Raw genomic sequence first — 55,038 nt, forward strand, 5'->3', positions numbered from 1 at the left:
AACGCGCCGGCGCGTTTGCCGACCTCAGGGTTAAACTTAAGTTTGTCTAAATTAAAATAAATAATTTCCTAAAACTCAAAACAATGAAACAGTTCAGTTTACTTAAAATATATCAGTTCTGTGAACTTGAAAGAAAAAGAAAGTGCTAAATACTCAAACAAGTTAATTGGACTGAACTAATTAGTTGAATTTAAGTTTGTCCTACTCAAACCAATTAATGATTTTGAGTGTTAGGTTTTACAGTGCAGTAGAATGGTACTTGCCTGACTGCATTGTGCCAAGTGTAAAGTTTGGTGGAGGGGGGATTATGGTGTGGGGTTGTTTTTCAGGGGTTGGGCTTGGCCCCTTAGTTCCAGTGAAAGGAACTCTTAAAGGGATACTTCAGGATTTAGCATTAAGCTTTGTATTAGTAGAAAACCTGTAGTATTTTCGAATTGCCATGCTTTCCACCCTCATATCCCCCTGAGACAAGAGATTTATGTATTTTTTGTCTGGAACATTTCGTCATTTTGCGTCATCGGAGGATTTTCTGGCCAGAGTCTAAAGACTACAGCCAGTAGGAGGAGCTGTTCCGCATGTTTTCAACCCGCCCATAGAGGGATCTCACTCACAGAATGTACACAGTGTCAGACGTCTTTCTTTGGAAGCTAAGCTAGCAGGCTCTTGTTCTGTGAAGAAAGCTGAATAGTAGGAGAAAGCTGAGTAAGTAGGGATTACCATCCTCCTTTTCCCGGACTTGTCCGGCGGGCGAGATCGTTCAGAATGTCCGGGATTCAGCTTTTGCTTTCTGCAGTCGCCATTCATTGATTACATGCACACCTTTTGTTTCAATCTAACTGAATTCATTCCGATTGGTGAATCTGAATGTAGTGTTTACATGAACGCTCGGTTGATGTGCGTTTTACCATTGCTAAGAAAATTCCCGCTCCTCCGTGAGAGATGCGAGACCCTTATATATTGTCTATGGCGAGACCCGGCGCGTCTCAGTAATGACGCCACCGGCCTCGCGCCGTTCTCCCGCGGCCGTCAGCCTCGTCCTGCTCGCCACAGTAAACATAATGAATGAATGGCGACTGTAGAACGCAAAAGCCGAATCCCGGACATCTCTAAATCCCTGGCAAACTCATCACGGAGACTAGCCTTGTTGTTTTAACTGCGCACTCTTACCGGTAGGCGTGGCCTCCTAAGGCAGCGAAGCAAGTGCATTCTGGGAGTTGTTGTCTTTCATCCACATAAGCCAAAAATACATTTTCTGGCTTTTCTCAGTCTAGAAAGCTCCAAATTCAAAAATTTCTTCACATTTCTTCTACTTAAATGACCTATTTTAAATACACATTCATCTTCCCAGAGGTGAAGTATCCCTTTAATGCTTCATCATATAAAGATATTACGGACAATGTCATGCCCCCAGCTTTGTGGGAACAGTTTGGGGATGTTCCTGTTCCAACATGACTGCGCACCAGTGCACAAAGCAAGGTCTATAAAGACATACATGAGTGAGTTTGGTGTGGAGGAACTGGACTGGCTTGCAGAGAGTCCTGACCTCAACCTGATAAAACACCTTTGGGATGAATTAGAGTGGAGACTGCGAGCCAGGCCTTCTCGTCCAACATCAGTGCCTTACCTCACTAATGCGCTTCCAGAAGAATGGTCAAAAATTCCCATAAACACACTCCTAAATCTTGTGGAAAGCCTTCCCAGAAGAGTTGAAGCTGTTATAGCTGCAAAAGACGGGCCAACTCCATATTAAACCCTATGGATTAAGAATGGGATATCCTTAAAATTCATGTGCATGTAAAGGCAGACGTCCTGAAACTTTTGCTAATATAGTATAAATGCTTCACATTCTTTTTGGAAAAGAAAGCCTCACTACAACTTCTGAAAGTGACCAGCAGTGTTTTAGCATTACGTAAAAAATAAAGTCACAAATCTGACAACGTAATATTAACATGAATGTAAAAAATAAACTATTTAAATGCCAACAACTCCTCTTTGGTCAACTTGGTAATATATAGTTATATTAACCTAAAACTTAACATCAAGATTTTGTGAACAAAAACACCTGAAACTAGGGGTTGACAATTAGTTATAAAAAAACAAACAAAAAAAACAATTTGCATTCAAGTTTAAAACTGCACCAGGCAATTCACACTGGAGAAAAACCTTACAAATGTTCACACTGCGACAAGAGATTCGGTCTGTCAGCAAATCTGGATTATGTGATCTAATCCGATATTTTATTTATTTATTTGTTTGTTTGTTTGTTTGTTTGTTTGTTTGTTTATCATGTGATTAGCCTGAGTACCAGAAAGCATCTGGAAGGAGAGGACGGAGAGAACGCCAGTGATCCAGAACCTGCAGAGTGAAACATCATGATACTGAAGAACAAAGAGGTTGGTGTTTATTCTTTATTCTTCATTCACTCATCATGCTGAAGAACATGCTGATGCTCACTAGATTTACATTGCTTCAGGCTGAGAATAAAAACATAACAAATTAAAGCACAAAAAAAAAAGTTTATTGATAATTTTTTTTTTGCCGAAGAACATGCTGATGCTCACTAGATTGTTTTTCTAGAACTAGAACTGAGTTATTACTAGCTAGTTACCATGATTCTTACAGTAGTTACTAATGAAAAGCCAATCCTAAAGTGTAGAATCTTCTAATCATACACAAGATATTCACACACACACATACAGTATATAGATGAGCTAGCTAATTATTGCTATATGACAGCATAGGCTAATTACTGACAGCTTTCTCAAATCTTAAGTCTGCTATGCTATTAAATATTGATAATGTAAATAACCTTGTGTATTCGTTTACAATAGCAGTTCAAATGTTAATGTAGTGCTAGTCATTTGTCCTGCATTAGTTATTGATTAGTTTTGCATGAATTATGAAACTTGTTCAGTAGTTCTCTGGGAAGCATTAAAAAATAGTAGTTATTGATTAGTTAATAGTGAACTACCACTTTCATCTGTGTGCTATTACTTAATAATTCGTTAATAAGAGTTTCTTGTCAGTTAATAGTAGTTACTAGATTGTTAATATTGTGTTGCTCATTTGTTCCTGTGTAGATCTTCATTAACGAATGAACATTATTCTAAAGTGTTACCTGATTATGTTGATGTTTATAGGTGTTTTGTCGTTCTGAACAGAATTTGATCATCTACCGTTGGAGGCTACCTTTTCCATCATTCAGTTTCACCGTCGAGTCTTCTGAGGCGTTTCAATGAGGAGGAACTTGAACTTTGAGATTTTATTTTCAGAATGGATCCACAAATGAGCTGTGTTCACAAATGGGGTGTTCAAATGAGCCGTTTTATTGGTTGGCGCCGAGCCAATGAAATGGGACTTCTAGTGTACGTGATGATGTAATGAAACCTGCGTCCTCTAAAACGTTATGAATGTAGCTAGCCGGATCCAGATCAGATGGTGGACCTGCGCCTAGACACGACCACAACGCATCATTTAGCCAAATACCATACCTCTTTTTTTTTAGCGAGTCAGCTTCTTTCTTCTCATATTAAATCAAGTCCAATAAAAGGTATCACTATCACTGATAGAGAAATAAAGAAAACCTGTTTAGTCAATGACACTAAACTCTTCATTCAAAACCAAAACCAGATTTCTGTGGCAGATTTTCTGTGTATATGTTCATATACATTTTGCTAAATGTGAGCTTATGGCCATCAAGGAATGTTCTGAAGCTTCTTCCCACGTAGCAAAGTTTATCTGTTGTTGTTGTATTTATTATCCTTGAACTGATTATGAAATTGGCATGATACATTTACCTGACATAATAAATTGTTACATTTGATTTTACTCTGACTTGCTCTGACATTGTTTTCCCAAGTAGATCAATCGGATTTGATTCCTATTTTGTCCCAGTGCAGGGCCAGTTGTGGGTTATTAATTGATCGAGGACACATTCGGGACAATCCTGATTTGGATCAGATGATCACTGGATTGATCTGGATCACACTCCTCCCACCAACATTCAACCCTCATGTGTTTTGCCGTGATCATGCTGTGCCATTATTGCCACACACGGCCTGGCTCCGGCTGACAGGAGACATGCCATTGCCCACAGGAGGCCAGCAGTGCCAGATCGAGGACACATTCGGGACAAGACTGCTTGCTATGTGGAGTATTATGGTATTCCCCTGAAAAAATGAGGTTCAGTATTTGGGAATAGTCATTACTAAAGATCAGCACAAAAGGTGTTTACTAAATTTCATCCCAATTGTTGAAAAGCCGAAAAGGAAATTAAATCAATGGCTTTTGGGAGATCTTTCTTTAAGGGACAGAGATCTAATTACAAACGCTGAGGATATTTCTAGACTGACTTATACAGCAATGGCTTTGCATCTGAATAGAAACATTTGTAAAGAGATTGATAAAGTGCTATTTGACATTATATGGAAACCAAAATACAGTACATAATGAAATCATGAATATGAAAATTGTGAATTTTAAATAAAACATTTTAAGTAAATTGGCTTTGTCAGATTGTTAGAAACTTCATTTGGAACTTTATCCCTTCCCATATGCTTTCTAAAGTTGGTAATATACATTTTCTTCTTGTTTGTAATTGACAAAATATCAGTGCAATTATCTGAATTTCATCGCCAGGCATTTTTATCATGGTCCTTAATTTTCAAGCTTAACTTTTTACCGCATAAGTATATAAATCAACAAGGGTATGTTATAAATGCAAAACAAATAAAAAATAAAATGTTTTTGAAATATTGTTTTGACAGCGGCATCATATTGGTAGATCAGTTATTTAATTTAAATGTTTTTTTTCTTTGCACTCACAGTGAGTTTTTGCCACATTATAAGATTCCTGTTACAGTGGAATATACAAAATGTTTTGAGGGCGAACCAAACACAAATGAATCTTCCAGGTGATTCGTTCAAACATAATTCCACACAGAACTCAACACTCCAGACCCCAAATCAAAGTCTAATCTAGGGCCCTAAATAGAGTGGGCTCCAGCCAGTCTACGCTAACCAACGAAAAAACCCCAGCTAAGAACTTTATGGCCATGCAAGCTTCAAAGAGTCAAGTCAAGTCAAGTTTATTTGTATAGCGCTTTTCACAATACAGATTGTATCAAAGCAGCTTCACAGTATTAAATTAAAATAATACAACAAAGTTTGTTTCAAGAGGAATTTATTGATTGATAAAATTAAATTAAATATCCCCAAAATATCCCCAACTGAGCAAGCCAAAGGCAACAAAAGAGTCCAACTAAAGGCTCATCTTTGTTCTGTGTTGTTTTGGAAACATCTATTATTTGGACTTTTGGAGAACTACAGATAAGCACAGTTTATATAATACATTGTATATAACATGTTTTACATCATTTAAGACAGTAATTGAGCTTTATATTGATCAATCCGATTTTCTATGAAGAAAAAAAAGCAGTTCAAACTTTGAAAATGTGTCAATGTCTTGTGTCAATGTCTTGTTATAATGTAGTTCTACATTAATCCCCCTAGTGTTACATTTGTTGTGTTTTCTTGTATACTGTAGTATTTGTAACACACTCTTCTTTTTTGTTAACAGTAATAAAAAACTACCCCCAAAAGAAGGATTCAGCCTTTGAATTGGGACTTCCTCCGTCGCGCCGCTGTGACGCAATCGCACTTCAAAATACGCGCGCGCACGCACGCCACGCACACACACAGCGTCGAGTCTTCTGAGGTGAGGAGAGCAGTTCACGGTATTTCTCATATTTACACAACCATCAAACACACTTTATACAGTTTGATTAAGCGTCAGACTCATTTCTGTATTGTTTTCATCGATCACAGCGATACTTGTGTGTCTTTTCTGGCGTCTTCCTACTGAAATAAACATTTAGTGCAGCAGCAGCGAGCATGAGGAGAATATGTGGAGTTCATTCAGACCTGTGCGATTGTGTGTTCGTTTGTGTGATTGTCTCGATGTTTGTGTGAGAACTGTTACTGAATGTCAAGTCAAAGTTTGAGATCTGTGAGGGGAATGGGACTCGAAATCAAGTGTTGCTGCTGCCGTTTTATTTACTCTTAACATCTTTGGATTAAATTAGGTATTTCTTTACTTTGCATTGCAAAATAGACTTGAAAAGATACTGCTAAATACTTTACATTGAGCCTATAGGAAGCCATGTGAGACTATTTAAACCTATACATTTAAAATATGAATACAGTTTGACATAGTAAATGTTATTGTTTTTTGGTTCTCTTTTTTTAATAAAAGTTTTATGATCATTGTCAGTTTCTGCAAGCTGTAACATGTTAATGATCTAATTACATTCTTGCAATGAATGTAGTTATTAGAACTATATTTAGAGTTATTATGGACATGTTATGGTTTAGTAGGGTAGTTATAAGCGGTGTTTGTTTTGCATTATTGATGTTTTATCCATGTCATATTGTGAGAAATAACAGTATCCTCTTTCAATAGAGTTGTTTTACAGGCTTTTATCATGTATCCTGACTCAAATAATGTGTTTCTATCAGCAAACACTCAGAATAAAGTGAACTTAGGTAAAGTTGGTTTTATATTCGCACATTCACACTTTTTTGCTTAAAAACTGTCTCAATAACAAGCGCAATAAAGCACATTTTTGCAAAACAAAAGCAGCTACATGATCTTTAGGACAAAGATGGTGAACTACAACACTCTCCACAATCGATCAATGGGCAAATATTGTTTTAATGGCATACAAAGTTGCGAATGTCCACTGAATGTCCAATGTAGTGTGGTAAACAGGATAGGGACCGTCTAAAAAGTTCTATTTTTTTTTCATTGTGTGCAAACAGACAACTACATTTTTGCAAAGTACTGTGTACCAGCAAATATCTCTCACATTATGTGTTCTAATGCTATTGATTGTACTTTAGCAACAATAAAAAGTGAATTATAATGATTGTATTTAGGAAACCTGCCTCACTATACATAATGTACATACATAATTTTAGAATAAAATTACATTAATTCACCAAAAGGATTTTTTACTATCCGAAGGTTGTAGCATGTTCCTAGTGACCAGTCTGACTTACTACAGGTGAGATTTTGACAAAAAGTCCCTTACTGTACGTACAGTTGACAAATATGTTTTTTTAAAAATTACTGTAATTCACCCTAAGTATTTTTTCGTGTTCCAAAGGCTGTAGTGCTTTCCTAGTGACCAGACTGACTTACTACAGGTGAAATTTGGACAAAAACTCCCTTACTGTACGTACAGTTGACAAATACGTTTTTTAAAAAATTACTGTAATTCACCTAAATAATTTTTTCGTGTTCCAAAGGCTGTAGTGTTTTCCTAGTGACCAGACTGACTTACTACACGTGAAATGTTGACAATACCTCCCTTACTGTACGTACAATTATCAAATAAGTTTTTTTTTAAATTACTGTAATTCACCCTAAGTATTTTTTCGTGTTCCAAAGGCTGTAGTGCTTTCCTAAGGACCAGACTGACTTACTACAGGTGACATTTTGACAAAAACTCCCTTACTGTACGTACAGTTGACAAATGCGTTTTTTAAAAAATTACTGTAATTCACCCTAAGTATTTTTTCGTGTTCCAAAGGCTGTAGTGCTTTCCTAAGGACCAGACTGACTTACTACAGGTGAAATTTTGACACAAACTCCCTTACTGTACGTACAGTTGACAAATATGTTTTTTTTTAAATTACTGTAATTCACCCTAAGTATTTTTTCGTGTTCCAAAGGCTGTAGTGCTTTCCTAAGGACCAGACTGACTTACTACAGGTGACATTTTGACAAAATCTCCCTTACTGTACGTACAGTTGACAAATGCGTTTTTAAAAAAAATACTGTAATTCACCCTAAGTATTTTTTCGTGTTCCAAAGGCTGTAGTGCTTTCCTAAGGACCAGACTGACTTACTACAGGTGAAATTTTGACAAAAACTCCCTTACTGTACGTACAGTTGACATGTTTTTCTTTTTAATTACTGTAATTCACCCCAAGTATTTTTTCGTGTTCCAAAGGTTGTAGTGCTTTCCTAGTGACCAGACTGACTTACTACAGGTGAAATTTTGACAATATCTCCCTTACTGTACAATTATCAAATGTTTATGTAATGAGCATATTATTACATATGTTTATTACATATGTTTATGAAATAAACTGTAAATCACCTATAGTGTTTTTTTATATATATCCCAAAGGTTGTAGTACTTTCCTAGTGAAAGGACTGACTTATTACAGGTGAAATTTTGACAAAAACTCCCTTACTGTACGTACAGTTGACAAATACGTTTTTTTTTTATTACTGTAATTCACCCTAAGTATTTTTTCGGGTTCCAAAGGCTGTAGTGTTTTCCTACAGACCAGACTGACTTACTACAGGTGAAATTTGGACAAAAAGTCCCTTACTGTGCGTACAGTTGACAAATATGTTTTTTTTTTTAAATACTGTAATTCACCCTAAGTATTTTTTCGTGTTCCAAAGGGTGTAGTGCTTTCCTAGTGACCTGACTGACTTACTACAGGTGAAATTTTGACAATAACTCCCTAACTGTATATACTATTATCAAATAGGTTTATGAAAAATTTACTGTAATTGACCGTAACTATTTTTCCGCGTTCCAAAGGGTGTAGTACTTTCCTAGTGACTTGTCTGACTTACTACAGGTGGAATTTTGACAATACCTCCTTTACTGTACAATTATCAAATATTTTTATGTAATAAACATTATTACATGTGTTTATTACATATGTTTATGTAATAGACTGTAATTCACCTATAGTGTTTTTTATATATATATTCCAAAGATTGTAGTGCTTTCCTAGTGACCACACTGACTTACTCCAGGTGAAATTTTGACAATACCTAATAATACTGTTTTACATAATAATATATATAATAACTGTAATTCACTAAAAGGGGTTTTGTTTGTTTAAGGTTGTAGTACATTAATAGGGGCTACATTATTATTAACAGTAGTGACTGAACCTGTACGGATTGGTGCAGCAAATCTGACAGATAATGAACAACAAGATCATGGAGGCATTCAAGATACTGTACAGTGCACTGTTTTATTTCTATTATCTTTCTAATTGTTCATGGAATACCACTAGGATTATACATAAAAGTTATTATAATTAATTCCTCGTGGTTAGAGTAATATTTCAATTTCACTTCTTCAAAATTTTGCTGTTGTTGATCCTCTCTTGGTTTAAGTTGTTCTTATATTATCATAAACCCTTTAACTGATTGTTTTGTCAAGTACTTTTTACTTTACTATATTTTCTTTTAGTGAAGTGACGTAAAAGTTTAAGTAAAACAAATGTGTGTGTTTGAATACAATTTTTTCAAATGTTTTCAGTCAGGACTACTTTGGGTAAACAAAAATATTTAAGCAATTGAACATGTTATTTAATATTTATTCATTGCATTATGTAATTGGTTAACACACATAACTATAACTGTTAGTGGTTTGTTACATAGTTAATCCTTTTCATGTTTACCAACGTGAACAGTGCCAAAGATGGTACCCAATGTAAGCTGCATTGGACTATCACCAGACAAGCTACCTGAAAAAGATACCCAATGGTTGTGCTCACTGTGTACCTTAAACAGTGGAACATCATTAAAGAATATCTGCTGAAACTTCTGCTTTATTGTCCTTGTTGCAATATGGATTACCATTGTATATCTGCATTTTGGGACTTACAGTTAAAGACCCATGGACCAGATATGATTTATTAAGACCAGGAGTTAGAAGTGCACTCAATTTAAGACAAGAGTCAGAATTATAATAAATTAAAGGAAATTTTACTGAAGCAACATGACATCATGACTTTGCGTAAACATACACGCCACTTTCAAGTCAAAAGTGGCGTGTTATCTATACGCATTTTGAGCTATCCGCGTGTATGTTCACGCCGAAACGAACCGTCATCTTCCGCGTGTATGTCTACGCCGTTAAATGTCCGAGCGAAACGGAGCAAAATGTACGTGAAATAATCATGTTGGTCCCCTTTTGAAAACGTGTAGATGTCACAGTTTAACAGCCTCAGACGTGAATCTTACACGTACCATTATCCGGACGTTTGCTAATCCTACCCCTAAATCTAATCATAACCATTTCTTAAAACTATAGGCTACAATTATAAAGAAAAACAATAGACAGACAAGTATAATCACAATAATTTATTTAATGAGAAAATGTCAAAATCGGTACCAAAAGTTGTTCACGTGACGATGTGTCGCAGTCCTCTCTGGCAGTGGTTTTGTATGAGGTAACAGACAGAGCAGAATTTAAGTTATTAATTCAAATCCATGAAAACGTTAATCCGTCTTCGGTTCGGTTCGCTCCCTCTGAGGGCTGCGCGGCACACAGTGCGCGCTTCAATTCAAATGTGAATGTGCATGACGCAATCTGTGACGAAGCAGGCGAGAGCCAATGAACGTTTGATATTAATGCCGTAACCATAGTAACCTGTCGCTTCTTGAGGGCGCAATTTTTGAATTTGAATTCATAACAAGCGCGGAGTTTGACGTTTACGGTCAAGATGACGATTACTGGATAAAGGGCTGAGTTTGGATCTTTTTCTTGCAAATAATATATGGATTCTGAAGGTTTGGATTACATCAAGCTAATAAAATTGGTGTATTTTGTGAATCGATGTTGTGTTGTAAGGTTAGTATAAATAAATTATTGTGATTATACTTGTCTGTCTGTTGTTTTTCTTTATAATTGTTGCCTAGGTAGTTTTAAGAAATGGTTATGGTTAGGTTTAGGGGTAGGATTCGTGGCTCAAACTATCTTTTAATGCCATATTGTTCATAAAAATGCCATTTTCCTACATATCTGTCCATTACGTTTTATCATTTTAATATTGTCCCTTAAAATGGGTATGTTTAGGTGTGGGAGTAGAGTTAAGGGATCTTACATTTATAATCTATACAATGGTATAGGAAATTGTACAGATATCTTCAAGATATGGCAAACGTGTATGGGCGTTAAAATGTGACATCTACACGTTTTCCAAAGGGGACCAACGTGATTATTTCACGTCTTGTCGTGATACCGGGGAAAAGAAATTTTTTTTCCTAGGATAGTAGGAGAAGATTAACCCCAGTGACGGGTAGGTTTAGGGACTTTTAGGGAGTTGGGGTAGGTCATATCTATACAGTAATGTAACGTTAAGTCAACGGCGTTGATAAACACGCTGAAAAGCGATTATGCGTGTTGATAGCACGCCAAAAATGGAAATCGAATTGGCGTGTCATACATACGCCATTTCATGAGATCAGTCTGACTGAAGAATGTTTGCAGTTTATTATCAGGCAGAAGTCAAGAATCAGAACCAGTGATCAAAAGTAGGTTCTGATTGGCTAATAAATAATCACACATTTTCTACACATAGATAGACTGAAGCATATCTCCATCAATTATGCGGCTGACATTCGGACCCTGAATTTAGGCACGTCGTGACCTTCCACACTTGTAGTGATTGTAATGAATAGTAATTGGACCAATTTTTGAGTCTCCAGTCTAGGACCAACTCTATAGCGCCACCACCAGTTCAAAAATTCAACATTAAAAGGATTATAGCTTTTGAACCCTTTGATCTAGATGTGAATGTAAATAGATGTAAAATGACACTTAGTACACCTGATTCCACTCATTATGGTGATCACAATCAATATCTTACATTAAGACTCTGTACTTTTCAAAATGGCCACTACTGTAATGGGCAGTGTTCAATTTTTTTGTGCTACTCCTCATTCAAATTTTGTTAAATTTTTACAAAAATTGGCTCAGATGATCTTTGGACCAAGCCACACAGAAGTGACTGAACAGATTTTTTTATTTTTGCTATCGTTCCTGATATACTTTTCTCCAAATTTGACCTGTATTTGTTGCCTTATGGTAGTTTGCTTAGCATGCTAATTGGTTAGCATGCTAACCTGATGCCATTCTTTCTAATGTGGCTCTTCAGCTATAAGGCTAACCATAAACTACATTAGCATTAAGCTAACTTAACTTGCTAACTTAACTAATCTGGTTAACATGCCTTTGTGTGCTCATTCTTACACTTAAGCCTCTCCTCGGCAGCTTGGTAAGACAGCGTCAACTGAGTGGCGCAAGCTGCTAAACCACGTGCCATGAGCCCTGAACCATTCCGGTTGTGGGTTTGAATCCTGTGTGGCACATTCCCAGACCGCAAGAGGTATTGTGGTGTAAAAGTTGCTTCTGTTCCAGACATGGTGTCTATATGTGAGCGAACTCGATAAATACAACATGCAGCGAATTTATACAAAAAATTATTCATTTTGAATTGCTTCTCACTTGAACTACTGGACCTTCTTCATCTTGCTAAAAACGCAACTTCCCAGTGGCGCAATGATATGAGTGACAGGTATCTGACCCAGAGATAATGGGTTTGAGCCCCGTGTGGGATGATTTAAAAACAATTGTGTGTAATGTTGTGTCATGTCGATTCCTTTATTATTCAACGTTGTACTAATCTTTCTTCCTCTTGGATTAATGTATGTCTTGTTCATTATATGTTCATTCTCATCTGAACTTCTGTTCATTTTGAGTTTATTTTCACCTATACTTCTAACCAGCTCTTTTTTCTTCAATTTCTGCTGTTTTTACTATTCCTGCTCTTGCTGCTGCTTCAGCTTGGCCCCGTATCGCTGCTTGCAGCTATATTTCCACTTGTTCCTTAACATGTAACCAAAATACTAACACACACAGACACAGTTTCTTCAAGATTGGATTTGGTGAGGAGGAGAGTCTTCTCAAAACATTAAGATAACATGTTCTTTCTCTCAAGGAGTGGATACTTTAAATCTAACTGTAAAGTAAAGACTTTAACTAAGAAATGGTCTCTCAACTATAGGTTTCAATGACTCCTGAGACCATTGCTATCAGGGTAGCCTGGAAAAGCAGATGGATGTAGTGACACCTGTTAAAGAAGTCCATATTTCATCTCTGGAAGCCGGGCTAAATGAGCAAACACTGTTACTGCATTCCTGGCATGGGCCAGACCCTTATGTTACACCTCAGATATCAAATACAGACATTTAAAGGATACATGAAATAACATTTTCGATAATCGCAATGATAATTTCTTTAACAAAGTAAAATCTCATAAGCCTAGAGAATTCATTCAACTCATTTGATATATAGAAGGAAAACTATTGATTAATACCTTGATTATAATCACTCATTAGATATACATTGAAGCAGCAGTGTGTTCCAGAATCCACTTCTTCAGGACTTCATAACAAAAACTTAACTTGAATAATTACAATAAGGGTGTTGCTTATTTATAACATTGAAAATATTATTAACCTAAAATATCTGCTTTTTTTAATCAATGAAAGAATTGTGTTGTACAAGGAACAGCAGTTCTAATACATACTTTTACCTAATACATTTATCAAAGTTAATTGAGTAGAGTGATCACTGGGAACATACTATAACCTTTGGAACATGAAAAAAGGAGAAATTACAGTAACTTTTTAATAATAATATGTTTGTACTATACTTACAGTAAGGTATTGGCAGTATTTAACATGTAGTAAGTCAGTCTGATCACTAGGAAAGCACTACAGCCTTTGGAACAGGAAAAAATACTTTAGGGGAATTACTGTAATTTTTTCTTAAACATATTTGTTTATTGTACATACAGTAAAGGAGTTATTGTCAAAATTCCACCTGTAGTAAGTCAGTCTGATCACTAGGGAAGCACTACAGCCTTTGGAACATGAAAAAATACTTTAGGGGAATTACTGTAATTTTTTCTTAAACTTATTTGTTTATTGTACGTACAGTAAAGGAGATATTGTCAAAATTCCACCTGTAGTAAGTCAGTCTGATCACTAGGAAAGCACTACAGCCTTTGGAACAGGAAAAAATACTTTAGGTGAATTGCTGTAATTTTTTTTAATTAATATTTGTATACTGAACGTACAGTAAGGGAGGTATTGTCAAAATTTCACATGTAGTAAGTCAGTCTGGTCAGTAGGACCATACTACAACCTTTGGAACATGAAAAAAATCCCTTTGGTGAATTACTGTAACTTTTACATAAAACATATTTGCTACGTATTACACATACATACATTTTTTGTATACAGTAGCCTACAAAAAAGTAAAAATATGCAGCAAATATCAAACCTGAAACTATTTCTATCCTGGTTGGCAACTTTATTTATTTATTTTTTTACTTGATTATGTTCATGGTGCTGTCCACGTATGTGGTCCTGAAGGTCCTAAATTATCAAGTCTGCAACTTGGGTAAAGTTTATTTTATATTCGCATATTCGCGGAGTTCCGCGTTCAATATCTCGTGAGCTGAATATTGTTACTACACAAATAACATTGTTTTAATATTTAAATCTTCCTCTTAAAACGAGCTTTCCTTCGGGTTTGCACTTTGCAGATGGTCCCTTCTTAGCAGCCTGCGCATAGAGATCAATGTATTTTGTCCAGTGCGAAGGAAAGATCGTTTTGAGGAAAATTATGTTGTAGCTTCTGGTGTTTAATCTGTAGTTATATGTGATAGGTGTTTTGTGTAGCAACAACGTTTAGTTCACGAGTTATTGAACGCGGAAGTCCGCGAATGTGCGAATATAAAACCAACTTTACCTAAGTATAAAGTGAGATGATCTGCTGATGATCTTGAGTGGCTTGTTGAATGAGTGTTGATAGTCTGAGGCTCATCAATATTAACAGATCTGCTGAAAACACTCTTTATTTCATGACAATAGTTCCTGTTTTCACCTCATTTATTATGCTGATGTCTTCAGATCTCCTGTAAATTGACACTTAAAGCTAATTTCATTGGTGTCAGCAGACTGAGGGTATTTGATGGGTATTATGTTTATGCTTATAACTGTTTTTCTTTCCATTGTTTATACATGGAAGATTTTACTCTATTTATATTCTGTTGTCCACGAGCATAAAAACAAACTCAGTAACTGATATATTTTTGATTTTGCTAGATCAGCTCCTCCCATTATAGTTCATCATCAGTGAAGCTCCTCCCACATCACTCACATCATCGGTGAAGCTCCTCCCACAGCAATTCTCCAATAAATGCTGGAATATTCCCATCAACTACAAGTGAAGACGAGCATCAGAGCATCAGGAAGAGCTGAAATCTGCAAAGACTGAGTTTATTAAAGAGGACAGTGAGAACATGAGTGATCCAGAACCCTGCAGAATGAAACACACTGAAGATCCTGAAGAACAAAGAGGTTGGTGTTTATTCTTCATTCATTCATTCATGATGCTGAAGAACATTCATGTTAGAAACATTCAAGCACTTCATCACTTTTAGATAAACAGTTAAACTAAACAGGTTTTCAAACTAAATATAATATGTAGCGACACTGACTTGGCATCCGGCCAGATGGTCTGAATTAGGCGAATCCTGACTTTTCAAACACAGCCCCTTCGTCAGATGAGAAAACAAGAGCTTTTTGTTTTTACTCTTCTGCAAAATGTAAGAACAATGCACAATGTCTAGATAACGCCCCAGGGTAATGGGGTCTCTGGCTGGGGTCTCCCTGGCGCATGACACATATATAACAAGCCCTGTATTGTTAGCAAATGATTCGACCAAGTCCCCTGATTTTAAATCTCATGACTATACACACACACACACACACACACACACACACACACACACACACACACACACAGAAACCTACTACAGAAAAGGACTTTTTACCCATAAAGTCACTCTTAAATAGGGTTGGGAATCGTAAATTTTCCGGTTCCGATTCCGGTTCCACCAAACGATTCCGGTTCCGGTTCCCATTCATTAAAAAATATTAAAACAACTAATAAAAAAATAGTAGTAGCCTAAGGGAAAAATCCCAAATGAGTTTAACAGACTGTTAATGTCAACAAATTCAACATATTATTAATTAAAACATATTATTATAAAAAAATAAAAATAAAAAATTCTGAAGGAAAATAAAAATTCTCTAGAATAATTTGGGACCTCTCCTATAGCTTATTGTATAATCTCCAGCAGTGGAGAATACCCTCTCAGAAGGTGTAGAATATGCTTGAACACCCATGTAAGATGTGTGTAGAACAGATTATTTTTAAAATAGTTTTGAATGATTGATTCATAAAGACTTTACTTGTTTCATTACTGGATAAATCAGCGCTCTAGCAGTTAATAAACAGAACTGCACGCGTCTTGCGGGAGAACATTTTTGTCGGAGCTTCATCTCTCTATTTATGTCTATGACGAGTCACGCAGGCACTGGGCTACTCCGCAGCGGCTGCGATCCGCCAGTCCGAGTAGCCTATTAACGCTTATTGCAGGCTTAACGTAGTATTTCAGGATAAGACAAAAACACGGTTAGAAAAAAAGACATTCATGCGCTCATTGTATACATTTTGTAAATTCTGAACACAAAAAAAATAATTAATGCGTCTTTATGAATGTTTTAAAGCATCAGATGTAATCGATACACTTGTTATTTGAAGGCAGCAACTTTCAAAAGGTGATTTACTCTATTTTGGTTGTCGTAGACATCAGTGTTTATACTCTAAACTTTTATCTCAGTACTTCTGTGATTATTTGAATATTTGTAACAGAAATATCGATAGGCCTACTGTGTTTGTAAAGCTGTTTCATATTGACAACTGCTCTCTCTGGGTCAACGACAGCGCAAACAGATTTGAATGTTCAGGGGTGAGATTTTTGTAATTTAGGATAAGATCGCGTGGGTGTTTGAATCAGGATCTTTTAAAGATTAATCGTGCAGCTCTATTGTCTTTACTCTCTATCTCTCTCCATTGATATCTGAGGCAAAACGTATTTGAGGAGCGCGAGGGCTTTATTCATTACTATTTTTATGAGGTGAGACCGTCGCGCTCCACTTCACCAAAACAGCGCACCAGAACCGGTTTCGGAACCGAAACTTAGGAATTTCGCACGGTTCCGGTATTTTTTCAAAAACACTGATAAGAACCGGTTCTCGGCTCCCAACCCTACTCTTAAATGTACTAAATATATCCCTTTTGTGTTAAGATGTGTTTGTAAGCTATAGGAAAGCATATATATGTCCTATTGTAACATTAATCGAACTGCAAATGCCTATACTAATGCATAATAACGTATCTTTGCATTGCTACAATGTCTATATTCTATTTTTGATACCTGTGCGATTCTTTTGACCTGATGGAGTTGAATTTCGATAACCAGTTGCAGTAATTTGTATCATTTGACACATTTCATTATGTCTTGAGCAAATCTTCTCAAATTCGATCTCACTCATGACTCATTCGAGTGGGCGTGTCTAACAGGACAAAGGAAAACCTTCCGCTCGAAATGCTCTAAGATGATTCGTCCTCCACGCTAAAAGGAGGCGTACACGGGACACTGATAAAAGTCCGAACCTTCAGTTTCCAAACTCTCTCTCTTCTTCGGTCAAACTTCGGGAAAACACCAGCTTCGGACCGGTTTCGGCCACCGTCGTCGGACGCGCCCCTCCGCGTCACTCCCGACCTTTCTTTTCTTTCCTTTACTACGTTTTATTTTCATATTCGCCTCTCCCTCCACGAGGGAGATTAATTCTGAATCATTTCTTTGGTAACTTCACGTTCGGTGAACCTTTAAAACTTTGCGCGAGTCTGCTCGCCCCGGAAGACATGAGAGAACACGCCTAGCTCCAAAACGCGCCTGCCTCAGCAACACAGCGGACCATGTGCAAGTATAACCGAGCTTTTAAATGCTGCTTACGGTTGTCTATCCCCTTTTCCAAAGTGATTTGATTCCTTGTTGTCTGTCAAAAGGTTACTGTCTGTGATTTAGTCTACTGTGATCATTTCAGATGATCTCTTTCCTTCCTCTTCCATACTCTCTCATCCTCACTCTCTCATTCTCTCTCACCTCTCTCATCTTCTGATCTCTTTCTCTCATTTTCATTATCCGTTTAGTCTTGTGTTTGTTTGTGTTCTGTATTTTGTACATACATGTACTCCTTGTGTTAACTGTAGTTTGAAGTATCCTTAGTTCGATTATTAAAATGATTAAAATCCATTATATCCTTGATTGATTCAGTCTATAATTCTCACATTACGAATCTTTAGTTGTTTTGACAACAATATTACCGTAAATCCTCTAATATTGGCCTGTATTCCATTAGCGGCAGGGTCTCTAACATTGGCCGGTCTCGCTGTCGGCTGAGGTAAATAAAGGCCGGTCTCTTATAGTGGCCGGGGCTATTATTAGAACCAACGTTTTTCTGGGCAGGCCACAACATTATGCTTGTGATAGTAACATGCAAATACCACAGGGGGGCAATGTTTGACGGTAGCCTGGTCATGTCAATCACTTCGCTCTTGACTCGCACGTGAGACTTCAGTCACCGGTAGGCTAATGTTGTTTACCATGGCAGCTGCGGAGCCAAAGAGGATTTTTGGCGATAATCTATTTTTTTAACCCCCTGGGATCGACAATCGCGCTGGTGCTATAGGCTCGCTTTTTTTTCTTAAGTGCAAAAGAGATTCAAAATACTCTGTTGACTTTGATCTTAATTACGGAGAGCGCGCGCTATTCAAACGCAAATAATCTGAGACGATCCACGCAAACCTGTGAACGCCACAATCATCTGGATTTACCTCAGAAGTGCTTGGAAGTATTATTTCGAGGAGCAACGGATCCAGCTGAGAAATAGGTCAGGTCAGTTCTATTTGCTTTGTTCTAATCGCAATAGTGTCTGTAAGTTACATGCAAAAATTGTTTTTAAATATGAAGAATGAATGAATGCACAGATGCGCGCTGTTGTGGAGCTACTACAGCTGGAACAAATACTGTTTCAAAATGAATCATTGCTTTTCACAAAAAAATATAATTTATATTATATTTATTTGTTGTTAATGTTCTGTATGCATACCATAATGTTATATGGTAACTGTACGTTTTCAATAAATTAACCTAGTATTTTATAGGTTCAAATAGACACAAAATCTCGTTTTTATTCATTCTACTGGTAGTCCGTTTTGCTCAAATAGAAATAAAGGCCTGTCTCTAATTCTGGCCTACTTCCAATAAAGGCCTGGGCTGCGATGCGCTTGAGTAAAATAAAGGCCCGGGCCTATATTAGAGGATTTACGGTAATGACAGACACATATGGCTTCTGCGTTCGTTGGCCACACGGTTCGAACCTTGAATGACTTCGAACTTTGAATGACTCCGCACACACACACACACACACACACACACACACACACACACACACACACACACACACACACACACACACACACACACACACACACACACAGAGACACTCTCATCCCTGACCACGTGTGTTCCAATGACCCTTTTAAAATGTATTCCTTGTTGTGTTTCATGGTCCCCATACACAAATTACTATAACTATAAGCTTTATTGGTATGTAATCAATTTGATATACGTTCAATCATGTATCATCTTGTTATTAGCTCACAGAATTATCGTTCGTGGTATTGTTTTAATCAGTCGAATCCTTAACATAAAGTACCAAATGATGCATGTCTTTCATTAATAACAGTTTATAAGTGTATTATGACCAAATTATGTCTCTTCTGCACTTCGTCCCAGAGGGCATGTACTTTCGTGAACAAAAGGAGTGTTACCGCCACGCGTCCTCCCAAATGATTGGCTCATGCACATAAGAAGGCGTGACTTTAGCTCCTTCAAAACACGGAGCAACACTTTATTCTAGGCAGTTTCTACGCCAGAGAGAGATCCATTTCTTCACTACGGACTCCAGCCGGAGTTCTTCATTTACTTTCTAATTTCGTTTTTACTCTAAGTCTTTTTCTTTCTACCTACCTCAGTTTGATATTTGTCCTTCGTTCAGTGTATTCACAAACAAAACGAATTTAAGATTAAGCATATTTCGTACGTGCCGCAGCTGATACGTAATCCTTAGTTGGTTTTTATTAAACTCCATAATCTTTTAATTGAATCGGTCTCATTGTTCCATAACTTGGAGTCCCTGAAAATGATGATTTAAACTACAAAGCTCTACTTGGTTTGACTATTGAGATATCTAAAGTGCCTTACATGAAAATATCATTCCTTGTGGCCAGAGGAAGGTTATTGTCGTTGTTTACAGGCCTGTAAATTCTGATAAGGAAGTCGCGTATACAGTTCGCTAAACGGACAGATTGCGCAATAACTAAATAAACGTGCGTGCGTGCTGAGAGAGCAGTACCGGTAGATTCTCAGAAACTGAATAAGGTTTGGGCGCTTTGTTGAAGGGAAAAAAATCGCTAAAGGGGTCTGCAATGTCACTAAGTTGCCAACACTGTGTATCTCCATTTCTCCAACTAGGGGTTGGGCCACGGGTCAAACAGAAAATACGCGCTGCGTTAATCGAGCGTTAAAAAAAATTTGTGCCGTTAATATGATTTTGCGTTAACACGTTATTAATGCGCTAACTTTGACAGCCCTAATATATATATATTACCCCTCATTTGAGTTGCTAATTCCCTAAAACAACTCATTGTTGCCACAGCAACTATTCTTCTGTGAAACAAACAGAATCCAAAGTGTGTATTTTTCCAACCATACAAAGGTCTATTTTTATGTGCGTTTACACAGAACTTCTCTCATCATAATCTCCACACAGCGGTAATGATTTAAACATTTAAGCCCTGAAGACATTTTAAGAATTGTTTTGAAAAAAAACATCAGGATGTTCTCATCCTGAGAAACTGCTTATAAAAGAAAGAAAAAAACATTTTCTTCTTATTATTTTACGTTTTTTATTTGACATGCAATATCTCAGAAAGGAAACAAGGTGGGAGGACATTTCTTTTTTTGGTGAAGTTTCCCTACGTGTGAGCTGCATCCAGATCAAATTTTGTGGTGACATCATAAAGTAATCAAAAGTTACAGCATTTGGAAAAAAGGAAGCCTTTTTGTTTAGCCCTTGAAGCCCTTAATGGGCATTTTAACCCCCTGAGGTCTACGGTATCGCCGGCGATACCAGCTCGCTTTTTTTTTATCAGTGTAAAATAAACTCATAAATACTCTGTTGACTTTGATTTTTCATAGGAGTTTCGTACATCAATCGATTCTGTTAAATGTGTATTATTTTTGTGTATACTCATAATAAAAACAAAGTGTTGAGCTTTTCGCCAAATAAAGAAAAATAAACACGAAGCGAGTTCTGCCTTCTCTCTGTCAGTGTAGTCCATTCTGAAACGCGTCCGAAAATGAACAATAACTCACCGAATACTTCTCACACAGACACGTGAGATATGTCTTTATGAAGCTTGAAATCTCTTCTTTTAAATGAAGTCATTTATATAAAAAACGAATGTTTTCAACTCATGTAATCCATTTGAAAGCAAGGAGAGGTACCGTTTTTCCTTCTGCCTCATTATCTCTATAATGAGTTGAGGCCGCCCCGCCCCCGGCGCTATTCAAATGGTAAATAGTTTAGGTGATCTAGTATGCATCGCATACGCCCCCCGATCAATGCCATAAAAACACAGTTTCTTCATCAGACTTACAGATAGTTCATCGCGTTTTGAGTATGGCACGCTTCTCCAGTAAAGACGTCCTTCAGATGATTCTGGACAGCGAGGAAGTTGTTTCCTCAGAGGAAGATTGTAACTCAGACTACAAACGGCAGCATTTTGAAGAGCGAATTCCGCCGAGGACACAATTTCGGAGTAAGTTTTACTTAAAAGTCTTTTGTCTTTTATTTTTCGTGTTCGCATTTATGAGGAAAAAACAATATTACGTGACAGTTCTCCATTATGGACGCGAGCGCTCTGAAAGCCACTAAAAGACTTTCAAACTTTCACAGAGACCTCAAAACAGAAACTACAAATCCTTTCTTTAAAACGAATTTCGTTTTGTATCAATTGTATCTTAATTTTTATAATTTTTTCATTAACAAATTTCCTGGATTTAAAGTAAATATAGGCTATAGCAATCACAACATAAGGTGCTTGAACTGGAGATCATCATTAACCAGACCGTAGCCTACTCGCCTCACATGTCTAAAAAATGTGAAATATATTTACAGAAAGCTGGTTCTAAACAAAACCATCCAAAACAAAAAACTATGTAGCCTAATAAATGTGCATTTCTCCGGTGCGTTCACTAGCCTACTGCGAAGATCGCGAGTCAATAGCCTATCGTCAACTTCATCTTTGCCAGAAGTTAAATTTAAATTGCGTGTGTGAATGAATGATGATGTTTTAGCAAACTGTATTGCTATACTGAGGAAAGGAAAATTCGACTGAAATATGTTGAAATAAAATGTAGGCTATTTGTATAAGCAACGTATTAAACTGCAAATTAACAATATGCCCTAATATTTCATGAAAACAACGTTACAGTCAGGCGAAATATGAAAGACAACATCTTGTTGACTAGATTTGGGTACAGTTTTTACTGTAGAATATACTGCCACGTCAAATAAGCTTTTGTTTAGCAATTTCTATATCTATTTTTGTCAAAAATAAAGTCATCAATTAAGATGTTAGCTGTTCCAATGTTGACTATATTCAAACTAATGAATACATAGATAAAATGTAGGCCTATAATCTTTTTTTTTTACAAAGAAAGAGTACACTTGAAATATTGTTGAAATTGTAATTATTGTTGTAATTGTAACCTTTTTAATAAAATAGCAAAACATATTTACAAGATAGATGTAAGCAAAATCTTAAATGGTCAATATAAGACTTCTTCTAAATATATCTTTTGTCCTTGCATTGTGGCTCAGTCAGTGTCACACCTGAGTGAATGGCTAATTATGCAGAGTGGGTGGGACATTGTATTCTAAGGTGTAAACCACTCCTCGTTCACGCCCCCTCGCATATTGGCTTTCCAAGCAAAACCTGTTTTACATCAATTTAAATCAATGTATGGTTTTATTTGAACGATAAAGCAAGACTATTTTCACATAATTTTGAAGAAAAAACTCTAGGCGAGGACATCCATTAGTCAAAAGTCTTATTGACACATATTTACTATGTGTTTTGTGGCCTTATTTCAGAAATTTTAGTTTAGTTTTTTCAATAACCACGCATAAACATTATTCTCTCAAAAATGAAAACATGTACATACACATGGCTCACATATTATGGTAGCCCTGTTTGTGCTATATAGAGTGAATTTACACCTTTGCCATTAATATGTTTATATGCAACTGAAAAAAGCACAAATGTCAGGGCATGTCAGAACATCTCAAGGGCCCCAAAAACCCCTCAGACCCCAGATGGTTAAAACTGTTCCTTCGTGAGGAATATCTCGTGATCAACGCAATAGATTCTATTTTAATCATGAGAATCTGCTGTAAATAATGGTGTCATTTTCTACGATCTGTGTTTGTTTCATGAAGATATGAGCGAAAATACCACTTAGACTTTATGTCCTTTCACTTCATATTTCTCTCTTTTAATTATTTTGATTATTTTGAAAATTAAATCATTTTCTTTCATTTCAGAGCTGATAAAAGTGAAGGAGGAGAGTGAAGAACTGAGTGAAGAACTGAGTGAAGTGAAGGAGAAGCATCATGTCAAACCTGGAGGAAAACCTTTGAGTCGCTCAAAGACTAAAAAGACATTTTTAAAGAGAAGAAGAGCCAAGAAATCTACAACCTGCACTCAGTGTGGAAAGAGTTTCTCAAACACACGTAATCTTGACCGTCACATGAGAGTTCACACTGGAGAGAAGCCGTTCTCATGTGATCAGTGCGAGAAGAGATTCACAAGGAAAGATAGTCTAGAGATTCACATGAGGATCCACACTGGAGAGAAGCTGTTCCCCTGCACTCAGAGTGGGAAGAGTTTCATAGACAAACGTATTCTTAAACTACACATGAGGATCCACACTGAAGAGCAGCCGTTCCCCTGCGCTCAGTGTGGGAAGAGTTTCACAAGCACAGGTTGTCTTGAGCAACACATGAGAGTTCACACTGGAGAGAAGCCGTTCACTTGTGATCAGTGCGGGATGAGTTTCACACAAAAACCAAATCTTAGTCGACACATGATGATCCACACTGGAGAGAAACCTCACACATGTGATCAATGTGGGAAGAGTTTCGCACAATCAGGACACCTTAATGTTCACATGAGGATCCACATCGGAGAGAAAACGTTCACATGTGATCAATGTGGAAAAAAATTTCTTAGGGCATCAAACCTGAAGGCACACCTGAGGGTTCATATGAAGAAGTCGTCTCACTCATGTTCTGAATGTGGAAAGAGTTTTTCACTGCTGTATAATTTACAATTACATCAAAGAATTCATACTGGTGTAGGAGTTCATATGTGCTTTGAGTGTGAGAAGACTTTTTCTTCAGCACAATGTTTAAAACTACACCAGATGATTCACACTGGAGAAAAACCGTACAAGTGTTCACACTGTGACAAGAGATTTAGTATATCATTAAATCTGAAAACACATGAGAGGATCCACACTGGAGAAAAACCATACAAGTGTTCACATTGTGACAAGAGATTCAATCAGTCGTCATATCTAAAAGTACATGAGAGGATCCACACTGGAGAAAAACCTTACAAGTGTTCACATTGTGACAAGAGATTCATTCGCTCCGCAGAACTGAAAACACATGAGAGGATCCACACTGGAGAAAAACCATACAAGTGTTCACACTGTGACAAGAGATTCATTCGCTCCGCAGAACTGAAAACACATGAGAGGATCCACACTGGAGAAAAACCATACAAGTGTTCACACTGTGACAAGAGATTCATTCGCTCCGCAGAACTGAAAACACATGAGAGGATCCACACTGGAGAGAAGCTGCACTCGTGTGATCAGTGTGGAATGAGTTTTTCTTTTATAAGTCAACTGAAGAAACATGAAGATCCATGCAGAGGAGAAACCACATCACCGCAGTCTGAGATCACGGTAAGTGCATCTTTATGTGCTGAGAAACACAGTCTGTTCTGTGTAAGTTAGATTCTTATCAGCTAGGATGAGCATCATGACATTTTGTTGGTTGATCTAACATCAACTGTGTGATATTAAAACAATAACTTGTTAACCCTTTAGCAGTCCTGCACATTTTGCCAAAAACGCCTAAAAAAAGGCCTACCCAAATTAAATTGCATGCTGTTCTTGAACCATTTGGAGTATATGCATGGTTTTGGTCTCTTTTGAAAGGGGACAAAAGAGGACAAAACTTCCTCTTTTGTTCCTGAACTGTCAGAATAACTGTAAGTCTTACTGGTATTGAGTAATAGAACTTTGAACACACTAAAAAAGGGGGAAATATGTTCCGCCTACAATTTTTTTTTGTAAAAACATGCCTGCAGATAACTACAGCTGGGAGGTATTAGCTGGAAAACACAATGGGATCACAGAATGAAGCCTTACCAAACCCAGTTTAACATTTTATAACAATACCTTAGATAATGAGTGTTTTACACATGTTTATCTAAGTTTATGTCTAGGCGCTCCCCAAAAAAGGCCACTTGGAGACTCCAAATGACCCTTTGTAACCACAGACACATAACATGCTGCTATTCTTCAATGCTTTACTCTACAGTCATAATTTTGGGCTCTAATGAAAGGTTACACTTAGAGCTATTATATGCCTTATCCAGATTCACTGTCAGTAATTGCTGATACATAGAAACTGAAGAATAAACACATTATAGTGGGGGTTTTTTTTTCAATTCTTGAAACCAAACTTTCTACAAATAAAGAGACAAAACAAGTGCTATGTATTAAAACACTTTAATATTATAATTCACCATATAAAATAAATATATATGCTCAGCCTCTTGGTGTTTTGCTGGCAGAACCTCTCTGGGAAGGTGGAGGATGGGGCTCCTCTCCTGATGAGGTGCTGTCATTCTGTCCCTCAGTATGTTTTTTACTGACTGGCACGTCAGATTCATTTTCAGATGATGGTCTGTGATAAAAATATATAAAAAAAGAAACAAGTAATTTGCAAAACATTTACATTGTTTCTGTATCCACACACATATAAACAGAAACACATGCACACAAACAACCAGGCTTATACCATTCATGAGCGCACAAACACACACACCTGTGCTTGAGCCCACATAAACAAACATTCCTGCACGAGCGCACAAACACACACACACACACCTGTACTTGAGCCCACAAAAACAAACATTCCTGCACAAGCACACGACAGAAGTTAGCAGGTAACGTTAGCTGCTAGTGCTAGCCTAGGCTACATGTCAAAACAGAAACACACACTCGACCTAACACACCAAACACACGACATAAGCTGACAAGTACACCTAAAAACAAACACATACCTCAGTATATATAGTAAAATATGTTGTATAATATAATAAAACACTTACTTGTCGAGAGTGACGTCTCCACTATCCAAAGACATCTCCTCTGCTACCGAGTCAATGGATGAAACATCGCTCTCTTCATCAGAAATAGCATCCTCCGACTCATCACTATCACGGCGAGTACACTGTTCAATAACTTCAAGTAAGAAGTGTGTTTTTATAGTTATCTTTGCCATTTTTCACCTGTTACCTTCTTTCACTCGTAAACTCGTTCAATGCTACCTTTACGCACGGACGCATGAATCACTAAGCTGCTTTGCGCACGAACTTCACGCATGACCAAATGAATCGTCCCACTAAAGCTGCATATTATTCTTTACAGAAATTCATTGGCTATCAGAAAAGTCAGTCATTTCCATCATCCATTTCAACTGGATCGATTTACTGTCAATCAAAGAGAGGGAGGTACCATTCTTCATCATAGGCGCTCCTTGGCTATTGATACCTTATGACACCTCTATCATGGACCGATTGGCTCAAATGACCTGTCTATCAAAAGTTCAGGGGTCAGCGGCCATTTTGACATCACATTTTTCTTCATGTTTACATGTGAAATGAAACTAGACCATAGAATGCGTCGAAGTTGTGACAGCTCTGTCGGCTAACTTGAAATGCTACTACTACATTCCACGGATGCTTATTGATATATAAATGTGTTATGGACTAAATACTTCGCTGAATTGGATTGTATGGACCCTTGAGAGTGTAACCAAACCATTTTTGTTGGAATGTAATGGATCAGTGAACTAACAGAAGGCTTCATGGGTGAGTTTCTTCCAGTTTATGTTTGTTTATTTGGCTGTTGGTGGTCTGACAAAGACACAGATTGTACCCGCTGTGTTGATTGTATCCTAAAATGGTTTACATCGTTCGAATCACGAGAATCTCAGCTTTCCAGAGATATGTAACATGTTTATTTTTATTTTTTTGAGTTTTGTCTTTGAAAAAGTTTAACCTCTTACACACCCAATGGCCCGCGGGCGGGACGTCGGACCACTAAGAGGCTAAATAATGCAATATCCAATATGCTATACGATATTGCTTTAAGTGTGTAAAATTACTTAAAATTATATTTAAAAATATTTAAAAGCTGAAAATGATATAACAAAATATACACTATTTTGCCTAAAGTATTGGGACTGATAGATTTTGTATTTTCAGTCATCAGATTCATCTACATTGTGACTTAGATTTAATCAACTGAAAACAGTGTCTGTCATCAGATTCATCTACACCGTGACTGTGTATCAGATGTAATGCACTCTGTCTGTGTCTACAAAGGTGTGTGCCAAATGGCCCGTACATATGAATGACCCATTCAGATGTATGGCCCATAGAAACTGATTGGTAATCAGTATTGCTCAGAGTGGATTAGCAAGTTAGATCGATCTCCTGTGGGAGGTCCTAACAGTTTTCCTTTGTTTGTAGCCCTTTTGTCTTCATGTATAAAGTTCTGTCTCAAGACACAGAACTTTGGGTTAAGATTGTTGAAGGGCGACATGCTAATATCGCTGCTGAAGGACTGCTACACTACAAACCTTCAATAAATTCTTCTCCCCACAAGAACTCTGGTCAAGCTTACTTATTTTATGTATTGGAGAAATCTAATACATTGGCGAGCCACCCAAACGACTGGTCGGCCAAATACACCAAAATCTAACAGGACACTCCTCCAAATCATTGAATTCAAGTGTTCCAATCACGTCCATGGCCACAGTTGTATAAAATCAAGCACTAGGCATGCAGACGCTTCTACAAACATCTGTGAAAGGACGGGTCGCTCTCAGGAGCTCAGTGAATTCAAGCGTGGTACCGTGATAGGTTTCCACCTGTGCAATAAGTCCATTCATGACATTTCCTCACTACTAAATATTCCACGGTCAGTTGTTAGTTGTATTATTACAAAGTGGAAGCAATTTGGAACAATAGCAACTCAGCCATGAAGTGGTAGACCATGAAAAAGTCAATAGCTACAGACCTCCAAACTTTGCGTGGCCTTTAGATTGGCTCAAGAACAGTGCGTAGAGCTTCATGGATTGGGTTTCCATGGCCGAGCAGCTGCATCCAAGCCTTACATCACCAAGCGCAATGAAAAGCGTGAGATGCCACTGGACTCTAGAGCAGTGGAGATGTGTTCTCTGGAGTGACGAATCACGCTTCTCTGTCTGGATTAGTGGTCGACCGATATTGTTTTTTTGATGGCTGATATCTTTGAGAGCAGGGTGGCCGATGGCCGATATAAAGCCGATATTTTTATATACATTTATTTTAATCAATATTTAATAAATTAGAAAACAAATCAAACAAATTTATATGGCAACTTCTTGAATCTGCAATCCTATTACAGTATTTTTCACAAAGAAATTGTTTAGAAATGTATAAATATGTGAATAAAAAGAAACGTGAATAAACACTGTAACAGGGCTCTCAGTAATCTGGTAATGTCGTGCTGGTAATCTTTTTTTTTTTTTTTTTTAAATAAAGACAAGGTAACATTCATTTTACATACAGCACAGTAAAAACGATATGAATATGACACAGTTGGCAACTGGTTATATACCAGCATATCTCACTTTGCACGGACCGACCGTCACTCGCAGACAGTAATGCACACTTCACAAGATATCACAGCTGGATTCGATTAAACCTGCAAGGTTTGTGAAATTAAATGTTTATTAGATATTCAGAGATTTGTTTAACCCTCTGAGGTCTGAGCTGTTTTCTGGGCCCTGGAGGTGTTCTGACATGCTCTGACATTTGTGGTTATTTCTGTTACTTGTGACATTTTCATGGCTAAAGTCTAATTACACTGCACAAACAGCACAAACTCTGCTACAATAATATATCAGCAGCATGTATGTAAAAGTTTGTAGTTTTGAGATAATGACATTTATGCGTGGTTTGTGAAAATACAAAAATAAATTCTCACTGAAATAAGGCCATGAAACCCATACTGATTATTTCTTCACAAGACTTTTGAAAATTGTATGACATAGCCTAGAATATTTGCTCTAAAACTATGTGAAAATCACCCTGACTGCTCATTCAGATAAGACAATATATTGATTTAAAATTTTTACGACGTGTTTTGTGTAAGAAAGCTTTATGCAGGAGGTCATTAATATGTAAGCTTTTCACACCTGAGAAAGACAAAGACCCTCCCCTAACGGCCCTATTAGGAGCTATCAGGCCCTGTCATTCTGACCAACCTTGCACAATACTGTAAATGAGGAGATTAAAAAAAGAATGGCTTTTAAATTGTTTGGATTTATTTACAACACAACATAATCCAAAAATACACAACAAATGCCAAAAAAGCACTTATTGAAAACAATTATCCAAAGACAGAGACCTTTGTGCCATTCCTAAAAACATTGTACATACCTTTCATTTCCAAGGTGTTTGATTTTCACTTTACCATGTTCATGTGCAGAGACTCATGTGAATGTTGAAGTCAGCAGGACTCAGTGTCATCTGGGCCCTGAAAAAAAAAAAGTGAACATACTGATATCAAGAGAAAGGCCTGCACGATTATGGGAATACATTTTTAGATTTTTCTGGTTAAAATTGCTTTTTAAAATTCACAGAATACACACACACACACACACACACACAAATGTTTCCATCAATATATAATATAATGAACACCAGGTTTGTTGTGCCTTGTAGGCATAATCTATGCGCAGTGCTGGATAAAATAATAATAACAATAACCTATAGCAGTATAAATCTTCCAAAAGATTTCAGTAACAACTAAGCTAGAGAAAAATATATTGATTATCATGCTTTTTTTAGTTATTGCTTTTTTTATCAGGCCTTACTTCAAATGTTTCCATTCGTTATGATATGAAATGAGGTAATTGTAAAAACATGAAGCCGTTTGGTGCGTTTTGCTTTTCAAACGCGATCGCGATCCAAAATATGATACATTCAAACGCGATCACGATCCAAAATATGATACATTCAAACGCGATCACGCTCAAACATAAAACATTATGGTGACCATATACATATCTACGTTTGAGCAGATATCCACAAACACAGTAACAGTAAACACGGGTCTAAATATTATAATATTCACCATATATCTAGCAACAGTTCAACTGCAATGTGAAATTTATGCAACAATAACAAACTAATAGCCTATGTAAGAATTTCTTACCTTACATCTTTCTTGTCTTCAAATCGCGTTCTTCTTCTTCTGAGGTAAATCCAATGTAAGCTCAGGCGCGTCTAAAAGCAGAGACTTGTGAAGTGTTTTGGTGTTCTCTTACGAGAGGTCTCTCGTACTTGCGTAAGAAAATCTTACGCTAGGGGAAAACCTCTTTTCCTCGAGATATTGAAGCCAAAAATTATCCTTAATTTTGCAATAATGTAAAACGCATTGCAGCAGCATGCAGACATGGGCGAGACAGCTCGCGCGCCCATTGGCTGCTCTGCGGCAACTGCACCAGCCTATCGATAGAGGCTCCTCATGACGTCAGAACCAATGAGGGCGCTTCGCGCCCATTACGTCATGTCCCGCCGAAGTCGGGTGGGGCCAGGGCTATAAATACGGCCCAGAGAGGCTGGTTTGGTCAGTTTTTTCATCTCTTCAGCGGACTTCGCATCGCTGGATCCCGAGAGGAAGCCACGCCGTCTGAGCCAAGCACCCAGCGGGATTAGTGCATGTGAAGCAGCTGGTCGACATCTCGCCGCCTTCAGTCGCCGTTTCTGCTGACGCTTTCCGGCGTACTATATCCTTTCATTGCTGTGTGTGTGTGTTTGCCGCTGCGACACGCACATTCTCCTTCTAAAAGAGCACGAGCGTCTTTTTCAAGATGCCTCGTTCTTCCTGCGGCTCTTGCCGAGCTCCACTCAGCGACGGGGACCACCACGTCATCTGTGTTTCCTGCCTGGGTGAGGATCACGCAGTTATCGCGCTCGACGAGGGCGGCTGCCCTCACTGCGAATTAATGCCTATGGTGACTCTGCGGACTCGCCGAGCATTCTTCCGCGAAGCTGCGCCCGCGCCTTCGCCCGCCGAGCTGCCGCGCCGTAAAAAGCGCCGCGCTCAGCGGGTCCCTGAACCTCCTCCATCCCGCGAAAGCTCGCCGGTGCGCCCGCCAGCTTCGCCGCCTGCTTCACCCGAGTCTCTCACCGCCGGTCAGCGGCCGCCGTCTGCCGCCGCGTCCGCCATTGAGAACTATGAGGAAGCTTTACGAGTGGAGGACGACAGTTGCTCTATCCTGGCGTCGGGCAGTGAGGACTGGTCGAGCTCCGCGGACCTCGCACCACCCTCTCACCGGCCCTCTGGGAAAAGAGCTAGCATCGAGGCGGAGCTGATGCGTCTGCTCGAGCAGGCCGTCCAGAGCCTCGGCCTTGAGTGGTCGACGCCCCAACAGCCTGCACTCAACCGCCTGGACGGCTGTTTTCTACAAAGGGAACGTGCTTCAAATCCTTCAAGACCAGCTCCCTTCCTTCCTGAGCTTCACGAAGAGGTAGCTAAGTCTTGGAGCGCCCCCTTTTCAGCCAGAGTGCGTGCTCCCGTGTCCGCAGCATTCTCCGTAGTCGACGGTGCTAAGGACAAAGGGTACCACTCTCTTCCTCCCGTCGAGGAAGCGGTAGCCGCCCATCTTTGCCCGCCCTCTGCTGGACGGCGCGCTAAGACGGCGCTGCCATCTAAAGCCTGCCGTACTACCTCAGCCCTGCACGGTCGCGCTTACACCGCCGCCGGACAGGCTGTCTCGGCGCTTCATTCAATGGCCGTGCTCCAGATCTTCCAAGCCAACCTTCTCCGCAAATTGGACGAGGAAGGACCGGAAGCTGTGAATCTCACGGATTTGAGGAGCGCGACGGATCTCGCCCTTCGCGCCACTAAATCCGCTGCGCAGGCCATGGGGCGGAACATGGCGTCTCTCACCGTTGCTGAGAGACACCTCTGGCTAACGCTCTCGGAGATGTCGGATTCGGAGCGCTCTGCTTTTCTCGACGCCCCCGTCTCCCCCGCTGGCCTCTTCGGATCTTCTGTCAAGGATTTCGCAGACAGATTCGCCGAGGTTCAAAAGACATCGCAGGCCATGAAACATTTCCTGCCCAAGCGCTCGAGCTCCGCAGCAGGTCGCTCAAAACAGCCGTCTGCTCGCAGCTCTCAGCCGCAACCCCCAGCTGCCGCCGCCCCACAGCGCCGTCAGCCCAAGGATCAGAGACCGCGCACTCGCTCCGCCGGCCGCCGCCCCCCGCCGCGTGGGCCACGGCCGAGGATTGAGGTAAAGCCCGAGGCCTCTAAGTCTTCCTAGCCAGCCTACGGAAGCGACGGTGTTCAAGTCCCGCTGCGGCCGAACTTCCACCGAAAATTTTCGCTCGCTCAGTTCCAGTAATTGCGACTGTTCCAGCGTATTTCGCAGTAAACAAGTCGGCAGTACAGCCCGCTTGCCTGCACACAAACGCCGTTTTTACGGCGACCCAGATAAATCCCAAAAAGAGTGTATTTTCTGGTATTCCGGCCACGGCCGATGGTGTTATGAGTGTAGTAAACATGCCCACTGCCCAGTGCCCATTCCTACACACAGACACGGCCCGCCACACACGGCCCGCACAAATAAAACCGACTCATGTCGGTTGTGCACCAAATGTAGTGATTGTGCCCACGCCCCAGTGCCCGCAAACACTACACGCTACATGTCTCACGGTTTCTGTAAAAACGAAACCAACGCACATACAGTCTGCACAAACAGACGGTGTTCTCAGCGTTATGCATGGGCCCGTTGTCCCGCGCCCTCATTCGCTCACAGACATATTAAACCCCACGGGGCTCACCACGCTCGCTCTCCCTCAGCACACAGCTGCAGGAGAACTGAGCGCGGGCAGACCGCTCGCTGTGATCAGCGCGCCCCCAGTCTCGCATGCTGCAAACGCGGCGCTCATGTTACAGCACACTGTTGCTCTCCGCTCGCCACTAGATCGCGGCCAGAGCCCAGATATCATTCCACCCCTAGCCACTCACGCGAAAGCGTGGGCAGAGCTCCCCGGGGTCTCAGAGTGGGTGCTGAACATTATAGAAAGAGGCTATTCGCTACAGTTCGGTCGACGCCCGCAACGCAAAGCGGCGCGAATCGAAACTACGGTGAAAAAGGAAGTAGCACACCTACTTCGAGCCGAAATAGCGAAGCTACTGAGCAAAGGGGCTATAGAACCCTTATCACAAGCTCAGAGCGAAGGGGGCATGTACAGCAGATATGTTCTGGTACCCAAGAAAGACGGGGGTCTCAGACCCATTCTAGATCTAAGACGGCTAAACAAAGCACTTCTGAAACGACGGTTCAGAATGCTCACGACCAAGAAAATCCTCTCGCAAATTTGCCAAGGGGACTGGTTCATGTCGATAGATCTGAAAGACGCTTATTTCCAAATACAAGTAGCGTCACGTCACAGGCGATTTTTGAGATTCGCCTTCGAGGGTCAGGCATATCAGTACACAGTCCTGCCATTTGGCCTATCCCTGGCACCTCGCGTATTCACGATGTGCATGGGTGCAGCGCTCGCACCCCTCAGGCTGCGAGGCATACGAGTGCTGAATTATCTGGACGATTGGCTGGTTCTAGCTCGATCACAGTCGGAGCTCATAGAACACAGGACCGTATTACTCAATCACCTCGAGAATTTGGGTCTCACAGTCAATTGGACGAAGAGTTCGCTGTCTCCCAGTCAGAAAATATCCTTTCTGGGCACAGATTTGGACTCGCTGTCTATGACAGCACAGCTGTCGCCGCAGCGCAGACTAAGTATTCAGCGCATGACAAAGATTTTTCGCCACAAAGCTTTGGTCCCGCTCAAAAAGTTTCAGAGGATGCTGGGTCTCATGGCTTCAGCATCCTCAGTGCTTCAGCTGGGTCTGCTTCGCATGCGCCCGCTGCAGTACTGGCTGAAAGCGCGCGCGCCGCGCAGAGCTTGGACCTCCGGTCTCGCGCTCCTCAAGGTCGATCAGAAATGCGTTGCAGCTCTGAAACCTTGGACAGTGACCGACTGGTACCGGTTAGGTGTAAGCCTGGGGACTTCCTCGAGTGTGAAGGTGGTGTCTACGGACGCCTCAACCTCGGGATGGGGAGCGCTGCTCGAGGGCAGACCGTTATTCGGCCAGTGGTCGGAACGGGAAAAGCTTCTGCATATAAACTGCCTGGAAATGAAGGCGTTTTTGTCCCCATATAAAAAGACACCACGTCTTGGTCCGTTCGGACAACATGTCAGTGGTGGCTTACATAAATCACCAGGGAGGTATCAGATCCAGAATCCTTCACAGGCTGACGGAACGCCTCCTGATCTGGGCTCAGCACAATCTGCGCTCGCTCAGGGCAGCGCATGTGCCCGGCCTTCTGAATGTGGGGCCAGACAGACTGTCCAGAAACAATATTCCGGCAGGAGAATGGTCTTTGCACCCGCAGACAGTTGAACTGCTGTGGAAGACGTTTGGCAGAGCGAAAATAGACCTATTTGCGTCTCAAGAGAACGCTCATTGCCAAGAATTTTTCTCCAAGAGCAGGGACGCGCTGGCTCACGTCTGGCCCCGCTGCCCGCTCTATGCGTTTCCCCCTGTCACGCTCCTACCCCAGGTGTTAGAGCGAATCAGGGAGAGCGGATGCCCAGTGCTGCTCGTCGCCCCATTCTGGACAAACCAAGCCTGGTTTCCAGTCCTGATGCAGCTGACGAGTACCGCCCCGTGGCCGATACCGGTGAGGAGGGATCTCCTCACACAGGCGAACGGCTCGATCTTGCATCCTTACCCGGAGCGTTTAACCTCCCAGCGGGAGTGTTAAACACGATCACACAGGCTAGAGCCCCATCCACTAGGCGGCTCTATGCCTCAAAATGGTCTGTGTTCACTAGCTGGTGTGCAGCGAGTGGTACTCCGCCCTCATGCTGTGGGGTGACGGAGATCCTCTCTTTTTTACAAGAGCTACTGGATAAGGGTAGAACCCCATCCACGCTCAAAGTTTATGTGGCGGCCATAGCAGCGTTCGCTGAACCACCGCTCGGCCAGTCATTAGGAAGGAACGATCTGGTCATTCGCTTCCTTAGAGGAGCTAAGAGGCTGAACCCTCCCAGACCTCCCTCAGTTCCCGTTTGGGACCTCTCCACGGTTCTGGAAGCCATGAAAGGTGCCCCATTCGAGCCAATACAGTCAATAGACCTGAAACTCTTGTCTTTCAAAACAGTGTTTCTTCTGGCTCTCGCTTCAGTGAAGCGCATAGGGGATCTGCAAGCGCTCTCAGTGAGCGCGACGTGTATGGAGTTTGGACCTAATGACTCGAGAGTCATACTCAAACCAAAGCACGGATACGTTCCAAAATCCCTCAATACACCGTTTAGGGCACAGGTTATCTCCCTGTCGGCCCTGCCGGTATCTGAAGAGGAAGGTGACGCAGGCTTCCTTTGCCCGGTCAGGGCATTAAGGGCATATGTGTCTCGCTCATCTGTTTTCAGACAGACGGAGCAGCTCTTCGTTTTGTTCAGCGGACGTTCTAAGGGACTAGCTGCGTCAAAACAGAGTCTATCCAGATGGATAGTGGATGCTATTGCGCTAGCTTACACATCCAGGGGCCTGCAATGCCCGATAGGTGTCAAAGCGCACTCCACAAGAGGCATGGCCTCGTCGTGGGCTTGGTCCAGTGGGATTGCCTTGCAAGATATCTGTATGGCGGCAGGCTGGGCCTCCCCGTCTACATTTATAAGGTTTTATAACCTCGAGGTTCCCGCTTTACAAGCTAAGTTGCTCTCGGTTTAATTTTTCAGTACTGCCCGCCCGATGCTATCGACTCGGGATGCTGAAACCGCTAGAGCGTCGATCACTGATCGCCTATATACTTCTGTGGGCAGTGTGTAAGTCCCCCTTATTTATCAGTCCAGGCCAAGTTCGCCCTGGCTGTGTGGAACACTTGATATAATATGCTCTTATCAGAGTTTTATATTACAGGAATGATGCTATTCTAGCCCCTCTTCCCGGATTCCCTGTGAGTCCCTTGTGATTAGGCACTGTATGAGCCCTGGGCACCTGCCCCTGGGACTTTAGTGCTATGTCTCAAGCACGCACGGCGTTTTACATTGTGTTCCCCTAGCGTAAGATTTTCTTACGCAAGTACGAGAGACCTCTCGTAAGAGAACGTACTCGGTTACTAACGTAACCTCGGTTCTCTCTAGAAGAGGGAACGAGTACTTGCGTATCTTGCCGTGCATGCGTCATGTTCTGATTCGCTTCAGCGATGAAAAACTGACCAAACCAGCCTCTCTGGGCCGTATTTATAGCCCTGGCCCCACCCGACTTCGGCGGGACATGACGTAATGGGCGCGAAGCGCCCTCATTGGTTCTGACGTCATGAGGAGCCTCTATCGATAGGCTGGTGCAGTTGCCGCAGAGCAGCCAATGGGCGCGCGAGCTGTCTCGCCCATGTCTGCATGCTGCTGCAATGCGTTTTACATTATTGCAAAATTAAGGATAATTTTTGGCTTCAATATCTCGAGGAAAAGAGGTTTTCCCCTAGCGTAAGATTTTCTTACGCAAGTACTCGTTCCCTCTTCTAGAGAGAACCGAGGTTACGTTAGTAACCGAGTACGTTTTGTTTTTGAGGTAACAAACGTGAGCGCGTTCCATGTGGAGATTTGCATGTGAATCTCTTTTGCGCGAGTGGGCGTGGTCAAATTAAATTTAATGAGCAAGCGTTTGAGATACTGGACATCTTGTTGGTTTTATACAAATTACTTAAACAGAGAATATTTGTTTTCAGTTTGAATCCGATCATTTAAAAGTACACACTTAATGTTTATAAAGGTATATGGCTCATAAATGTGTGACAAGTATTCGCTGAGTTTTGTTTCTGTTTATAGACGTGCTCAAGAAAAAAAAGTTCACCGCGACAGAGAGGCAGAACGCACACCCTGTTTATTTTCTTGATTTTACAAAAGCACAATGTTTTGATTTGATTGTAAGTGGACACATACAAAAGTAGAAATATCACAGATTCTTTTTTTATATTTCTTTTTTCTGTATGACCATAAATGACGGAGTAATTTAAAGGTGCTCTAAGTGATATCAGCGTTTTAAGGCCAAAAAATTTTTTGTCACATACAGCAAACATCTCCTTACCATCCGCTAGCTGCCTTTCCCTGAACACAATGTAAAAAAACGCGGTCTCTGTAGACAACACAGGCTCCAGCAAGAGCAAACAAACCAGCAAGAGAAACAAATTGGGCTAACCCGCACCACGAAACATAACAAACTGCTCCAGCCAATAACCGACAGGAATGATTTAGGGGTGGAGTTTGGGGGGTTAGTGCGCAGATGAGGAGGAGGGAGGGTCTAGCTAGCCACCGTTTTGTTTGACAATACTTTAAACGTCAACAAGAAGTGACATCACCCAACATCACTTAGAGCACCTTTAAGTTTATAGTGCTACAATGTGGAGAAAATCCAGCAAAACGCGCCCGCGACCTCAGAGGGTTAAATGATGTAGATGCGCATTTGCTGAATGTTGACGGCAAATGAGAAAGTATTTTAGCTTGATTGTTTGCCTTTTCTGTTACAAATAATATAAAAGCAAACGCTTTACTCACTTCGCATACCATTTAATTTCTGTTTACTAGTTCTGTCTAACAAAGTATTAGATATGACTGACAGAGATCATAAATTAATAAAGACGGAGAATGTGAGCGAGCACTGTGTGATCTGGCACCCGTCAAAATAAAAGTCCGGAGCGCCGTCAAAATAAAAGTCCCGCTTCCAACACATCGGCCAATCAGAGAAACGTATCGGCCGATGCCGATATTTCAAAAATGCCAAATATCGGCCGATATATCGGCCTTGGCGACATATCGGTCGACAACTAGTCTGGATTTCTGATGGACTGGGTTTGGCCGTTGCCAGTAGAACTGTACTTGCCTGACTGCATTGTGCCAAGTGTAAAGTTTGGTGGAGGGGTGTTTAAATGTGTGTACTTTTTTCTACTCCAAAAAAAACAGACATCTCAAGCAATGTTTCATCTAATACCTTTAATAGTATTAACCTCAATACAAACAGGGAAAACATGGGTCTAAAAAAAATATGCCTGTATTTCAAGATAAAATAATTTAAAATCCACTTAGTTTATTTGTGCTGACGCGCCAAGCCCTCCCAGGATCTATAACGTTACCTAGGCTACTTTCACTTTTAAAAATTCATCATAACCGCGCGCGCAATCTGCAGTCGTCGAGATGGATGCTGAGGAGTTGAAGAAAAGAATAGCTAGTGGAGATTGTAAAGTTGTTGACAATACAACATCAAAAATCAAGTCCAGTGTGGGGGAGAAATTTGGAGTTATCTGAAGAAAATATTGTGAAAGGCTTTGCTGCATGCATTTTCGTGTTGGATAGCCGCAAATGGAGAACTTCATCGCTGAAGCATGCAGATAACTGTGGTAACAAAGCAGTTCTAAAAAAACAGTATTTCATATTTAAAGGGTCATGAAACCCTAAACCAAATTTTCTGAGATTTTATCAGAGGTATGTGTGTTGAACACCATTGAAGACAATGTTAGCATCTGTTAGATTTAATAGTAGGGGGAAAATGGTTAAATTTTAGTTTTTTTCTGCTATTTTCATCTTCCGGGTTTAAAATCTTCATCGTGTCCACGTCACAGGCAGTGACGTGGCAGAGCACTATAGTACTTTGATGACTCATCGGTGTCTCATAATTATTCACGTACTGAGTTTTCTTATCCAATGAGAAGACACTTGCTCTTAATTATTCATGACACCACGTGGAACTTTCCAGTGACAGACATGTCAAACTGTGATATCGCGTAGTAGATGAGAGAGGCAATGATGGGACGCGCGTTTGTTTTCGTGGTGCAAAAGTTCCAGTGCATCTTTCCCCGCGATGCTGCCCTGGCTAGACTCCGGCTGCGGGCGGTTGGTTGGCAATCAACCACGGACACATCTAAACTATGTATGTGTAGCAACCATTCAACTGGAGAATGGTGGACTTCGGCCTTGTACACCAATGCAGATTGCGTCTTGCGAGTGATGCGGTCCCGAGGACTTTTCTATCGCTTCAGAGGTGTAGGTGTGTGTGTGTGTGTGCGTGTGTGTGTCTAAAATGTAACCCTGACCGTTTTACATGCCTTTTGTTAATTAATCACTCGTTATTAAAATGTAGATATTTCGATAATACCTCAATTGTATGGAACGTATGCTTAGTTTGTGCAAATTTCTATGTCACTGTCCATCTTTATTATGTGGGTTTAGGGGGCGCGTAGATCTAGGCTATGTACGGAACGTTTTTTTGTTGTTGTTAAGCGGAAAATGTATTACTTTCAAATATATGCATTTATAGTGTGTAGCCTATATAAACAAATATTTATTTTATAATGACATAATTATACATATACATGTACATTTATATGTTTTAAATATAATTATGATTACTGTAGGCTAATATATGTAGCAGGGCATTCAGTTACTTTTGAAAGGACAAAAATAAGGTGTCCGTGTATTTCATTAGACTTTAACTTTGCCAGCTATAAAACAAATCTAGCAATTCCTCACGTTTTACCACTGATTTTTAGTGACAGTCGATATGCATGGGCCACTGGCGATGACAGTCCCCCCCCCCTTCCTTCTCCCCTGCCTTCTCCCCTGCCGTGCCACACCACACCCACTCCCCTCCCTTCTTCTCACAGCCATCCACGCCCATTTAAGTTGCATTTTTCAAAAAGATTGTGAGCTAGACTTGAGCTGAAAGAGGGGGGGTTTCATGACCCTTTAACACTATTAAGTATGTGTGGTACGCAGGGCGTGTTTGAACCCAAAATTGTCAAATGTAGGCTAGACGAAATTGCGTGGCTGATATAGTGTTGTAGCCGCGTCTGTTTGATTGGTAAAATGTTATAAGGCTACTCAGTTTTGTGGTAACGTTAGCCATGTTGTTCATGTACCGGCCTTTTGACAGCTTTGGCTGAAGTTGTCCTTGTGTTAATTGTCGTTATAACTTCTGTATGACCTGGCAATAAACATTTTTGTAATTGTATCTATAATGTGATCGTCTAAACTGATTTTATTTCGGGTGCGGGTCGGGTCCGGTGCGGATTTTAATTAGTGCTGCTGTCAGAAAACGGGTCGGATGCGGTTTTAAGCAATGCCGGTACGGGTGGGTGCGGATTTACAAAATCAGACCCGTGCAGGACTTGCACATAAATTGACCGGGTCGGTCGGAAACCGGAACCAAACAAAATTTTTTTTAGGCCTAATCGTCTAAATATTTTCCCACTCGTTATTTATAATAATAATAACTAGATGCGAAAGTTCGTCGAGACAAACTTTAAGTTGGCTTGAGAAAGTTTGGAGCAGAACGTTTTTTGCTAGGCGGTTGTTTTCTTTTCTAGTGTTTTACTTAATCTACTTTATATGTGACTAAATCTGTTTCTAAATAAGTTTCACTGCTCTATTTTTTGAAGTTTAAGTTTTTACCAGTTTTCATGATGTGAATCAGTTGAAAATGACAGCCACTGACAGTTTTCAGTGTGTATCAACAAGTAGACTATTTTTCTTTGCAGTACGAATTTGCTGATCAATCTGGATCTGTACTTTGTCTCATTTGCAACCGAAATGTGTCGCTTAGAAGATCTAATGTGAAGATGCATCACAAAGCGTTGATCAAAATCATGCAATTTGTATTGACTTGCTGTCTGATGAAGTTGTCATAGTTGGTTAAATGAAGTCTGATGGTTTGAAATGAACAACGCTGTCAAATCACTGGCTAATTTGGCATGTTACTATGTTTACTCACTTTGCTGGGGAAATTCGTGTAAGCCAAGTCACGTGAGTCATCACGATCTATTAAATACAGTGTATTGCGCAGAATCTGCACATTTCTGGCTTACTTGAACACACACGTCACTACACAACAAATAGCGGGGCTTGTTCACTTTCATTGAAGCAATAGGGTAGATTAAAAAGCAAAGCATTTGGTTAACAGAAAAGACATTGATATTTTACAACATCCTACATGTTCTTTGTACTGTATTGATCTGTTCACCTAAAACACATTTTTGGTAAAAAAGATGAGAAATAATGAGGGAGGGAGGAGATTGCTGGATGACAGGCTTTTGTTTGAATAAGAATTTAACCCTTTCACACGTAAGTTTAAAATATTCTGACCCGCCAGCGTGAGTTTTTCAAGGCGACCGTTATTTAGAATGTGTCACTTTATGGTTTCCGTGGTGACGCGTCATTGCTTGTCACGTGACACACCGCAGCAACAACAGAGCTGAATGAATGATGATCTGCTTTTATGTCATTTTTCCTTTTTTATTCAAAATATTCACAAATTTTCCGGTTCTCAAATATATGCAAGTGGAAGTATTTTGTTGTTTAAACACATTTATAACGATCGCGTTAGTTGAGCTGTATGCGCGATGGGCGCCGCCATCTTAATTTGTGCCGCAGACGCAGTTCAGAGAATCGGATCTGTTGGATTTACAACATGTGAATTCATCCACTTCTCCCGAAATACATACAAGTAAGTGGCTGGTGAACTGGGAGAAGAATAGAGTAAACTTTAAAGTTACTTACACAATGTGTATCTGATATGAATAAAACTAATTATAATGGAAAGGATTATTATTGCCTCTTCCTTTGACATCAGTGTGTATTTTACGAACTCTAATGTATTGTTTTTTTAGTACTTATATGTCTGGAACCTAAAATAAACATTATGTGGTTGAAAACACTGAAAAGTTGTGATGTATGACAGCTCTGAGCGCGCCTGTCTCTGGCTCAGCGCCAGCCAACGCGCGAAAGCACATTTGAATTTAGCAGTTGATCACGTGATGCACTGACCGTTCTAATCACACCGGTGTGATCGTACGCTCCAGGGACCAGCCTAGACTGATCACACCAGTGTGATCGTACGCTCCAGGGACCAGCCTAGACTGATCACACCGGTGTGATCGTACGCTCCAGGGACCAGCCTAGACTGATCACACCAGTGTGATCGTACGCTCCAGGGACCAGCCTAGACTGATCACACCGGTGTGATCGTACGCTCCAGGGACCAGCCAAGACTGATCACACCAGTGTGATCGTACGCTCCAGGGACCAGCCTAGACTGATCACACCGGTGTGATCGTACGCTCCAGGGACCAGCCAAGACTGATCACACCGGTGTGATCGTACGCTCCAGGGACCAGCCTAGACTGATCACACCGGTGTGATCGTACGTGCGAAAGGGTTAATGTATGTGTTGTGGCAGTTTAATTCACTAAACAATCATCTTTGGCATAAGAGATAGTCTGGAATCAAATAATCATTTCAAAAGTAATTTATTTCTTGCAAGAAGGCCCAGTTGCCACACAGAAGTCACAAGTACAGTCTGTGGAACAAGTGCGACCAGGAGAGAGGGGCAGGCCAGTCTTTATACTCTGTTATTGTTATCTTCCAAGGTTCTTTAAACTCCAGAGATGGATAAGACACCACCAGTGATCCTATTATACTGAACTTTAGTTTAGCTTAACTTACAGCCTGCAAGTCCTAAATTGGACAGCCCTTTGATCTTAGGGGTCAGGGCTTTAGCCTTCAAAGCTCTCCCCCTCTTTCTCCTGCTTCGCAGGCGTTTCACATCAATCATTATATCACATAGTCAGCAAATCATTATATCACATAGTCAGCAACACACATAGTAGTCAATCTAGTGTATGTTAATGAAAATCAAAGTAAGTAATGAAAATCAAAAATCTCCCATTACATATGAAATGCAAATTTTAAAATAGCCTTATATAAATAAGCCGTGACATATTTTTTTTTTTGGCTAGTAGAAGGTCTGAATTAGCTGGTAACTTATTTTTTTTGTGAAAAAGTTCATTTCAAACCCTGTTTTATATACATACATATATATATATATATATATATATATATATATATATATATACACACATACACACACACACACACACACACACACACACACACACACACACACATATATATACCAGCTAATATATAAACAAAATGACCAGCAGTGTTTTAGTATTACATAAAAAGTAATGTCACAAATCTGACAAAGTAATATTAACATGAATGTAAAAAAAAATATTTAAATACCAACAACTCCTCTTTGATCAACTTGGCAATATATAGTTATATCAACCTAAAACTTAACATCAAGATTTTTTGCACAAAAAGACCTGAAACTAGGAGTTGACAATTAGTTATCCAAAAATTGCATTCAAGTTTAAAACTGCACCAGGCAATTCACACTGAAAAAAAAAATTATAATCTTACACGTGTTCTCACTGCGACAAGAGATTCAGTCTGTCAGCAAATCTGGATTAAACTACTTAAAACTACTTAAACTAAAAATATATATTTATTAATTTATTAATTTATTTTTTAACATGTGATTAGCCTGAGAACCAGAAAGCACCTGGAAGGAGAGGACAGAGAGAACGCCAGTGATCCAGAGCCTGCAGAATGAAACATCATGATACTGAAGAACAAAGAGGTTGGTGTTTATTCTTTATTCTTCATTCACTCATCATGCCGAAGAACATGCTGATGTTCACTAGATTTACATTGCTTCAGGCTGAGAATAAAAACATGACAAATGAAAGCATTTATTAAGCTACCAACAATAGACTGACCCCGTCCCGGCAAACCCTTTCCAGAACTCCTGGGAGCAGAGCAATAAGGGGAAATGCGTACAGACGTGACCTCGGCCACGTCTGTACCATAGCGTCCAACCCCAGAGGGGCTGGATGGCTTAGAGAGAACCACAGTGGACACTGGGATGTCTCTTTGGAAGCAAACAGGTCTACCTCGGCACACCCAAAATTCTTCCACAGGCGCTCCACCACCTCGGGGTGGAGTCTCCAGTCCCCGGGCCTTGGCCCCTGCCTCGACAGGATGTCTGCCCCCGATTTAGATACCCTGGGATGTATATCAATGAAAGAAGCTTACCCTGGGCACATAGGAGGATCTGGCGAGCCAGCTTGTATAAGGGGCGCGAGCGCAGAACCCCCTGATGGTTTATGTAGGAGACCACTGATGTCTTATCTGACCGGACAAGCACATGATAGCCCCTCTGGTCTGGGAGGAAGTGTTTCACATCCTGGAACACCACCAACATTTCTAGATAATTTAAATGCCACGCCACAAAAGATGAGGGTCCTGACATTTTCATCCTGTTCAAAATTTTTACCCAGTGCTTTTAATTCATGTTTCTTTCTGGAGCATCAGTGAAACTATGTAATTTGCTTACAGATCACGTCAATCCTGCATCATCTAGAGTTTCATGATCAAACTAGTGATTTATAACACAAATCATCTTCATGACATTATAATAGATCATAATGCACAGCAGTGTTGTTGACTAGATTTAATGGGATTAAAATGACTATTGAACTCATCAGTGATCTTGACTTTGAGCTTCACTTTTCATTTCACATTTGTCTCATTTGAATTCTCACTTGATTTATTGTTTCTTTTAGATCTGATGGACGTGAATGAGAAAGGTAAAACTGTAAATGTGTCACCATTTCACATATAAATTAAGACTGAAGATTCACATGAGAGTTAACACTGGGAAGAAGCGGCTCAGGCTTTCGCTCTGAAATCACTTCAGCTTCTCATTCTGATGAAAGACCATTTCAACCTGAAACACCTGAAGATTCACTCAAAGGAGAAGATTCATTAGTAATATTACAGCAGAAAAGACACGGTGGTGTGTGTTTCAGTGCTGGGAGTCCTTTACTACAAAAGATGAACTGAAAGACCACCAGAAAATTCACACTGGAGAAGGCGGCCATAACACTTTTAAGAGAGACATGGATCTGGTATTCATTTTTAACTCATTTATTAATTGTTTTTCATCAGAACATCTAGTTTCTCTTCTACTTTTACTTTCATGCAAATGCAAGATATAATTTCATGTATCTTTGAAACTGGACACTTTTCTTCTCTTCTACTCTTGAGATGCTTTGGCTCTTATAAGTCAGTCAGAGAGATCTGCCTCATTCTCTTTCAGTTTTACTTAATGTTTGTATTTGCTTCATGTAATGATTGATTAAACTCAATATATATCAACACCTCGTTGTTATTTTCCATCTTTATTTTCTGCTGATTCTGCTTGAATCAAGAATAATTTTAGTTCTGAAAGTGGTGAACCTTTCCATTTTTTTATTTCTCTATAGCATTTAAATGGCTAATCAATTACATTTCACCCACACATGACTGACATTGAATGATATTGCTGTCTGTCTACATTTATTAACAGTTTCACCCTTGATATCCAGTATCATATATAGAGTTTGTTCAGGTCAGTTGATGTTTCATTCACACCATGAGGCTTCATGAAGTCAGAACAATTACTATAAACTTTAAACAACACAGTTTTTACAAAATAAACTGAAATGATTACTGTCTCCATCTCACCACAGCTCTACTCAACTGGAATAAAGAGAAGCGGTAGTAGACATTTTGTCATTGTGAAAAGTATTTGGCAACTACCATCTCTGATCATCTACCGTTGGCGGCCGATGACGTCACCGCTCTCTTCCCTAATTCAGTTTCACCGCCGAGTCTTCTGAGGCGTTTCAATACGGAGGAACTTAGAACTCTTTAATTTATTTTTTATTTTATTTTTTTCAGTCTGAAATAACTCTGAATAGGCTGACTCTGAGTTAAGCCTGACTCTGAGTTGGCCGACACACGACCAAAGAGTCGACGTTCCGATAAGATAACAAAGAATACATCGGAAAAACGTTCAAAAGGTGGCGAGAACTCCGCCGGCAGAAGGGCTTCCAGTCCGATATTCAGGTGGCTCTGTTTTTGCTGGACAGGTGGGTAAATCCAGTTTGTTTCTTCTAAATGGTTCATGACTGTTTCAGGAAGGACAGAAGGGAGGGGGAGGGTCGAGGTAGCCTCCGTTATGTTTGACAATACTTCGAACATCAACAAGAAGTGATGTCACCCAACATCGCTTAGAGCACCTTTAAGTAAAATATCTCCCTTTGAGCTTTGTAACCTTGCAGATCTTTTTTTATGCTCAAACAGCAACATTACACACTAACTTGAGCTGAAAAAGCATAATAGCACCCCTTTAAATATATATGTGACCGATCACGGAGAGTAGGGACACAAGTCGGTTCTGGGGCATTTTGAGTTATTCACAGATTCTGAAAGTGTAGTCTCCAAGCTTTCCAACGATGTGTAACACATGGAGATCTGATAATATTTGGAGAAGTTATGGCCATTTGAAGGTAGGCACTCAAAAAAGCTTAAAGTGGAGAAAACAGCCTCTGAAGATTGTTCAGTTCTCACCTCTCTCTCCTGCTGGGGGTGACAATAGGGCTCATTTACATCTCATTTAGATAAGCCATACCCCCTGTAAAGCTCCCCTTGTAAAGCACAGGGGGGAGCAGAAAGGTCAGGAAAATGTGCCATTAAAAAAAAGAAAAAAGTTTGCAAACAGGTAATATATAAATAAATGTCTCTTAGCATCTACCGATAAAACTGCATAGGCAACTCTAGTGTACACTGAATAAAAAATAAGATAAACTCTAGACAATGTTCAAATCAAAAACAGGATGTGCTATGTGATATATATATATATATATATATATATATATATATATATATATATATATACACAGTATGAGTGCAACATGAAACAAACTTTTGCTAATGATAAATAATAAGCAATAAACTATGGAAATAGGCATTGGCGTAATTTGCGGGTGGGACGGATGGGACATGTTCCCACCACTTTTTAAAACATCTCGCGACACGAATGTACCAATTCTACAAATAAATAAAACATCTCCAGTTAACTGGCAGAGCATTCATTTAGTTTTAAAAGATACTAGCGCTGAAATGTGTTTTTTTTAAATCAAGTGATCAAAGTGGCGCAGATACAGTGTTTTCTCGTGTGGCTCGCGCACACACCGTGTCTTAAATCAACGCGCGCTTCAATCCGTTGCGTTGCGGATACTCTCTATTCGTTCTGTTGCAATAACAAAACATAATGCATACGTTTGCGTGTCCCTGCTTGATATACAACCACTGATGAAAATAATCGTTTTGATGAGAGAAAAAAAACTATATGAGAAAAAAAATCTATGCAAGGGCGGATTCGAACTCAGACCCTCTGACACAGCTGGTGAAAGCTCTACCACTGGACCATTAAGATACACGTTGGTTGTGTAGGCGGATCTATGTATTGGCACTGACAACATGTATTAGGCTACATCTCATTAGACGACAAATTAAACCCCATTTAAGCTACAATTTAAATCGATTGCTGGACATCGTTATGTTATTGGCTTACATGTTCATTGAATTTTGAAATCAGATAGAGCCGGCCAGAGCACTGCATAATAAGTAGCCACGCCGGCTTATTCAGTATGGAAATACACACCGACAATGACACGCCTACTGCGTGCTAGAATCTCTGAAAAACAAGCCGATTTCAAACTCAAAATGTACGCTTTTAAATATACCAATACTGCTATCTCAAACATGAAGAGACTTCTTCGTGGTCTTAACTAACAGATTCTGCAAAAAAAACGGATTCTTTCTCATTTTGCTCAAAAGTTGTGCTGCCGACTTGTGTCCCTGGTTTCCGTGACGGGTCACATATTATTCCGTCTATTTCAATGTGTTGCAACTGTTTCCACGTAGTCCAGGGTTCCTCAATTAGTTTTTACCAAGGGCCAAATTCTGCCGACAATACAAAGCCAACGGCCACCGACCACTATGTTATGACCTCAATTTTTGCTTTAAATGTTTAAATGTCAGCTTTAAACGAAAAGCTTCAAACGCATCGCACATGTCAGCAATAGTGTGGTTCTGGCCTTGCAATTGCAAATTAAAGGTGGGGTATGTAATTCTCTTTTTTGGCCATTTTTTCTAAATCACTTAAAATCCTATTCCTAACCCACTTACAGCCACTGAGTTAGAAGCACTGAAATAAAAATTAAGCAATTTAATCATCGGTGGAACGGGCTGGACTCTATGGGGTGAGATTTCGGTCACAATTCTGCGCGCGCAAGATCACATTTTGAGCGTGGAAAAGGGCATTTCGCACGCGCGTGAACTGAGTTTTGCGGAGAAATGTTCGTCTCGCAGATAAGAAAATATTGCGAGCGAACGAAAATCAATTTTGCATTTAAAATAAGTATTTGGATGTGCGCGGACGTTCTCTTTCGCGTGTGCAAAGTTTCACTTTCTTGCTCCTTTCATACCAGCCGTGAGCGCTCTCTAAGCGCAGACGGCTCGCTTGCTCAACACAACCCAGCGTTACAATATGCCATAATTCCAGCCAATCAGAGATGAGACTGCTAAATTCTGATTGGCTGGCTTGAAAACCAATCACAAGACTCCCTGCATCACCTACTGCGGAAGAGAACTAGTTTTTTATTTTTTTATTTTTTTTTTATTTAGTCAGTTCAAATACAAAAACATTTCAGTACAATGCAAAAAAAAAATAAAAATGGTTACAAAGTATTGACAATACAGCTCAAAATATTTTACCAAAATAATAATAATAATAATAATTATTATTATTATAAAATAAACAAACATAAGAACAAATACAAAAATATAAGTATAAAATATCAGGGCATTTATATGTATTTGAAAAGCTTTAATATTTGTATTGTTTTTATAAGCTTTTTATTTTGTGATCTCATGTTTGAAAGAGTTTCAAAATATATTGTTAGATCAGTGTTATAGAAGGCAATATACCGTAGGAGGTTTTCTTTTGTTTTATTCTTGTCTTATGAATATAAAATTTCGCCAAAATGATAAAAAGATTAATTATATAATTTTGTTTTTCAGAAAAAAAAGGGTTTTTGAAACAAAGTAAAATGTCATGAGGGTCTAAATCAAGACATCTGTTCAATTTTTTTGTCATATCTATTTTAAAGTCAGTCCAAAAAGAAATTGAACATTTATTTTTATATTGCCCTTTTTCTGTCTTCAAGTGATGTGTTACAAAAAGTGCACTTATCACAAACAGCGTGAATATATCTACTAATGGTTGCATTTACAGGATAGCATCTATGAATAATTTTGTACATTACTTCTTTGACTTTATTAGAAATAATAAACTTATAGGGCATAGTCCAAATGTTGCGCCAAGATATACAATAAGGTTTAAGCCACTTTGATTTACATGGAGGACTGGATCCAACATTAAAGGAGTTTCTTATAAAGTTGTTATTAAAACCTTTATCAAATAAAGAGAGACCATTTACAAAGAGTTGAGGATTTTGTAAAGATGTATTATTGATATCTACATCTGAAAATTTGTTTAATATTAGTATGCCATTAGGAATAGCCTTAATTACTTTGTTAAATTCTTTTTCATTTACAAATAAACCATATTTTGAAATAAAATTAGGGTAGGTGTAAAATTGCCCATTTTTGTCAATTAGTTGGCTAACAATTAAAATGTTGTGTTGGACCCAATTCTCCATGTACAAAGATTTTTTATTATGAATGATATTACTATTGTTCCATATAAAACACCTACTGGGAGAAAAATTGTGTTTGTACAAAAGGGACCAGAAAAATAATGTTTGTCGGAAGAGAACTAGTGCAGTTGAGTAAAGTTGGCAGTAAATTCACAGATTCGATTGTTGTATAACCATCAGGACAGCAGTGATGTGTGAACTGAATTTAGCAACAATACAGTGAATTACAGTAAAGATATGTTTCATAAAAATCATAAAAATTATACATTTACAATTGTATAAAATTTAAAATATATATTTTCCCAAAATAAGTGTTGTAGTATAACCTTCAGGACAGCAGTGATGTGTGAACTAAATTAGGCAACAATACAGTGAATTACAGTGAAGTTATTTAATATTTTCATAAAAATTATACATTTACAGTACAATTGTATATACAATTTAAAATAGGCCTATATATTTTACCAAAATAAGTGTTGTTGTATAACCATCAGGACAGCAGTGATGTGAACTGAATTTGCCAACAATACAGTGAATTACAGTGAAATTATTGAATATTTTTCATAAATAATAATCATAAAGAATATATGCAAAACGATATTTATACAAAATAAGTGTTGTTATAAAAAGAGGTGTCATTTGTGCAGTAACAACGTTTAGCTCACGAGTTATTGACCCGGGAAGTTCGAATCTGTGAATTTACTGCCAACTTTACTCTCAACTGCACTAGTTCTCTGAATCCGCAGTAGGTGATGCAGGGAGTCTTGTGATTGGTTTTCAAGCCAGCCAATCAGAATTTAGCAGTCTCATCTCTGATTGGCTGGAATTATGGCATATTGTAACGCTGGGTTGTGTTGAGCAAGCGAGCCGTCTGCGCTTAGAGAGCGCTCACGGCTGGTATGAAAGGAGCAAGAAAGTGAAACTTTGCACACGCGAAAGAGAACGTCCGCGCACATCCAAATACTTATTTTAAATGCAAAATTGATTTTCGTTCGCTCGCAATATTTTCTTATCTGCGAGACGAACATTTCTCCGCAAAACTCAGTTCACGCGCGTGCGAAATGCCCTTTTCCACGCTCAAAATGTGATCTTGCGCGCGCAGAATTGTGACCGAAATCTCACCCCATAGGACTCGAAAAACTCCAGCCAATTATTTCCAAGACCACCTAGAATCATTGGACAGTAAGTGCGTCAATCAAACGGTCGTACCATCCGGCGTTTCCATCACGCAAACTCGTTAGCTAGGTAGGGTAACTGACATTGCATCCTTGTATGTTACCTTGCATAAAATAAAATGATTTACAGCACAGTAATGATTTTATAGATTTAATAAAACATACACAAACCTGTATTTCGCCGAAGAAATGCACCAAATCGGCGGTGCTGAGAACTCAGAACAGAAGAGGATGCAAATGCCCGCGCTCTTGCAGCACCAAATCACTGTAGAATGTAGGCGACTGTGATATTGCCGTAAATTGAATGGTGCAAAAGAAGTTTAAAATAATGTATAAGAACTAAGTATAATATATGCTTTTTACTTTTTAAGTACTTTTAAAAATGAATTACCTTAGTACTTTTACTAAGGTAATTATGAAAATGGCCTGATTATAATTTTACTGGAGTAATATTTTATTGGGGTATCTAAACTATTACTGTCACATGCCTGTCCTGTCTTGTGCTGCACATGGGTGTTTTGTTATTTTGGGCCATGTGCTCGTGTTATTGTCTGATCCCTCCCCCTTGTTATCTGATTATTGTTTGAGTTCATCCACCTGTTCCCTCCTGATTAGTTTCCCTTTATTAGTTGCCTCTTGTTTGCAGTCTGTGTCGGTACGTTGTCTTTTGTTTCCTGTTCCCCGAGGTCTTCCAGAGTGTTCATAGTCTGTTATGGTTTTAGTTCTGTTTTCCCCCTCGTGGGTTTTGTTTTGTGTTTTTATTAATAAATACTTATTTCTCCAGCTTTTGAGTCCTCACACCTTTTGTTTGTAGTCTGCCGTGACAATTACTCAAGTACTTGATTTGTGTACTTCATCCACAACTCCACTGCTAAAAAACCCCGGATTATTGTAGTGACTACTGTGTATGACTGTTCATTAGTAGTTACTTAATAGTTATTTTTCTTGAACCTTAATAGATAATTAATAGTAGTTCTTCAGGACGTATGACAGAATTAATTAGTTATTGATTAACTAACTGATACTCAACACAATCATAAAATTCTATTACATACTGATTAGTTAACACATCTTCCTTAGTAGTTAACAGTTTTTTTTAATGTGAAATGGCTGCAAAAGTTTCTTTTTTTTTTTTTTTTTTTTTACAAATGGTCAGTAAAGGGAGGTTTTAGTAATCTGATTACGTAACTCAAGTTACTTGTTATGAGTTACCCCAACATTGGCTATTATACATGCATAACAGGGAGCGTTCTTTCCAAAGTTATGAACAAACGTTCAAGTAACATTAATACAACTCTTTTATTTTACATTTATTTTATTTATGATTTATAATTTGTAACGGTGTTACCAGAATTTTGACCTACATTTTTTGCGTATTTTTTACAAACATGTATAACAGATAATAATCATTCCAAAATGTACAAATTTACAATCTACTCCGCTTTACTGCAAACATTTGTGTTCTTTCTCGCAGTAAAATTCACTTGATCTTGTGTTTCTTGAACGGCCCTTAATAATTAAAATATTTCAGTAGTTTTTTGTAACATTCTTAAATATCTACGGTGGCCCAGTAGTGCACAACACAACGAAATTTAAAAAGCAAACATACTGTAACCATAACATACACCAAAACACATCAATTTTATTCATTCACTGTAATCCAGATCTTTAGAATCCATATGATTGCAAGTAACAGATCCAAATTCAGCCCTTTATCCAGCGATCTTCATCTCAATCCTCAGCAGCGACCGTTAAAAGCATTCGTTATGAATTCAAATTTTAAGAATCGTGCCATCAATAAGCGTTACGACATGGTTTACGGCAGTCATATCAAATGCCATATCAGATTGTGACACAGGAATTTTCTTAGTGTAACCGGCAGAGTAGTCGCTGTCTGGTTGAAGTTTGTCCCTCTGCAGCTACGGTAGCCCCCTGACGTCACCCAGCTAGCCGTGAGTGGCTAAACAACTAATTTGCGTCTAGGCCAGTTTCTATAAAACAGTCTGCACTGTTGGGCTTAGAGAGATTCTCTGGTGTCCAGATACATTTTCAGTCTTGTTACTGCTTGGGTATGTGGTTTTCCTGTGCAACGAAGGTGTTTGACTGATTGCCAGACGCTTCCGGGTAATCGTGCTGTGTATTACTGAAGGTCTTGGGCAAAGCACCCACCGGGTAGCTGTACCGCAATTAAGCAGCAATATCAAGAAGGATTGTGAAGACTGGCGCAAAGGGCTGTTTTTCCACTGTGTCAGTTCTTATGTCAACACTGAGGCAGATTGCTCCTGCTGCTTTGCCTTGCCTAAATTAAGTTTTATATATATCTTTTCTTTTCTTTATTGTGGTTATTTTGCCGTAGCCTCCGTCTAATGCTCTGTCTGACTGATGTGGTATTGGCTGTTCTAGTAGTGTATAGTTTTACATTCTCTATGCACTCTGCTAGTGATAACTTTCTTGTCCTTTTCTTCCTTTTTCTAGAGTACTAGAGTAGAATCAGTATTTTCAAGTTAAATTGTTAATCGTATTGTCCCTTGTAACAGCCAATACCAGGTCTGGTCTCTCGCTTTAGTACTGTGCCTCTAGTATGACGGTGTGGCTCTTTTAATTATACCATTGTACAATAAAGTTGTGTTACTGTTTTTCTACTGAAAGCACGTCTCTGTCTAGTTCATCTTTGGTGTATTTCTACGAACCTGCTTGCCTTAGATTAGGTATTTAGCCGTTATGGTGCAAAGTATATCCTGGTGTGAGAGGCACCAGGTGGCATAGTCAAGAACCTTTAAACCTAGATCTGGTCAAAGTTCCATAAGGTCACATTAGCAATGCTAAAACGCACATCAACCGATCACTGGTTTAGCGTTCATGTGAACACTACATTCAGACTCACCAATCGGAATGAATTCAGTCCGATTGAAACAAGCATGTAAGCGATCCATCTATTTTGGACAGATTGGCTCCAAGTGAGTCAATTTTAGCGTCCATGTGTGAAATCATATCAAGCTTCATTTGCTGCATCATGTCCAAAATATTTTGGAGAGTAATTGTCTCGTCACCATTGAGCCTCTTTCCACTCACACAAAGAGAAGGATGTGTACTACACACAATAACTAGTTGGTTTAGAGCTGAAGATTGGTTTAGTTCGCCTTCCTTGATAAACCACTAGTAGACCATTTGCACAAAAAGAGTTTTAAAGCAGACACAATGACCTCAGTAAGCAAAACGTTGGGCCAGAAACTGCAGCTTGCAGCACACACTCACACCACGACAGCCATCTTGATATCCTGTGTCTGTCATTGTATCCAGAAACAAGTATATAAGTGGCTGCTATTTTGCATAAGTTTATTTGTAATTGCCAGAAAGAAAGAAAGACAGAGAGGGCAGATATAAGGTTAGGAATTAAAAGTCAAGGCCTAGTTTCTTCATTCACTGTGACCTATACCTAGCCTGGTTCTACCAGACTCTCGTACATTTCATTTGTACAGAGAGTCTGGCCTCTCTCTATTGACAAGCGTTAACTTCCTTGTAGGCGGGTACTCTGTTGAAGTTTAAAACTATTGGATCTGCCCAGAGTCACTCTGGATCTGCCATAACCAATCGCTAACGTTTGGTCGTGACCAAGCGGCAACATTCTGATCTGAAAAATGAAGCCTACCCAGAAGTGTGAAAAACTGCAATACATCGAAAATCCGCTAGGGGAAGGTCCCAAAAGGGAGCAAATGTCCATAGCCCCCATGTTAAAATGTCAGTTTTCACAGCATAAATTCATGTTTTTAACGGTTGGTCCCATGGACTTTTATTGTATTTTTCGATAGGTTCCGAGTGCCTGACAACCATGAGGGCTGTGAATTTTTTTCTAACTCGTTAGTTTAGATCGTATTTAGATATAAAATGTATGACAATAAGGGCGTGGTTAACTTTGATTGACAGCTTGATTGACAGCTGACAAGGCAGCGACACGGAGAATGACAACATAAGAAGCGCCATTTTTTAATACAGTTGACATATAATACTACTGTTTCTGTATCATGAAATGTAGTTTTAAGAGTTTTT

The 55,038-nt window shown here is 39.5% G+C and overlaps 2 protein-coding genes across 10 annotated transcripts in view; both read left to right on the forward strand.

The window, feature by feature from the left end:
* The window catches only part of LOC309499407 (uncharacterized protein), a 19,459-nt gene extending 14,958 nt beyond the window's left edge, over window positions 1-4,501 (forward strand). For 5 of the 7 annotated variants that reach the window (XM_082170637.1, XM_082170635.1, XM_082170638.1 and 2 more), the window contains 2 exons: window positions 2,297-2,393; window positions 3,162-4,501. In XM_082170637.1, the coding sequence (XP_082026763.1) occupies window positions 2,297-2,366 (70 nt within the window). In that variant the 3' untranslated portion in view covers window positions 2,367-2,393; window positions 3,162-4,501. Of the gene's footprint in view, window positions 1-2,296; window positions 2,394-3,140 lie in introns of all 7 variants that reach the window. The other 2 variants (XM_082170633.1, XM_082170634.1) reach the window with 2 other exon arrangements.
* A 10,191-nt stretch (window positions 4,502-14,692) lies between these two features.
* On the forward strand, window positions 14,693-45,425 carry LOC309499805 (uncharacterized protein). 3 transcript variants are annotated; one of them, XM_082171290.1, is made up of 4 exons: window positions 14,693-15,253; window positions 23,480-24,909; window positions 43,749-43,845; window positions 44,831-45,425. In XM_082171290.1, the coding sequence occupies exons 1-3, from the start codon at window positions 15,196-15,198 to the stop codon at window positions 43,797-43,799; spliced, it is 1,539 nt and encodes a 512-aa protein (XP_082027416.1). In that variant the 5' UTR covers window positions 14,693-15,195; the 3' UTR covers window positions 43,800-43,845; window positions 44,831-45,425. The 3 variants fall into 3 exon arrangements, with proteins under 3 accessions (XP_082027416.1, XP_082027417.1, XP_082027415.1); XM_082171291.1 differs by lacking the exon at window positions 44,831-45,425 and adding an exon at window positions 44,009-44,786; XM_082171289.1 differs by lacking the exons at window positions 43,749-43,845; window positions 44,831-45,425 and adding an exon at window positions 27,624-30,608.
* The last annotated feature ends 9,613 nt before the right edge of the window (window positions 45,426-55,038 follow it).

This window comes from Leuciscus leuciscus (assembly GCF_965113295.1).
Source record: "Leuciscus leuciscus genome assembly, chromosome: 1".
In the NCBI taxonomy this organism is placed as follows: domain Eukaryota; kingdom Metazoa; phylum Chordata; class Actinopteri; order Cypriniformes; family Leuciscidae; genus Leuciscus; species Leuciscus leuciscus.

Bases quoted from the DNA above. Each gene is read 5' to 3' on its own strand.
- LOC309499805 (XM_082171289.1), top strand. From the start codon at position 15,196: ATGAGTGATCCAGAACCCTGCAGAATGAAACACACTGAAGATCCTGAA. The intron at 15,254-23,479 runs GTTGGTGTTTAT...CTTTCATTTCAG, and splicing joins AGATCCTGAAGAACAAAGAG to AGCTGATAAAAGTGAAGGAG. The intron at 24,910-27,623 runs GTAAGTGCATCT...GTGTCTACAAAG, and splicing joins CACCGCAGTCTGAGATCACG to GTGTGTGCCAAATGGCCCGT.